Source organism: Colius striatus, chromosome W (assembly GCF_028858725.1).
Source record: "Colius striatus isolate bColStr4 chromosome W, bColStr4.1.hap1, whole genome shotgun sequence".
NCBI classification, from domain to species: Eukaryota; Metazoa; Chordata; class Aves; order Coliiformes; family Coliidae; genus Colius; species Colius striatus.
In genome coordinates, this window is record NC_084789.1 from 6,326,071 (window position 1) to 6,387,018 (window position 60,948).

The window sequence follows — 60,948 nt, forward strand, 5'->3', positions numbered from 1 at the left end:
CTTAAGTCACTCATCTGTTTTAAATTCTTCAACTGCTCCCTCACCATTTCTGCCCAGAGAAACCTTTCCATTTGTGTGTATGCAGCTCCTTTTCCTCCCTAAAACTAGTTTGTGTAAGAGATACTTGTTTCTCTGCACCTTGGGAGTAGACAAATAATCCTGACTCCTCACAGTGTAGGCCTCTGTACCACATTCAGGAGAGTTGAGAAAGTCAGTAGGATTTCATACATGTGCAGGGAACTCCAGAATAAGTGAGAAAAATAAAAGCCACCAAATTGAAGTAACCAGCAGTACAGGAATCAACTCCTTCATGGAGCAGGAATGAGTCTAGAGTTTTCAGACTGAAAGAGGACTGGATACCAGTCCAGAGAGATATCCAGGGCTGAGTCAAGTGAACAGGGAGACTGTGAGCAAGGCCTCACTTCAGCAAGCTGCTGCTTAGGCACATGTAGATGTCTCAAACCGCTCTAGGGCTTTACCAGGTGCGCAAGGCTTTGCAGAACTAGTACCTGAACTAGTAAGCCATGAGAGGATACAGGACTTGCTCAAGTCCTGAGAGGTAGAGGGTGGCAAGAAAGGAGTGAGGCCAAGATGAGAGGCTGAGAATGGAGACACAGCATTTTGAACAAGAGTGACAGAGCCCATTAGAAGTTACCTATCCAGACCTTTTCCTAACGGTCTGCACTGGGAGAAGCCAAGAGCAGCCAACTGAAGCTGGAAATCCCAGCTGACCTGTTACATCCCAGGCAAAGGGAGCTACAGATGATGCCCTTTCACTCCATCATCCCAGTAGGAAGCATATGGAGGTGGGTGGAGGCAGCTGTAAAGCAGGTTAGTTGTTGTCAATCGTCAAGAGAGGGACGAGTCCATTGGTAACCTTGAATGATGAGGGAGAGAGTGAGTGACCATTGAGGAAACTGGTTCTTCCCCATGCCATATTCACATCCCATTGGAAGAGCAACAGTTTTGCAAGCTCAGGGAGCAACTAATCTGCAATTGCATGAGAATAAGGATGACTTAGGAAACTCTGAAGGCTTCCATTACCAACCATCTCATCTGTGTGTCACAGGCTTTTGGTGTTACTGCCAGACAAAGCTCATTGTATTAACTTCTGCATTTTGGACACAGAGTTAGTTTTTAGCTCATAGCCTGTTCTGCTAATAGATGGGGTCAGCACAAAAGACATAGGCACCAAGTCAAAAGGAAACAGGCTGATTTTTACTTATGTCTGAAGCACTAAGCAAACAAGCAAAATAATGCAGCAAATTTAGCAAAGCAGCAGAGAAAATAAGTAAGGCAATGCACTCAACTACTACTACATAAAGTTAGCGATAGTAATTCAATCACCTTAATTACCATCATCCAGACCCACAGTCGCTGGGGAGCCCAGGTTGCAGTGAGGATTTGGAGAACCCATCCCAGCACTTATGGAGCTCCTACAGAGTGCATCCACTCATAGGTAAGGTAACCAAAATCACTGCAAGAGGATCCAGCTTTTTATGTTATTATTCTAATGCAGAACATCTGGTTTCACACTCCATTGAGATACCACCCAGTGCTTGGCCAGGGCTCAGAGAGGAACCAAGGGAGTTCCTTTATCCATTTGGCTTTGATCATGTATTTTCACACAAGGCCAGACACCTGGTTTCACAGCCTTGACTGCCTGCCTCTGAACAAGCAAAGGAAAACATTCTTAGTTTAAGCAAAATCTCAGTACAGCTGTGGTTAAAAATATCCTGCTTTTACTTCTTCTCAACTGCTCACTGTTTTCAGGCAATCTCCTCCTGGCATGCGCCAAAGGTCAAGCTGACCTGGCTATCTGTGGGAAAGCTTGGATTGTGCAAACATGCTTGTAACAAAACTCCATATCCTGTATTAGAAAGAAATTTCACTACACATTTGTGATTCACTTTTGCCTTCCAAAGCAACCGTTTCACATACCGAAGCCCTGCTTCTTGGGAAGTGGCCGGACATCGCTGCTGATGGGAAGTAGAGGAACATCTTTATTTGCTTTGTTTCTCACACGCATGGCTTTGCTATTTCTTTATTACACTGCTTTTATCTCAACCCACGAAGCTTCCATCTTATTTTCTCCCCTCCCTGGCTTGCTGAGAAGGTGGATGATAGAGTGGCATGGTGGGCACCTGGCATCCAGCCAGGGTCAAACCACCACAGTAGGAAAAGTAAAAATGCCTCCTGTGCAGATTCCTGCTTCAACCAAATTATTAACTATGAAACAATATAGAATTCCAGGAGGGCATGAGGAGATATCACAGACAATCAAAGACTTGTTAGAAGCCAGAGTTTTAAAACCTACAACCACAGCCTAGAATAATCCAGTGTGGCCGGTAAAGAAAAGGGATGAGACCTGGCAAATGACTGTGGACTATAGAGAGTTAAACAAACCCATTCCAACGCTGACAGCTGCAGTGCTAGATACTGTCCCTCTGATTGAAGAAGTACACCAAGAAGCACAACGACATCCAGGAACCTGGTAAACAGTAATTGATTTGGCTAATGCTTTCTTTACAAGACCCATTGCTGAGGAGCACTGGCATCAGTTTGCCTTTACCTGGCAAGGCAGGCAATGCACTTTTACTCGTCTGCCTCAGGGGTGGATATACAGCCCTACTATTTGTGACTGACCAGTGACTGAGCATTTGGATTCACTGACTTTACCAGTCACCATGAAGGCAGTACATTATATTGGTGACATTCAAGGAGAAACTGAGCAACGGGTGCAAGATCATTTGAAATTGTTAATTGAACATATGAGAAACAAAGGATGGGAAATTAATACTACTAAAATTCAAGGACCATCCCAAATCATGACATTTTTAGGAATTAAGTGGCATTGTGGGCATTGGGAAATATTACCCAAAGCTTGACAGAAAATTTTAGACTTTACAGTACCACAAAATAAGAATGAAGTGCAGAGATTTATCGGATTGTTTGGTTTCTGGTGATGGCATATTCCCCATCTAGGACAAATCCTAACTCCATTATACAAAGTAACAAGGAAAAAAGTGAATTTGAATGGGGAAATGAACAGAAAGCTGCCATTGAATTGGCAAAAGAGGCTATTCAAATGGCTTTAGATATATGGCCTGTGGAGGAAGGAGAAGTGGGAAAGAGGGAAAGAAAAAGGTTCCCTTGGGCTTTAGTAGAAACAGAACAACTTACAATAGGATATGAAGTGACTCTTTGCCTTGAAATTCCTGTCATGCAGTGGATTAAGAGTTCTCCAAAACTCCACCAAATTGGACATGCTTAAGAATCAAGTATTATAAAGTGGAAATGGTATATTGAAGATAGGGCCAAAGCAGGAGTTGGCAGTGAAGCCACCCTCCATGAGCGAGTAGCTACTGCCCCCATGCGGGACCAAGAGGTAAGCACCAATTTTACAGTTGAACAGCAATCCCCAGTACAACGGGGAAAACCTTTAGATCAATTAACATGTTTTGAAAAAGAATATGCTTAGTTCACTGATGTATTGGCTAAGTATATAGGAGGGAAGAGGTTTTGGAAAGCAGTAGCTTATCATCCTCATTCAGAGAAAGTTTTAGAAACAACAGGAGACAGGAAAAGCAGCCAATATGCCGAGTTATATGCAGTTTAGCCTTAAAACAAGAAAATCTAGGAGAATGCAATTTATATACTGATTTTTGGTCAATAGCTAGTGGTTAGCTACCTGGCTGCCCATATGGGTAGTCAAAAATTGGAAAATATATTCCAAGAAGATCTGGGGATAGGAATTGTGGAAAGATATCTGGGAAATAGTACAAAGGGCCAATGTGACTCTTTCATGGTGATGCTCATAGTAATATAGACACCTTAGAATGACTTTAGAATTCTGTTGCAGACAGCCAGGCAAAGATTTCCCAAGCCAAGTTGGAATTCCCTCAGAAAGAGGATAGTGAAGGCTTGGCAAAATGGGCACACCAAAAATGTGGGCACCTTGGAGAAAAAGCCACTTACAGGTGGCCTCAAGAACGTGGCATAACAATGTCACTTGATATGATCAAAACTGTAATTGCCCAGTGCCCCATGTGCCAGCATATTCACAAACACCCAGTGCCAAATATTATAAAATGATAATTGAGGAGAAGAAAATTGCTAGGACAAATTTGGCATATGGATTATATTGGGCCTTTACTCCAGGACCAGGTGTGTAAATATATCTGTACCACTATAGATACATATTCTGGATATCTGATTGCCCATCCTTGTAAGAAGGCTACTCAGTACCATCTGTACTACAGACCTAATAATTTTGTACTATGGAATTCCATTGCAGATTCAAACTGACAGTGGGTCTCATTTTCAAAACAAATTTGTTCAACAATATGCTGAGCAACAAAATATTCACTGGATTTTTCATACACCATACTATCCACAAGCTCCAGGATTGAATAGATGAACAAGCTGTTGAAGGAACAGTTGAAAAAATTAGGAGATGGAAACCTATCCAGATGGAAAACTTATCTCACAGATGCACTACAACAGTAGGCCCACTGGGGAAATGGAAGCCCCCTTGATGCATGACTACCCTCAGTTTGCAAATGCAACCTTAACAGTGAGTGAGACTTTGACCTACTGGGAAATTGTCTCAGGTGCAATGGCCCCTTATCGGGCAACTCCAGAGGCTGCAGGACTAGATCTCCGTGCATAAACTGAGAACAGATGAGAGTCATACACACCTGAATAGGAATTCAAATTCCTCCTGGGTATTTTGGTTTAATAAATGCTGTTTTGAGCCTAGCCTTCAAAGGTATTCATGTCATAGGAGGAGTGATCAATGCAGATTATCAAGGAGAAATTAAAGTAATATTGATAAACAATGGCGAACAAGATTTAATTATTCAACTTCATGACAGGTTTAGTTGGTGAGATACGCATCAGCAGTAAGGCTCGGTTTTTGTGACTGAACAGCTGATTGACAAGAGCAAGGAGTTCCCAGAGCAGGAAAAGCAGAGGAGCAGTGAGGAGACCCAACAGGAGCCGGCAGCTCTAGGGAGGGAAGGGTCCTGTTGGGAGGCAGAGCTGAGGCAATCCGAGGGGGGGCGCGTTGATCTTCAAGCGCCACTTCCTCCAAGTCCAGGATCAGTGTGTCCCCACATGTTGAAAAGCAGGGAAAAAGAGGCAGGAGGCCTCCATGGATGAGCAAAGATCTGCTGGGACAGCTCAGGGAAAAAGCAGCCATCTGTGAGAAGTGGAAACAGGGCCTGATTTCTTGGGAAGAGTACAGGAACATTGCTAGAGCTTGCAGGGATGCGACCAGGAAGGCTACAGCCCTTTTAGAATTAAACCTAGCCAGGAAAGTAAAGGAAAACAAGAAGGGATTTTTCAGATATATCAGCAGCAAAAGGAAGATTAGAGGGAATGTGAGCCTGCTGCTGAACACAGAGGGTGTCTGGGTGACAGAGGAGTTGGCCAAGCTTAACACTCATAAGTCAATGGGACCTGATGATATGCATCCTAGAGTGCTGAGGGAGCTGGCTGATGTGATTGCTAAGCCGCTATGATAGAATGACACAATTACTGATATTGCCAGCTTTGAAAACTGTTTTGAAAAAAAGGAGATCCACCTCAAGTCACCATCATTCATGAAGATAAATGGTCTGAATCAACCAGTTTTAATAATGGAGCTAAAGTATGGGTCCAAAGGCAAAATGGCCCTCCTGAACCCGCTGAAATAATAGCTACAGGGAAAGACAATACTGTTTTAATCATGAAACCTGGGCAAGAGAAATGGGAATATGTCCCTGCCATATGAGAATAACTAGATGGAATAGAATTTTGTTTTACAGATCCTGTGTGAATACATTTGCCTGTTTACTGCAACAGTCCATTTGGGGGAGGATATTATCCATGTGACTGGATTTGGAGCCTGATGCCTACACCGATTGACTTTCACGGATGGAAGAGGATGCATTAACAATGAAACTATTGTTGATATTGCTATTTTATGTTTTCATTGTAATCAGAACCTAAGTTGGGACAATAAGCTTTAATTTCACGAGCAGAGACAGTGAACTCATTCAACGTCAGCAACTGTCAGTTGTGTGGAAATCCAGGAGGATTCAAAGATTGACCTTGGCTAGCTTGACCAGTGCAACCCAAAGGATGGATCAACAACTTGAGCACAGTGCATTATGGAATGGGACTTTGGATCGAGGATGGCAATCCCTGGCAACTTCGCAACTACTCTTCAAATTTTTCTTCCATATCTAATTCCGTGTTTTAAGCAACTGATTAAGTGTGTTTTAGAAGAAATGCAAATTATAGCTATGACTGATAAGCAGAAATTGATTGAAGAACAAGAGATGATGCCTTTATGCCTAATAATTTAGTTTCATCTGTAGTTCAAAGGACCAATTGAAGTGCTGAGGCCTGAGCAGCAGGCCTCAAACTAAAGTTGACCTCTAAATGAACCTCCCAACCAAAAATTATATAAAATTAGTGTCTGATTATTAGTGAAATATGTGTGATTATTAGTGAAAGATGTAGCTTAGAATATAATTATTAGTGAAGACAGGTGCTGTGAGAATGTTTTCCTTTGCTTGTTCAGAGGCAGGCAGTCAAGGCTGTGAAACCAGGTGTCTGGCCTTGTGTGAAAATACATGATCAAAGCCAAATGGATAAAGGAACTCCCTTGGTTCCTCTCTGAGCCCTGGCTAAGCACTGGGTGGTAACTCAATGGAGTGTGAAACCAGATGTTCTGTGTTAGAAGTTATGCAACTTGTATATTCAGTAACATAAAAGGCTGGGCCCTCTTGCAGTGATTTTGGCCACCTTACCTATGAGTGGATGCACTCTGTAGGAGCTCCATAAGTGCTGGGACGGGTTCTCCAAATCCTTACTGCAACTTGGGCTCCCCAACAGCTGCGAATCTGGATGATGGTAATTGAGGCAATTGGTGATGTATTCTTCTTCTGTATTACTATCGCTAACTTTATGTAGTAGTAGTTGAGTGCATTGCCTTACTTATTTTCTCTGCTGCTTTGCTAAATTTGCTGCATTATTTTGCTTAGTGCTTCAGACATAAGTAAAAATCAGCCTGTTTCCTTTTGACTTGGTGCCTGTGTCTTTTGTGCTGACCCCGTCTGTTACCAGAACATAACTTTGTGTCACAGACAGGATCAGAACAAAATGTTTTTTAAATCTAAGTGTAATTCGCGGATGGGAAGACCTCCCTATAATTCCATGGCTCTCAAGTGGACTAATGTTGGAGGACCGTGCAAACAATGGGAAAGTCGGTAAAAAGAAGCCAAACTGCTGGATACTTTTTAATAACGTATCAAAAAATTGTCTATCAAAAAAAGGAAAAAAAAAGTGGGTTTAGAAAGATGGAGATAGATTTTGATAACAGCATATCAGAAACAGCACCAACAAAAGAAGTTGTTAGAATGCTCCATGGAGCAACAGGTGTGTGATGTGCAAAATCAGATTGTAATGTTACAATGCTAAAACAAATTGCTTGCTGCTAAGTTTAACACTTATCAGACTGTAGCCAAAAAGGCTACAGTTCAGATTGTGTAGTATAACAGGATGTCATGGTTTGACATGACAGCCTTTTCTGGTAAGGGGGAAGGGGCTGTAAAGATCGTTCCTGTAAGAAGTTGCTCAAAACTCTCCCCAGCTCTGAGCCAGACCCACTTCTGTTGGTAGCTAAAAACGTGTATTGATGGCACATCAGTGTTTTGGCTACTGCTTGTGCAGCATCAAGGCTGCCCCTCCAGCATTTCTTCTCCCACCTTTACTAGTAGGCTGTGGGTGGGCAAGATCGTGGGAGGGGCCATGGCCAGGACCCAGACTGACCAAGGAGATATTCAACACCATATGACATCCGCTCAGCAGTATAAACTCGGGGAGAGGAGCAGGAAGGGGGAGGCATTTGTGATGTGTGGGAGCTTTCCGGAGTCAAAGACGTATCCTCATGGAAGTAGTCAGTGCTCATTTATTAGTAATACACACTGATATTTATACATTAGTACAGAATTCAGGTGATAGTAACATAACATTTATTGGTTACATCTGCAAAGCAATATGCTACTCGGCACAAGCTAATTGGTTAATTGTTAAAGCTCACACTCTTAGTTTAAGCAAAATCTCAGTACAACTGTGGTTAAAAATATCCTGCTTTTACTTCTTCTCAGCTGCTCACTGTTTTCAGGCAATCTCCTCCTGGCATGCGCCAAAGGTAAAGCTGACCTGGCTATCTGTGGGAAAGCTTGGAATGTGCAAACATGCTTCTAACAAAACTCCATATCATGTATTAGAAATAAATTTCACTACAATTCCCCCTTTTCTTTTTGCACAATCCATGCTTCATTGGTTATTCGCAAAATTAGTTTCTTTACATGAGAAAGCACACAGTTAAATACACGTAACCCTACAATTATTAGGATCAATATAAGCAATCCAGTTTTTAATAAACTTTGTATCCATCCTTCAAGGCCCATCCAGAACATTAAACCATCTAGGCCGAAAAATCGCACATCTTGCTTGATATTAGAAGTGTGCTCCATAAGTTGCTGTATTTGTGAATTGCTTTTGAATGATCATTTAGATCCATACAACACATGCCTTCAAAGTCTTCACAACCGTGACCATGAGCTAAAAGCAAAAAGTCTCTAGCAGCTCTATTTTGCAAAGTTGTATGTCTAATACTACTTACATCACTAATCAAGCCTTCTAATGTTACTGAGGTTTGATTACTTTGTTTGCTAAGCCAGCATCCTAATTTGCGTAGCTGAGTTCATAAAGCAGATATTCCTACACCTGGAGCAAATATACTAGTTGCTATTATTGCTGAGGGAGACCAAAGGGTAACATGGTCATCACATTCGCTAGTAAATGCACACACAAATTGTTTTGGACAATGATGTTTCTAAATCATGGTGCGATTAGGCATCAAGATTGTCAGTTGTCCCAAACTGCATAGTCCCCCTTGTGATCTCGAGGGTATTCCAGGCCATGCCTGGTCCCCACAAATCATAAAACTTCCCTTTGGTAACTGTATAGGCACAAGACTAGGCCTGGATCTTTTTGGTGAAGTATAATTGCACCAAGATGTCATGTTCTTATACACGCCCAGGATGGGATCCACATTCTGTCTCTCTTTTTTTTTTTTTTTTTTTTTTGGTATTGCTGGTAAAATTAAACATAACACAAAAATGCATCTTTATAGATCCCAATAATTCTAACTTCTGTGGCTCTGTTGTCATTGTTGGTAACCATGAAATGATCAAATCCCAGCTGTCAACTTTGCCATTATCCTTAACTAAGGAATTTGTTTTTAATGCATTTGGTACAGGCCCTTGTGCCACATCTGATGGAGCTCCCACCAAACAGGTAGAAAAAAGGATTATCTGGAGTGGCCATTAATAAACATATTGTAGACTGATTGATTGCTATGGCCAGTGTAACCCACATGTTTTGCTTGGTTTGTTGAAATTGCCTAAAACCATTTACCACAATCATTTGAAGCATCAATAGTGTGACAAAATCGGTTTTTTACTTTTTCTACTCCTGATCAAAAACAACCAATCCTTCACCAATGAGTCTAAAACACAAACCACTTATTTTAAACCTTTTCACCCTTTTTTCTCTCTTTTTTTTTTTTAATGTGTCACTGACTTCTCAATGCCAAAATGTTCTGTTCTTCCAAGTTCCATTCCTGTCACCTAAAACACCTTAGAAAGTTTCCACTGTAAGAAAACCAATATTTATCATCACATTTACAGCAAAATGCATAACATCACGACCAACAGTTTTTACACTCCTTGAGGCAAGGGATTGAGGGTGGAAAGGATGAGACCAGTGGGGGGGGGGCACTCCTTTTTTTTTTTTTTTTTTCCCTCACAGCACGCCCCGCTCAGCGACGGGCTGCGCACCAGGCTGGCTTTCAGCGGCGATGGGCTGTGTCTTGATGGTCTCTTGTCACTCCAATTTCTTTAATACTTCCTATAGGAGCTTGTCTGCTCCCCTATCTGTCTCCTTCGGCCTCGGCGCAACAGCCAACGCCTGGGCTGCAGTCATGGCTACACACTGTTCTGCTTGCATTTCTTTTAAAGTATTTATCACGTCTCTCCAAACGAGACCTAGATCTTTACTGATCTTACTATTGTCCTTATTGCCTCTAATAGTGGCTTCCCAGAGAAGGTTTCCAATTTCTCACCACTCCGATATACTAAATAGAAGTTGTGGTTCCTTTAGGTATAACTAGTGGGGGAGTAATAGTATATGCTGTAATCATTATTTTACCAGTAAAATCAGCATAGATAACCCCCGGTAATACAATCAATCCCACAGTCCCAGCAGATGATCTCCCCAACAGTAATGCACCTATCAAGTCTTTACTCTCAGTTATAGGTCCGTTAACCCCTGTTGGTATTTTTACCACTCAGTTATCAGTGAGCGTGACATCTATTGCTGTTGCCAAAAACTCCCTCTGGTAGCTGGGAACTGTAGCTGTTGGTTGAAACGGGATCTGGGAGCTGGAGGCTGCAGTTGCTGTGTCGTGGTTTGGCCCAGCTAGCACAGCAGCACCACAACAGTCTCTCGCTCGGTGCCCCCATTCACCCCCACCCTCGTTATGATGGCGGAGGACCCAGCAAAATGGGAGTAAAAAAAGATAAGCAAGGTTGTTGTGGATTGAGACAAGGGCAGGGAGGACTCGCTGCCAATTATGGTTCTGGGCAAAACAGACTCCAGTACTTGACTTAGAGAGGAAAGTAGGAAAGTTTATTCTACAAGAAACAAAATGGAATAAAAGCAAAAAGGGAGTAGGATGATGAGAAAATTACAACCAGCACTTTAAGAGCTCTCTCCACCATCCCTCCTTTCTTCCTGGGCCCAGCTCACTGCTCCTGATATCTCTACCTCGTCCCCCCTCAACGGCTCAGGGGGGCAGGGAGTGGGGGATGTGGTCAGTCTCTCACAGATGGGCTCTGCTGCTTCTCTCCTCTCAGAGGAGAACAACTCCTGACATTCATCCCCTGCTCCAACACGGGGTTCCTCCCCCGGAACACAGTCCTTAACAAATTTCTCTGGTGTGGGTTCCCAACAGCTGTGGCTTCTGCCGATACAGGTACCCTCACACAGGATGCAGTCCTTGGTGAATATCTCTGGCATGGATTCTTCACCGCGGTTGCAGTTTCTGCAGTTGCAGGGTCCCTCTCTCGGGACAAGGCCTCTTCTGGGCATAAGTTTAATGAGCTGCTTTGTCGTGGGTTCCTCCCCACAGTTACAGCTGTGGATATTGGGTCCCTCCTTCGGGACACGGCCTCCTCCGGCCAAAATCACTGTCCCTGGCTCAGGGCCTTTAATGAAGTGAATCGCTGCCCCTGGTCCGGGGTCATCTTTAGCGAAATGGGTCACTGCCCCTGATGCGGGCTCATTATCAAAATCAGTCTCTACCGCCAATGCGGGGTCTTTAAAGAAATGAAAATAAATCTCAGCTTCACCAGTTCTCTCCATAGAATGCAGGGGACTCTCTGCTCCAGCACACCTCCTCCTCTCTTTCATCACTGACCTTGGAGTCCGCATGGTTGTTTCTCTCACTGTTCCTACTCCTTGCACCACCACCAGTCAGAAGAAAAAAGAAGGGGCAGAAGAAGGAAAGAAGATGGAGGAAAAAAACCTCCCCTTCCAGCTTCTTCTTAAAAAGTGATCGTGGAAGCGTCTAATTGGCTCAGCCCCAGAAGTGGTTCTGGCTCAGAGCTGGAGAGAGTTTTGAGCAACTTCTTACAGGAGCCATCTTTACAGCCCCATCCCCCTTACCAGAAAAGGCTATCATGACAAGCTGGACAAAACAGGGGCTGCAATTCATACCTGAGCACGGCAGGTTCTTGCGCTCTACTTTCAGTTTTTTCCCATTCTGCAAACAATGCCATCATGATTATCCTTCTGGCAATGATCACACCAAACTGCTACTGTGCATGCTCTTTTAAAATGTCCTTTTCCTCCGCAACGATAACAGAATCCGGAGGGAATCAGGGCCAAATTATTGTCTTGTCTTCTTTGGTATGTTGGTCTGTCTAATTTTTGGACGGCTGCGGCAAGGAGATCAGTAGATGGGTGCATGGCTGCTGCAAACACTGAGGCTAATGTTTTCCCTTGTTGATTCTGTGTTGCTCGGTCCATCATTTCTATCATACCCACTAGTTCAGCAGATCTAGACAAAGTTGCTGATATTTGCCTTGCTTTAGGATTGGCTTTTTCAAAGGCCAGCATTTTAAACATAGTCTGTTTTGCTGCTTCCTCCATATCCCCTTGGGCACCAATGGCTTCAGAAACCCAGTTAATAAATTGAGCATAATTCTCCGTTAGGCCCTGCTTAATGCTAGTAAACGATGGAGTGGGGTTTTCGTCTGGGACCCCATAAAAAGCCTGACGAGCTGTTAAAGCTGAGAGGTGGAAAAGACTCATTGAGTAGTTTCCTTGCATAGTCATATTTGAAAAAGGACCACTCCCAGTGACCATTTCTGGCTGAAGCCCATACATAGGGTCATTTGGGTCCCTTGGCCTAGCAGCTTCAAGCTCTGCCAGCCTATTCCATTCCTTGAACCACACAATATATTGGGCTGTCATTAAAAATAGCTTTGCCGGGTTTTGACAGTCTTTAGGAGAGTTCAGATCAGCAATGTAAATCCCATTTAAAGCAGCCCGAGCAGCTTCAGATTTCAGTCCATTCTTCTGAATTGTTTATTTTACTTGTTGCAAAACTTTCCACTCATGCTGCTCATAGTGTGGTCCAGCAGGCCCTTGCACCACCAGGCATGTTATTACTCCTGCCGAGTGCCAATCCCCCTCGACTATTGCATCACAAATTATCCCCGACCACCGTTTAAAAGATTCTGGTCTCGGGGCTTCAGATTGCATTGCCTTCAGTGGTGGGACATTTAACTCTGCAGAGGAACAGTTTTGACCCATCTCTTTTAACATTTGTTGAATGGATCTTTCAGATGAATTTTTCAGTAAGGATTTTTCAATATTTGATACAGACGCCTCCATGCGTTGCTCCAAAGTTTGCAACGATTCTCTAGCTTGCTTAATCATTTCGGAAACGTTTTTCTCTAATTCTGACTCACTATCATTATCTGGAAGTGGGATTGTCTCCGGGGGGGAGATCCGGGGCCGGCTGCATGGGTGGGGGGGCGGCTGCACGGGTGATGTTGGAACCGGCTCTGGTGGCTTACAGGCGGGTCCACATTGAATGGTCTCAATTTGCTGAATTTTTGGATCAGACTTTATCACGAACTTAATTGTTTTCAAGGGATCAGTAAAAACTTTTTCTTGTGTCGAATCTTTCTCTTGTACCACCAACTACTTCACTGATAGACAAGTCTGACCCTTTATCCCTTTAATCGGGCGTGACTGGTCAGTTCCGAAAAACATTCTGAGCCAACTGGTTTTTGGCCCCACTGCCTGTTCACCCATATCAGTCTGATCAGACCCAGATAGTGCCTGCATAACAACCTTTGCAACCTGCGATTCTGTTTTCATCTGTTTTAAGGCATTAATAATTGTCCGCCGCGTATCCCCGAGAGAACAGCAATCCTTATCTTTCCCTGAGATAGTGCGATCCCACATTTCATTCTCGACCAGGTGCCATTCATCTGTCAAAAAGCAGTGAGGGTTCTTTAAAGAAACCCTGCTCCCTTGCCCATGTAACGAGCTTTGCCACTGCCTTTTCGGCAGCTACTTCCCCTCTCTTAGAGAGTATACGAAGTAGCAACATTTGTGCCGCTGAATATTCATCTTCCATTTTTCCACAACACAGACAGGAGGAAGGTAGCGACCCTTCCTACCTTGGTCAGATGTCCGCTGGTGCCAAGCTCCTCTGTCCGGCTCCCCTTCAGCCTTCCTCCATGGTGCAGCTGCGGAATCAACAGGCTGTTCGCATCCATCCGCGTTGAGGCGATTCCGCGATTAGGCGATCTGCATTCAAGCAATCTGCGTTCAGGCAATCCAGGTCTCTGTTCGGTCGCCAATTGATGCGCAGGAGCTTTTTTGTTGGGAGGTTCATCTAGAGGTCAACTTTAGTTTGAGGCCTGCTGCTCAGGCCTCAGCACTTCATAGCCCTCCTATAGCACAGGTTTTTTTCATAATCCACTAAATAAACAAAAGAGAAAAATCTGCAGAAAAAGCCTTTACATGGGGTGAAGTCAGTAGAAAATCTCTGATGCACCTTCCTGATTTTGCCCTCCATGAAATCTTGAGTTATGACATCAAGTAGCAGCCAAAATGGCAAGTTCCCTGATTGACTAAATCAGCACTGGTCAGTTTAAGAAACCCACTGGGTGCAGTTGCAGCACACATCCACTTCCTGATCTCCTGAATTCCATCGTACAATACAGATGCAAGAGAATTTCAGCTTCTGTAGACTGCGCAGGAGCGGAGTCTCCACAGCCAGCCAGCAATGAAGTTTATGGAAAAAGCACAGAGTGATCTTTCAACAACAGGCTACAGGTTTTCTTTTTATTGGAACTTCGTATTTTTCAGACTAGCATCTTTGAACTGATTGTTAAACTAGAAAGAACTGGGAGAGGAGGAAGGTGCCAATGATTGCAAAACCAAGTTAAACCCATCTGTTCCACTCTGAAAAGTGACTGTGATAAAAACAGGAAATTCTGAGGAAATTCTGAAGTTAGCAAGAAGTACAAAGAGAACTCCAGATTCAGTCTGTATTGGGATACAGAGAAAATAGATACAGTTAAACACAGCAAATAGCCAATTACAGCTCCTTGACCATATATTAGTCTCAGTACACTGATGACAACAAATCGTGCTGATTCTAAACACAAAGGTAACCTCACAGTGCAGTACTATACTTCAGTGAACTACAGATATGCATACCCACATGCAAGGCCACAGCAAGTAAAGAAGTGTTCCTGTTTCTATCCTCTTCTTATCAAATTAACCTTATGTAGTGGGTCTGGGACGGTAGTGATTTTCCACAGCAGCTCCTGCAGTGCTGTGCTTGCTGTTGATATCAATATTATGACTACCGCTTGCACAACATCAGGGCTGTCCCTCCAGCATTCCTTCCCCCACCTTCACCAATAGCTGTGAGTGGGCATGATCTTGGGAGGGACTATGGCCAGGACAGCTGACCCAGGCTGACCAAGGAGATATTCCATACCATATGACGTCAGCTCAGTAATATAAACTGAGGGAGAGGAGCAGGAAGGGGAGGCGAGATTCATTTCTGGCCTTCCCAAAGCAACTGCTACGCGTACTGAAGCCCTGCTTCTCGGGAGGTGGCCGGACATCGCTGCTGATGGGAAGTAGAGAGTAACAGCTTTATCTGCTTCTGCTTTGCTTCCCGCGCACGCGGCTTTGCTGCTTATTTATTAAACTGCTTTTATCTCAACCCACGAGACTCCCATCTTATTTTCTCCCCTTCCCTGGCTTGCTGAGGAGGTGGGGGATAAAGTGGTGTGGTGGGCACCTGGCATCCAGCCAGGCTCAAACTACCACAGCCCGAATCAGAGAATCAACCATTATCAGATGCCCCTGTACAGAAAAAGAAATACACAAAGAAATCAGTTTGTCTTGTGAGGGATGAAGATGAACCAGGGTCATCTTGAAAACAGGAGGAAGAAGCAGAGCCAGAGATAATCACCTGGTCCCTGTCCCTGAGGGAGCTGTGAGATGTGTGAAAGGATTTCAGTCGGTGCCCAGGTGAGCACATTATCACCTGGCTGCTCCAATGCTGGGAGAATGGAACCAACAGCTTGGACTCAGAGGGCAGGGAAGCCAGGTAGTTGGGCTACCTGTCTAGGGAAGGGGGCATTGACAAGGCAATTGGAAGAAAGACACAAGTCTTCAGCCTCTGGAGATTACTTCTGTCGGGCGTGAAAGGAAAGGTACTGTTATAGATTGCTGTGATAAAGTTCACAAGCCAATTCAAGTGACTCATGGATCAAATTTATTAAGCAAGCGGCAAATAAGCAAAACAGCGCTGGGCGGCCAGGAGACTCCGCTCCACCAACGGCGCGCGACCCCCCCCATCACAGTCCTTTTATACAGTCCTTACCAGTCAGGTGCATCACTCCCTGGTATACTCTGCCCATGTGCCTGTCTTGTTACTAGGGGGTCTTCTTCTGCCTCCTGGTGGTCATAGGATGGTCGCTGGGATGAAGTCAGTAGTCTTCCTCTAGTGGCCCGCTCATGAACTCTTCTCTTGGCTCTTATCAGCTCATGCGCAACCTATTGTACCTCCTATAAGCATCTCAGCCAACTGCACCTGTTCACATTGTAGAAACTTTAAGGTTAAAGTTTTACAAGACTTTTACAATGACTTTAAACGGTTCCTTGCACAACTATTCTTTCATGATTTGATTAACGAACATGACCTTTTCCATTACAGGTACCCCATCAAGGAAGATCTTACATGCCACCCAGGCAGGTGGACCACCATGGAGAGAGGCATCCAGTACCTGAGGGAGTTAGCTTTGCTGGAGATGATTTATGATGAGCAGTTACCCACTAGTACACAAAAGTTTCTACGAAGTGCACCACCGTCTTATGCCAATTCATTGGCAGTCATGTCCTGGAAAGAAGGCAATGGGCAAACGGTCTTAACGAACACAGTCCTTAACGAACTTCTCTGGTGTGGGTTCTTCCCAGCAGCTGCGTTTTCTGCCAATACAGGGTCCCTCACGTGGGACGCAGTCCTTATTGGATATCTCTGGTGTGGATTCTTCTCCACAGTTGCAGCTCCTGCAGATACAGGGTCCCTCCCTTGGGACATAGCCTCTTCTGGGCATAATTTTAATGAGCTTCTTTGGCGTGGGTTTCTCCTGACAGTCACAGCTTCTGTGAATATTGATTCCCTCAACACTGCTCCTGTTTCATTTCTCCTTATCCTTTTTCTTTCCTCTGCCATGTCACTTGCCAAACGGCAATCCTTGGCTTTTGGATGACTCAAATTTTGGCCTCTATCAGCACAGGAAGAAGGGTCTATGAGCCAGCCTGTGCCTCTCCTCTGGTGAAGCCAACAGTTCCATCCCGCCGCCTCGCTGCTCTGCCTCCTCCGGTTGCTAGGAAACGAGGCTCTGAGGTGGGGATAGTGTGCCACCGCAAAGGTGCGACGCGACTGTCGTAAAAAGAATTTCCTTGGGACAATGTCGTGAAGTGCGGTCGGCAGGCCCTGCGTAGGAGCGAGTGACTAGGCCCAGCTCCCCGCACCTATGTGCCCCGTCCCTCGGCAGGCCCTCCTCACCTGCTCCATGTGGGGCCCAGGCTCGGCTCTCGGCACCTCCTCCTCTTTTTTCTTCTACTATGGCCCGGAAAACATTTAGCAGGAAGCGGAAAGCGGTAGCGGCTACCGCCGCGGGGCCTGGGGGGCTCCAGGTGGGCCGGGGGTCGGGAACGGGTGTATGGCAGGGTGGGGGAAAGCTATTGTCCCCGTGGGTGGGGAGTATGCCCCGATACCCGCGGGGGGGGGGGGGGGGGAGGTCGGTCGGGGTTGCTGTGTCCCGGGGCTCAGCTGGGGCAGTGAAGGAACGTTGGGGGGTCCCGGTGCCTTGGGAAGGTGTCCTGGGGGTGGGGAGGATTAGTCTCGGCCCCAGGGGTGGGAGATGTTTCAGCAGTTCCCTTCCCTCCCTCTCCCAGTGGAGGGTTAGCTCCCTCGCCCCGCGCTGACTCCGTTGAGTTCAGCCATTCGGCTCGTAACAGCCGGCTCCTCGCCGCCCCCGGGCTGAGCGATGCTGTGAGGCCACCCCAGGCTGGGCCGGAGGAGGCCAATAGACTGTGCGGTCGGTATCAGACGGCCTCCGCGGGATTATCCCTATACCCGCCGAGCTGCCGGGAGGGGGAGCTGCCTTGGCTGCCTTCTTTAAAGTGCTTCTCATCTCTTTCTTGTTTCTGTAAAGCATCCGGCGGCTCAACAGTGCTGAACCGGCATGGACTGTTTTTAGTATCATCGCAGTTTTACTTCTTTAGTAAATATTTATGTTCAATTTTATGATGCTGAAGGCTGTATCAGCATTTCTGAGTTAATCTTTGTGTACCATATTCCATGGGTAGTTTGGAAGGCTTCAGTTTGTTTTGCTGTGAATATCCTTGAATTTACAGGAGTTGTGTCTTAAGTTTGTTCTAGTTGCTTTATATAAGTTTTGTGTTCATTTTTCCACAGTATGGGTGGGATCACTCAGTTCACAAAAGGAAAAGACTGCCCCCAGTGAAAAGGTCTCTGGTGTACTACCTGAAAGGTAGAGAAATCAGGATGCAGAATAAGTCTAGCTATCACCGCTTGTTGTATGGGTATGCTGCTCAGCAACTTCCCAGCCTCCTGAAGGAGAAAGAATTTCACCTCGGAACCCTTAATAAAGTGTTTGCTTCCCAGTGGCTAAACCACCGACAAGTAGTGTGTGGGACAAAATGCAACACAGTAAGTACCACCTTGGTTCTCTTCTTTCTGTTAAAAATTCCACCCCCAAATGATACTTACCAAGAAAAATATCAGAAAGTAATCAGGAGTGGAGTCAAAATTGCACACAGTGAATTTTGAATGAAGGTAAGGCTTAAAGATGACACGTCCTCATCTGAACACATGGTGCTATGAAGATGTCTGGGAACACAAACGTGAGGCCTGTACTTGGGAGCAGTATATGTCTAATCTGCCCAGATTTATGTCTGTTGGTGGGATGGAGAGCAACAGTGGGATTGGATCTTTCATAGAATGGTAGGGTTGGAAGGGACCTTTAGAGATCATCTAGTCCAGTCGCCCTGCAGAAGCAGGTTCACCTAGATCAGGTCGCATAGGAACATGTCCAGGCGGGTCTTGAAGACCTCCAAAGAAGGAGACTCCACAACCCCTCTGGGCAGCCTGTTCCACTGCCTGTTTCCTTGTATGAAAGATGTTCCTGCAGCCTTTCCTCATAAGGAAGATGCTCCAGTCCCCTGATCATCTTGGTGGCCCTGCGCTGGACTCTGTCCAGAAGTTCTCTGTCCCTCTTGAGCTGAGGAGCCCAGAACTGGACACAGGACTCCAGATGAGGCCTCACCAGGGCAGAGTAGAAGGGGAGGAGAACCCCCTCGACCTGCTGGCCACACTCTTCTTGATGCATCCCAGGATGCCATTGGCCTTCTTGGTGACGAGGGCATATTGCTGGCTCATGGTTAGTTTATTATCAATCAGGATTCCCAGGTCTCTCTCTGCAGAGCTGCTCTTCAGCAGTTCGACCCCCGCCTGTACTGGTGCATGGGATTGTTCCTTGCCAGATGCGGGACTCTGCACTTGTCCTTGTTGAACCTCATGAGGTTCCTCTCTGCCCAACTCTCAAGCCGCTCGAGATCCCACTGAATGGCAGCACAGCCTTCTGGTGCATCAGCCAGTCCTCCCAGTTTGGTGTCATCAGCCAACTTGCTGAGGGTACACTTTGTCCCCTCATCCAGGTCATTGATGAAGATGTTGAACAAGACTGGCCCCAGAATCGATCCCTGTGGAACTCCACTGGCCACAGGCCTCCAACTTGACTCAATTCTGTGCCATTGATCACCACCCTCTGGTGTCTGTCATTCAGCCAGCTATCGATCCACCTCACTATACACTTATCCAAGCCACACTGCCTGAGCTTTCCGATGAGGGTGTTATGGGAGACAGTGTCAAAAGCCTTGCTGAAGTCAAGGTAGATGACATCCCCTGCTCTCCCCTCATCTAGCCAGCCAATTATGCACTCATAGAAGGATATCAGGTTGGTCAAACAGGATTTCCCCTTGGTGAATCCATGTTGACCCCACCTGATAACCATCTTTTCCTTCATATGCTTAGTGATAACATTCAGGATGAGTTGTTCCATCACTTTTCCAGGGATGGAGATGAGGCCTGTAGTTTTTCAGGTCATCATTCTTGCCCTTTTTGAAGACTGGCGTGACATTGGCCTTTCTCCAGTCCTCAAGCACCTTGCCTGTCCTCCATGATTGTTCAAAAATGATGGAGAGAGGCTTAGCAATCACATCAGCCAGCTGCCTCAGCATTCTAGGATGCATCCCATCACGACCCATTGACTTATGAGGCTTAAGCTTGCCTAACAAGTCTTTAACCTCTTCCTCATCCACCCAGGGCAAGTCCTCTGCTGTCCTTGCCATCCTATTATCCTTGCTGGACTGGGCTTCCCCAGGGCCGGCCTTGACCATAAAGACTGAAGCAAAGAAGGCATTCCGGCCTTCTCTGCATCCTCAGACACCCAGACACCCTCTGTGATTAGTAGCGTGCACACATTCCCCCTCGTCATCCTTCTGCTACTGATGTACTTGAAAAATGCCTTATTACTGTCCTTAATATCCCTGGCTAAATTTAATTCTAGAAGGGCTCTAGCCTTCCTAGTTGCACCCCTGCATGTCCTGGCAATGTTCCTATACTCTTCCGAAGAAGCCAGTCCCTGTTTCCACATCTCATAGATGGCTACTTTCTGCCTGAGTTGTCCCAGCAGATCCTTGTTCATCCATACTTTCTTTTTGTCCTGCAAATGGAAAGTTATTGAAGGATACTCGCAGTAGCTGTTGTGTCTGGCAGAAGTTGCATCAGTTTGTTCTGATGTATGGTTCTGTGCTGATGATTTACAAAAGTTGCTACCGAACTAAAAACTGATTAAACTCCAGATATTCATCGGAGTAGGTCGAAGTGCTCCAATCTTTAAAAATTATTTTTAGATCTTCAGGATTGTCTGTTGCTTGTTGACTTCTTTATTTTTCACTCTAGATCCATTTTCATTGTTTCAATAACTTCTTTTGTTTTTGTACCTTTATATGCTTCAGCAAAAATTTAAACTTCTTCAGACTCCTAAGGTGCTGCTTTGGATTTGAAACGTTAGAGGGACATATTAAAATGTTGTCCTGTGTGATTAATAAATGGAGGAGAGATAATATTATCTCTGCTGGAGTTAGCAGTCGAGCTTCATTGTCTGAGGTTGCAATTTCATGTATCAAGTTCTGACTTAGTGCAAAATCCCAAATTCTTTCTTTGCAAGTTGGTTGGTGCCACAGAAATTAATCAGGTGTTGTAAGGTATGTATAGGTTTATATAGCAGCTCTTTAAACCTCAAAATATGTCAATTGATGTGATTGTTTCTTTGCCTCGTGAGGGTTTTTTTGTGCTGAAACTGTACTCAGTGGTCTGTCCTGCAAGGGATGGTGTTTTTGTTTTCAGATGTTCTGTTTTTATTTGTAGCTACACAGTGGGAGACTTTCATGCAGTAGGTCTGAAGAAGCAAAGCCTAGCTGTATGAACAAAGCAATCTTTTAACAGGAATAAGCCCAAAACAGAATCTCTCTGCCTTCTTTCTCCATGAACATTCCTCACTTCAACTAGTCAGCAGCCATTGCAGTTTGTGGAACAGCTTGCAGGAGACAAACTCCTCCTGAAACATAAGCTCTCAAAAATCTTGCTTACTCTAGCTAGATAACTTTTTTTAGAGCTGCAACAATTTTGCTGCATTCTGTAACTTCTGTAGTTCCAGCGCTACTGCAGCAAAGATAAATGAGCAAGTGCATTGTTAACATAACCTTGCAGAAAATTGTTTGGGACCAAACAGTCCTGGAACTGAAGATGAATATTGTTGTTCCTGCTGCATATGCTGCCATGAAGTGTATGCTTCCACAGCTAGTCTTAAAGATGAACCTTATCTTTTATTAAGCAAAATTCAAGGATTACAAAATATGTCACTTCAGCCTAGCGAAAGATTGTATGCAAATTATGAATACTGTAATAGCTTTAGCTTGATTGCTTTGTGTTCACATTTGAACAAGTAGAGTGTTAAATTCTACACTCTAATTATGAGATTTTTTTTTTCTTCTCTCATCTCCTGAGTAAGAGACCTCATGAAGAATTCCTTTACTGATTCTCATACACTGAAATTGCAGCTTTTTAACTTGGGAGTAAATCTAAACCAACTCAGTTGACTTTAATGGTGTTTGCTGCATTGGAGGTCCATGTAATTAATGTGAATGCAACAGGAAAATATAAACCATATCAGTTATTTTAATCAAAGCTCGAATGTGACACTGAGGACTTGTAGCTTTTAAATTATAAATTGCTCTTTGCTGTGCTGTGCAGTGCCAGAACGATTCACTAGTTTTAATAACAAAACAAAAATACACTTCTGTCATAAAGGAGTAAGTTTTCTTTTAGTCCCATGACAGTATTAGTCACTGTAAACACCGAAGAGACTATGTAGCTCTGTCAATTGCTCATTTTTTTATGAGGATTATAATTTGTTTAATTATTTGGGGTAACTTTTTTCCCTTAAAAATATCCCCGTGTATCACTGTGTATATGAAATAACTTTTTCTCCTCGTGCTTACAGTTGTGAATCAAATATTTGACTTTCCTAAAGGTGCATATTTTTTCTGATAAATTTAGAATTATGGAACCTATACAAGCATTCAAATGTATAAATTCAAACACAGTCACCTGGGCTTTTCTGAGGCAAGATTTGTGTTAGCAAAATTCTCCTAGATCTTATATGCTATGGGCTTCTTCAGGTTTTTCAAATTCAAATGAATGTGCAGACAGATTTCTGAGAGATGCAGGCATTTAGAGTGTATCATGATGGCATATAAATTACCAAAGGCTGATACTAGGAAGTCTGAGGAAAAGATACTACATGTAATCAATGTCTTCTCTTCAAGTTTCTTAGAGAAACCTTTGAGACTTACGTAGGAGATCGGTATTTTCATTTGCCATAAGCTTAACACAAGATTGCTGTCATTTTGTATTCTTCATCATTTCATTAAAATTAAAAAAGCAGTTTCTCAAAATAAGTTCCAATAATTGTTTTGAAGGTTCTTTTGTTCCCTTAGTGTGTGTTTCCAAGTTCTTTACCTTTTCAACCCAAATAGTTTACAGTTTAGCTAAAGGAATTTTGCATTAGAATAAGTCTTTATTAACCTCCTATCAAACACCAATGTATGACAGTGGTGTCAGACTGGGGAATGTGAAGGGGTTTTAATTTCAGTCTTTGTACCTGTTGAGATGCTCTTCAAAATGTGAATCACTTAGAGCTGAAGCACAATTTTGCCGAGTCCCTGGACATCCTGAGGCATGGATGGGTTTTCCTAATTAGCACTTCCAGTGCCAACTTTAGGACCTGCAGATGCCACCTGCAAACCTTAATCTTAGTTATGTAACTGTCGTTTTTTGTGGGGTTGTTTTTTCAGTAGAGGAAGGAGGATAGGGGAGGAAATTGGAAGGAAGGAAATACTGAGGCAGATGAAAGGATATGAACTCATAGGGGAAGGACAAGGGAGAATGAGAATAGAGGGCATTACTGGTCCTGATCCTGCAGTGCAGGTGTTAATTTGCAAGGACATGGTTAGGGCAGAGGGGCTGCTCTGTGCATCCTGTTTTTACCAGCTGTCTCCAGCAGTGAACTGCAGGCTTGGGAGAAGTGAGGAGTGCCTCCCTCCTACTCAGCCATGCTTCAGCTGCTACCTGACTCCATATCTGCATGCAAAATAAAGACCTAAATAAGAAAATTCATTCCCTGTAGGATGTCATCTGTTTGTGCAAGACTGCTACCTACAGAGGAGGATCAAATACAGGCTGAAGTTGATGTGTAATTCTAGACACAGCACACAAAGCATAGAATGAATTCACACATAGTAAACTCATAGTAGAATGAGTTTAACACACCATACTTCACCTGGTTTTGATTTGAAATTAATATTCTGCTGATTAAGTACATCAAGAAAGATAGATATGCTGCTAAATTTTCTTGGATTGTTTTTGTGCTTGTTAAACAACAGATCCACAATCTGTGAGAGTTCACCAAAAGCAACTTCTTTTGAAGTATAACTTCTCTTTGAGAATCTCTAGATTTCTCTTCTGTCCTTCTATAAATGTCTAACAAAGGATTTCAGAACAATTTGGTGGGGGGGAAAGGAGTTAAATCCAGTTGGTGACCAGTTACCAGTGGTATTCCCCAGGGCTCAGTGTTGAGGCCTGTTCTGTTTAACATCTATATCAATGGTCTGGATGAGGGGATTGAGTATGCTCTCAGTACGTTTGCTGATGACACCAAACTGGGCAGGTGCATAGATTTGCTTGAGGGCAAGGAGGCTCTTCAGAGGCACCTGGCCAGGTAGGCTGAGATTAATCGTATGAGGTTCAACAAGGCCAAGTGCCAGGTCCTGCACATGGGCTACAACCACCCCAGGCGACGCTACAGGCTTGGGACAGAGTGGCTGGAAAGCTATCAGGAGGGAAAGGACCTGGGGGTGTTGGTTGAGAGCTGCCTGAACAGGAGCCAGCAGTGTGCCCAGGTGGCCAAGAAGGCCAATGGCATCCTGGCTTGTATCAGAAATAGTGTGACCAGCAGGACCAAGGAAGTGACTCTTCCCCCTGTACTTGGTACTGATGAGGCCACACCTCGAATACTGTTGTCGTGGTTTGGCCCAGCTAGCACAGAAGCACCACAACAGTCTCTCGCCTGGTGCCCCCCATTCACCCCCACACTCATTAGGATGGCAGAGGCCCCAGTGAAATGGGAGTAAAAAGATAAGCAAGGTTGTTGTGGAATGAGACAAGGGCAGGGAGGGCTCACTGCCAATTACGGTTCCGGGCTAAACAGACTACAGCACTCAGAGAGGAAATTAGGAAAGTTTATTCTATTACCTACAAGAAACAGAACAGAACAAAAGCAAAAAGGGAGTAGGATGATGAGAAAATTACAACCAGCACTTTAAGATCTCCCTCCCCCATCCCTCTTTTCTTCCTGGGCCCAGCTCACTGCTCCCGATATCTCTACCTCCTCCCCCCTCAAGGGCTCAGGGGGGTAGGGAATGGGGGATGTGGTCAGTCTCTCACAGATGGGCTCTGCCACTTCGTCTTCTCAAAGTAGGATGATTCGATTCCTTGCATTCTTTCCCTGCTCCGATACGGGGTCCCTCCCCCAGGACACAGTCCTTAACGAACTTCTCTGGTGTGGGTTCTTCCCAGCAGCTGCGTTTTCTGCCAATACAGGGTCCCTCACGTGGGACGCAGTCCTTATTGGATATCTCTGGCGTGGATTCTTCTCCACAGTTGCAGCTCCTTCAGATACAGGGTCCCTCCCTTGGGACATAGCCTCTTCTGGGCATAATTTTAATGAGCTTCTTTGGTGTACGTTCTTCCTCACAGTTACAGCTTCTGTGAATATTGGGTCCCTCCCACAGGACACGGCCTCCTCTGGCCATAGTCACTGCCCCTGGCACAGGATCTTTAGCAAAATTAGTGTCTGCCCTTGATGTGGGTTCTTTAGCAAAATGCAAACAAATCACTGCTTCACCAGTCTTCTCCGCGTGATGCAGAGGAGTCTCTGCTCCAGCACACCTCTCTTCTCTTACTGACCTTGGGGTCTGCATGGTCGCTTCTCTCTCAACTCATTGCACCACCAGCCAGAAAAGAACAACAACAGAAGAAGGAAGAAACAGGAAGAACCCTCCTTTTCCGACTTCTTCTTAAAAAGTGATCATGCTGGTGCCTAATTGGCTCGGCCCCAGAAGTGGGTCTGGCTCAGAGCTTGGGAGAGTTTTGCATAACTTCTTACAGGAGCCATCTTTACAGCCCATTCTCCATCACCAGAAACAGCTCCTTGTCAAACCATTACAGAGTTGTAGTGAGGTGATGAATGGCCTCAAGTTGCTCCGAGGGAGGTTTAGATTGGACATTAGGAGGAACTTTTTCACCAAGAGCATTGGAACTGGCTGTCCAGGGAGGTTGTGGAGTCACCATTTCGAGAGATTTTGAAAAGATGCATGAGACGAGGTGCTGAGGTACATGAGTTAGCAATGGGCTTGGCAGTGTGAGGTTAGTGGTTGGACTTGATGATCTTAAAGATCTTTTCCACCTAAAATGATTCTATGAGATTCTATTTTGCTTAAGGTGTACTTCTTTTCAATTGCATTGAGTTTTGAGGTGGTGGTTGTTATCTTCAGTTCCAGAGGTTTTGAGACTATTTTCTTCAGTTATACAAAACACTTACAGGGGATGTGTATGTGGAATTTATTTATAATCCTGGATTGTGATTTTACATCACTTTCTTTAGTGCCAAGTCAGCTTTAGATCCTCCATTTCCTTCCTTCATTTATGTTCGTCCCAAGGTTTTTTTCCTTCTCTCATAGCTATTAGACAGTTGCTGCAGCTGCTATCTGAACAACATCTGTGAAATGATCCAGCACAGGGCCTCCCAAATAAAAGTGCACTTTGACAGGCAATGGGAGCCTTTGTTCTAGTTTAGGTTGCAACCATATGATCGTATACATTTGAACGGACATAACTGAAATATTTTGTTGAGATGTTCACACTGGTACTACTGTATTTAGTTATTATGCTCTGTGTATCATGAGAAAATCATAGCATCATAGAATGGTAGGGATTAGAAGGGACCTCCAGATGTGATTTGGTCCAACCTCTCTTGCGAAAGTAGGTTCCCCTCGATCAGATCACAGGAACGTGTCCAGGCAGCTTTTGAAAGCCTCCAGGGAAGGAGACTTCACACCCTCCCTGAGCAGCCTGGGCCAGGACTCCCTCACCTCAACAGTAAAGAAGTTTTTCCTTGTGTTTAAATGGAACTTTTTCTGTTTCAGCTTATATTCATTACCCCTAGTGCTGTCGCTGGATACTACAGAAAAAAGTACCGCTCCATCATCTTTACATATACCCTTTAGATAATTAAAAGTGTTGATGAGGTCCCCACTCAGTTGTCTCTTCTCTAGGCTAAAAAGCCCTTCCTCATAAGATGCTCTAGTCCCTTCATCATCTTTTCAGCCTTCCACTGGACCCTCTCCATAAGTTTCCTGTCATTCTTGAGCTGGGGAGCCCAGAACTGGACACAGGACTCCAGATGAGGCCTCACCAGGGCAGAGTAGAAGGGGAGGAGAACCTCCCTCGACCTGCTGGCCACACTCTTCTTAATGCATCCCAGGATGCCATTGGCTTTCTTGGCCACAAGGGCATATCACTGGCTCATGGTTAGTTTATTATCAACCAGGATTCCCAGGTCTTTCTCTTAGAGCTGCTCTCCTTCAGGTCAATCCCCAGCCTGTACTGGTGCATGGGATTGTTCCTTCCCAGATGCAGGACTCTGCACTTGTCCTTGTTGAACCTCATGAGGTTCCTCTCTGCCCAACTCTCAAGCCAATCGAGATCCCGCTGAATGGCAGCACAGCCTTCTGGTGAATCAGTCAGTCCTCCCAATTTGGTGCCATCAGTGAACTTGCTGAGGGTACACTCTGTCTCCTCATCCAGGTCATTGATGGAGATGTTGAACAAGACTGATCTCAGAATTGATCCCTGTGGAACTCCACTGGCCACAGGCCTCCAACTTGACTCAGCACTGCTGGTCATCACTCTTTCCGATGAGGATGTTATGGGAGATAGTGTCAAAAGCCTTGCTGAAGTCAAGATTGTTGATATCCCCTGCTCTCCCCTCATCTAGCCAGCCAGTTATACCATCATAGAAGGCTATTGGGTTGGTGAAATAGGATTTCTGCATGGTTAGTCTATGTTGAGTCCCCCATCTGTCGTGTTTCAGGCCCAGCTGGCAACAAAGCACCACACACCCTCTTGCCCGCCCCAACACACACCACCATCCTCCTTAGGACAATAGAGGCCCCAAAGAGATGGGAGTGACATGGGGGAGTAGGGAATGGGGGATAGGGTCAATCTTTCACAGATGGTCTCTGCCACTTCCCTCTTCTCAGAGGAGAATGACTCCTCACATTCTTCCTCTGCTCCAATACGAGGTCCCTTCCTCGGGACAGTCTTTAATGAACTTCTCTGGCGGGGATTCTTCCCAACAGCTACGACTTCTGCTCACAAACTCCTCCAGCGTGGGACTCCTCTGCAGCCAGCAGCATTCTGGGCACCTTCTGCTGCAATGCCTCCCTCCAACGAATTCATGACCTCCTCTGGGCACAGTTAGCACCCCTGGCGTGGAGTCCTCTATGAACTGCCAATAAATCTCTGCTTCGCCACTCCTCTCCACAGGATGTAGGGGGACAGCTGCCATCTCACCACAGGATGCATGGGGGTGTCTGCTCCAGCACACCTCCTCCTCTCTTACCTGACTGACCTTAGGGTCTGTGTGGTTGCTTCTCTCTCCTCCAACTCCTTCCACTACCGGCTGGAAAAGAAGGAAGAATAGGAAGAACCCTCCTCTTCTGGCGGCTTCTTCATAAAAACTGATCATGGAGGCACCCAATTGTCTCAGCCCCAGAAGTGGGTCTCACTCCGAGCTGGGGAGAGTTTTGAACAACTTCTTATAGGAGTCATCTTTACAGCTCCTTCCCCATTACCAGAAACAGCTCCACACAAACCTATGACACCTTTTTTTCCTTTATGTGTTTTGAGATGGCATCCAGGATGAGTCTGACTGGCCTGTAGTTTCCTGGGTCCTCCTTCTTGCCTTTTTGGAAGACTGGAGTAACATTGACCTTTCTCCAGTCCTCAGGCACCTCACCCGTGCTCCACAATAATTTCAAAATGATGGAGAGTGGCTTAGTAATAACGTCAGCCAGCTCCCTCAGCGCTCCTGGGTGTATCACATCAGGACCTATGGATTTGTGGGTGTCCAATTTGCCAAATAGGTCTCTAACCCCATCCTCGTGCACCAAGAGAAGGTCTTCCAGACTATCTCACTGTCCCCCAGGGACTGGGCATCCTGAGGGCCAGCCTTAGCCGTAAAGACCGAAGCACAGGAGGCATTCAGTAGTTCCACCTTCTCTGCATCCTCTGTTACCAGGGCACTCTCTGTGTTCAGCAGCAGGCCCACATTGCCCCTAATCTTCCTTTTGCTATGAATGTACTTAAAGAAGCCCTTTTTGTTTTCCTTTACATCCCCTGCCAGACTTAATTCCAAAAGGGGCTTTAGCCTTCCTAGTTTCATTCCTGCGTGCTCTGACAACATTCCTATACTCTTTCCAAGTGACCAGGCCCCTTTTCCACCTTCCATATACTTCTTTCTTCTTCAGTCTCTCTAGTAGCTCCTTGTTCATCCACATAGACCTCTTGCCTCCTTTTCCTGATTTTTTACTTGTGGGGACACACTGATCCTCTGCTTGGAGGAAGTGGTACTTGAAGATCAACCAGCTCTCTTGGGCACTTTTGCCATCTAGGATCCTACCCCATGAGATTCCTCCAAGCAGGTCTTTGAAGGGACCAAAGTCAGCTCGCCTGATTTCAGGGATACAATCCTGCTTCTTCCTTTTGGGATCTTGAGCTCCACCATCTCAAAATGAACACTTATGTAAACTTTAGGAGTGTTGGTTTGCCAAAGCCAAAACTTCATAGCAAATATCTTCATTTGGGAGGCAGGAGAGTTGTGCTAAGCCCTCTTGGGGCTCACTTGCAGGTTTGAGGCATGTCTCTCACTGTGGTACAGGGAAACTGAAAAACAATATTGTATTGTCATGGTATTGTACAGGGAAAAGAGTTTTAGATAGAAGGGATTTGTTAAGTGGTAACTTCCCATGCAAATTTCTTTCCCTTGTCTTCTGTTGCTGTAAAAACTAAATGAGTTGATTAAAAAAACAAATGCTTGTTTTAGAAAGGAATTTATGCATTTTTAAGACAATGTGAATTTCAACTTGAAAAGAATGTAAATTTAAAATAAGGAAGATATTTGACCATCTTGTTTTTCTTATCTATTTGATGACTTATATCTGCTGTTTTTTTGTTTGGTTGGTTTTTGTTTGTTTTTCTCTAGTTATTTGTAGTAGATGTCCAGACTGGTCAAATTACCAAGATACCTATTTTGAAAGATCGTGAACCCGGCATGGTGAACCAGCAAGGATGTGGCATTCATGCCATTGAGCTCAATCCCTCGAGGACCCTTCTGGCCACAGGTGGACACAACCCCAACAGTCTTGCAATTTATCGTCTGTCTACACTTGATCCTGTCTGTGTGGGAGATGTAAGTGGTAGTATTCAGGGAAAGTTTATTCTGTCACTTACAAGAATTACTACTTTAACTAATGTCAGAGCTAGGTTAAGATTTAGGAGTCTTGTAGTGGAGAGTGAATTTCTGAGAGCTTTACAGCGTTCCTGATGGAGTTGTCTTCTTTGACAAGATACCTTAAATATGTGAGTATGCAAACATGAGAGATGATTCTCAGGGTTCCAAGTCAGATTTCTTCTTCCTCACCATCATTCAGGTCTACTTCACAGAATCATAGAATCTTAAGGGTTGGAAGGGACCTCGAAAGATCATCTAGTCCAACCCCCCTGCCAGAGCAGGACCACCTAGAGTAGGTCACGCAGGAACTCGTCCAGGTGGGTTTTGAATGTTTCCAGAGAAGAAGACTCATCAGTGCATCTGGGCAACCTGTTCCACTGCTCCCTCACTCTCACACTGAAGAAGTTTTTCCTTGTGTTTCTTTGGAATGTCTTATGTTCCATATTGTACCCGTTGCCCCTTGTCCTATCATTGAATATTGTTGAGAAGAGCCTGGCTCCATCCTCCTGACACCCTCTGAGAGTATAATTGTGGTAGTGACCTCTAAAACCAGTTTTGGTGAAAAAGCTCTTTTGAGAAATGGAAAGGATAATACAAGTTCCCCTTTTCCAGTGCTGCTTATGTATATATTATTCCAGAACTTGGCTCTGAGGATTAGTTCTAACCCAGTGTCTTATGACAGTTTGATAGACAGTGGTACTTCTTACATTTCTGAAAAATCATGAGGACTTTTGAAAATAGCCTGCATTGAAATGGGGGAAAAAGAAATGGATGAAAGGAGTATAATGGTGTCCTGTAAGCACTTCTCTCTCATTTTTCCTTTTTAATAAGAACTTCAGGTAGAAGTTAACTACAACGGCAGAGGTCGCGTTGGAGTTTCTGTAGCAGCAGATAACCAGCTGCAGAAAGATTCAACTCTCTAGATTGGTGTGACTTTCCATGTGTTTGTGTGCTGCTGTCCCTTAAACTAAGGGACTTGGGGGATGGGGGAGAAGCAAAACAGAACAAGCTGTCCCCTCTAGCTGGGAAACAGGGCAGGACAGGGAATGCAATGATAAGTGCCCTTCATCTGCACACTGGGCTGAGATACGGAAGGCTGACCATCCTGAGAAAGAGTCGAACCGGGGAGGAGCCTCCTGCACCCATCCAGGGAAACCTGTGTGTTTGAGTAAGCCCCTGTGCTGCCTCTACACCAATGCACGCAGCCTGGGGAATAAGCAGGAGGAACTAGAGATGTGGTTGCAGATGCAGGACTATGACCTCATTGCGGTCACAGAGACGTGATGGGACAGCTGCCATGACTGGAGCACAGCCATGGAGAGCTATGTATTGTTCAGGAAAGATAGACTGACAACGCGTGGAGGTGGAGTTGCTCTCTATGTGAGGGAGCAATTAATGTGTACCGAACTGTGCCTGGGTGGGGATGAGGGGCGGGTAGAGTGCTTATGGGTAAAAATTAATGGGCAGGGCAAGGCAGGTGATATTGTTGTAGGAGTCTGCTACAGGCTACCTGATCAGGAGGAGGATGTGGATGAGACTGTCGACGAACAGCTGAGAGCTGCCTCAAGATCACAGTCCCTGGTCCTCATGGGGGACTTCAACCACCCTGATATTTGCTGGGATAGCCACACAACCAAGCACATGCAGTCCGGGAGGTTCCTACAGATTGTTGATGACAACTTCCTGTCGCAGATGATCGAGGAACCAACAAGGAGGAGTGTGCTGCTAGACCTGGTACTGACGAATAAGGAGGGTCTGTTTGGGGATGTGAAGGTTGGAGGCAACCTCTGCTGCAGTGACCATGAGATGGTAGAGTTCAAGATCCTGTGTGGAAGAGGCAGGACACAAAGCAGGACCCTGGATTTCAGGCGAGCCGACTTTGGCCTCTTCAAAGATCTACTTGGACAGATCTTATGGGATATGATTCTAGAAGAGAGAAGTGCCAATGAGAGCTGGTCAATCTTCAAGCACCACTTCCTCCAAGCCCAGGATCAGTGTGTCCCAAGGCACAAGAAAGAAAAAAAAAGAGGTAGGAGGCCTCCATGGATGAGCAAGGATCTGCTGGGACAACTCAGGGAGAGGTGGAAACAGGGACTGACTCTTGGGAAGAGTATAGGAACATTGCCAGGGCATGCAGGGGTGCAACCAGAGCCCCTCTAGAATTAAATTTAGCCAGGGATATTAAGGACAGTAATAAGGTATTTTTCAAGTACATCAGCAGCAGAAGGATAACGAAGGGGAATGTGTGCCTGCTGCTAAACTCAGAGGGTGTCTGGGTGTCTGAGGATGCAGAGAAGGCCGAAGTACTGAATGCCTTCTTTGCTTCAGTCTTTACGGCCAAGGCTGACCCTTGGGAAGCCCAGTTCAGCAAGGATAGTAGGATGGCCAGGACAGCAGAGGACTTGCCCTGGGTAGAAGAGGAAGAGGTTAAAGACTTGTTGGGCAAGCTTAACCTTCATTAGTCAATGGGTCCTCATGAGATGCATCCTAGAGTGCTGAGAGAGCTGCCTGATGTGATTGCTAAGCCTCTCTCCATCATTTTTGAACAATCATGGAGGACAGACGAGGTTTCTGAGGACTGGAGAAAGGCCAATGTCACTCCAGTCATCAAAAAGGGCAAGAATGATGACCTGAAAAACTACAGGCTGGTCAGCCTCATCTCCATCCCTGGAAAAGTGATGGAACAAATCATCCTGAATGACATCACTAAACATATGAAGGAAAAAGTGGTTATCGGGGGAGTCATCATGGCTTCACCAAGGGGAAATCCTGTTTGACCAACCTGATAGCCTCATATGAGTGCATAACTGGGTGACTAGATGAGGGGAGAGCAGCGGATGTCATCTACCTTGACTTCAGCAAGGCTTTTGACACTGTCTCCTGTAACATCCTCATCAGAAAGCTCAAGCAGTATGGCTTGGATGAGTAGACAGTGAGGTGGATTGAGAGCTGGCTGAATGACAGAGCCCAAAGGATGGTGATCAATGGCACAGAATCGAGTTGGAGGCCTGTGGCCAGTGGACTTCATAGAATCATAGAATGGTAGGGATTGGAAGGGACCCCTAGAGATCATCTAGTCCAACCCCCCTGCAGAAGCAGGTTCATCTAGATCAGGTCACATAGGAACATGTCCAGGTTAGTCTTGAAGACCTCCAAGGAAGGAGACTCCACAAACCCCCTGGGCAACCTGTTCCACTGCCACCTCACCCTCACAGAGAAGTAGTTTTTTCTTATGTTTAAGTGGAACTTTTTGTGTTCCAGCTTCATCCCATTACCCATTGTCCTGTTACTATCTACTATAGAAAAGAGGGATGTCCCAACCTCCTGAACACCCACCCTTTAGATATTTATAAATGTTAATAAGATCACCCCTCAATCTCCTCTTCTCCAGACTAAACAGCCCCAATTTCTGCAGTCTTTCCTCATATGAAAGATGTTCTATACCCTTGATCATCTTGGTGGCCCTGCGCTGGACTCTCTCCAGCAGTTCCCTGTCCCTCCTGAGCTGAGGAGCCCAGAACTGGACACAGGACTCCAGATGAGGCCTCACCAGGGCAGAGTAGAGGGGGAGAAGAACCTCCCTTGATCTGCTGACCACACTCTTCTTGATGCATCCCAGAATGCCATTGGCCGCCTTGGCCATGAGGGCACATTGCTGGCTCATATTTAGTTATCAGGACTCCTAGGTCTCTCTCTGCAGAGCTACTCTCAGCAGGTCAATCCACAGCCTGTACTGGTGCATGGGGTTGTTCCTTGCCAGATGCAGGACTCTGCACTTGTCCTTGTTGAACCTAATGAGGTTCCTCTCTGCCCAACTCTCAAGCTGGTCGAGGTCCCGCTGAATGGCAGCACAGCTTTCTGGTGCATCAGCCAGTCCTCCCAGTTTGGTGTCATCAGCAAACTTGTTGAGGGTACACTCTGTCCCCTCATCTAGGTCGTTGATGAAGATGTTGAGTTCCACAGGGATCGGTTCTGGGGCCAGTCTTATTCAAGATTACACATCAAGGTTGTGGAGTCTGCTTTTTTGGAGGTCTTCAAGACTTTCCTGGACATGTTCCTATGCGACGTGATCTAGGTGAACCTGCTTCTGCAGGGGGATTGGACTAGATGATCTCTAGGGGTCCCTTCCAACCCCTACCATTCTATGATTCTATGATTCTATGCTGTGACTTTGTAGCTTTTCAAACAGAAATAGAGCCTTATGATCTTTGTTTTGATATTGGGGTTTTTTTCCTACAGATTTCTTACCCTTTAAAGAAGAGATTTTTGAAGTAATAGTCTTGAAAAGTAGATCATATATTATAAACATGAGATTTTTCTTACATCTTATAGTAGGGATGTGTATTTGAAGAAGTATTTTCAAAGAATGCGGCTTGCAAAATGGAAAATGTTAAGTCCTTCGAACTGAGATTAATTTATCCTTGATTAGAGACCTGTTTTTCTATTTCATAATTGCTCGGCATTAATTCTACACTTCAAAAATATGAAATTACTGTTAGATACTTAAAGTGCTTCAACTTGATACTGGAATCTTACCTTACATGTTTTTAATGTAGGTCTGTCTTTCTGAGTTTGTACTAAAAATCATAGTGAAGAACACTTTTCTGCTATGAGACTATTCTAGAGTATAATGGCACAGAAAAATCTGTTCTGTTTTTTTTTCTTTTAGGATGGACATAAGGACTGGATATTTTCGATTGCATGGATCAGTGATACTATGGCTGTTTCTGGTAAGGTCCATTTTTTTTCTTTTTCTCCTCTCCAGAAGTTTATACTGATGTACAGCCCTTGATACGTCTTAGGGAAAAGCACCTTTATCAGGACAGTTGAAACCACTTGCAACTACCTTGGCTACTTAAACCCTTCTTGGTCTTAGTACAGTGCTTCACTTTGTTTTTTTAGTAGGGCTCTGGTCTAGATTTGATTTATTCCAGTATCAGAGGGAATGTTTTCTGACTACCCAGTAGCTGTTGCCATGAGAGGATGTCTAAACACAAGGAATTACAGGGAAAGATTCCACGCAAGAATAATTTCCAGAGGAGTGTTGGCTATCAGTTAGTAACATTGGAATACAAAAATACCTCTTTCCAGAAATCCTATGAAAGACTAATTAATGAAAACTCAGTTTGTTTTGTCAAGCTATCAATATAGTTGTGTGTGTATGTGTGTGTAGATATGTGTACATATACTATGGATGTAAATACAGAAGGTTGTAATAGAAAAGGTAAGTTATTGACTTCGTGACTAGTGGGATAATCAGTGTAACTTCATAAAGTATTACTTATGTAAAGGCAGCAATACTAATACACTGTTGCACTGATTTAGTAGTTTACTATCAATCTGTGCTGACAGGGTGTAGTGTTCTGTACAAGGAGGTTATCCTGGGTTTGTCTGGGATATAGTTAACATTTACAGGAAGGTAAGAAAGGGCACAGCCAGGACAACTGAGCCAGGCTGGCCAATAGGTATTCGGTATATAGGTGGAGAGCTGGTTGTGAGGGGCGCTCTTGGCAACAGAAGTGACTGTGTGGATTCCTGGGTTCCAGGTGGTGAGCAGCCGAGTCACCCACCACTCTCTTTGTATATTCTTTAATTTATTATTATAACTGTTTCTTCTTAACTTGTGTTGTTCTATTAAACTGTTCTTATCTCAACCCACATGCTTTTCTTCCCCTTTGCCTCTGATTCACCTCTCCATTTTGCCGACAGGGGGAGGAGTGAGCAAGCAGCCTCCTGTTTGGGCAAAACCAGACAGAGGTGTCAAACTGTAGGTGATAATCGTAACAGTCTCATATAAAAATTAATTGCTTGAATTTTTAGTTCAGTAAGATTATTTTCTTTAAAAAAACCAAAAGCTAATCTTGGAATTTGTTCTTGAATTAATCCCTGTAAGTCTTCAACTCAAATATCAGCATTAAAAAAACATAGTCAGGTAGTAAGCTTGAAGAGAACAGCAGAGATTAATCGAGATATCCAAGGGAAATTTAAGGACCTGATGAGATATAAGCATGGCAGGTGACATTGAACTCTGTTGCTCTCAATGTTTTCTGGGTGCTCAAGGGTGGAGATGTGAATAGAAATGGCTGTGTTCTCTGTTGTATGATGCTTACAGCAAGGTCTAGGTTCCAATCTCTAGATCTGAGACACTAGGGGAAACTTGCTGAAAGCAGTTAGCAAATCTAAATAACTCAATTTATCCATCAGAGCTTTCCTGATGATCCTAATCAGGAAAAAACAGAAGGCAACTAACTTCTGATGTGATTTTTATCTTACAGCTTTCAATTATATCTGTATCTGAAAGTTTGGAGCAAAAGTATGGGAACTCCAAACATTGAGGACATAGCAAATACCTTTATGTTAATTAGGAAACTAATTACATTATTTTTGTGACTTTCTTGGGGTGGATTAAATGCCACCAAAAAAAAAAAAAAAAAAGGCATTTTGTCCCATGGCAGATAGCACTGATCAGCTAGCTTGATGTTAGAGATTTGGCAGTGTACTTTCTCACTGCTGACAAAACTGTTGAGAGTAAAAAGAAGACCAGGGGCTTGATTATTCCTCTTGCTTATGGTAACATTGACAGGAATAAGACAGGATTCTGCTCCTAAAACCTGCAGTAGTTTTTCAGTAGTCCCTAAACATCAAATGAAACTCTTGACTAAACAGCCATGACAGAGAGAATACATCAGTCTACTCAGTTTTACTACCTGTTGTCCAGGATTGTGTTTTTTTTGGTGCATCCTAATCAGTTTGAAAACAGATGAAGTGATCTGTCTGCTTGGAAACAGCGTAGATAAAACAACTGTCAGTGAGTTTACAATGTTATGAACTTAACAACTCAGTAAAATACAGTTTTTGTTAATAATAATTAACATATAGGCACCAGCAGTGTGTTCAGTTAGATTAACTTAATAGTATCCTTTCTTTCTTTCAGACTCTGTTCTTTATTTCTTTTTTTTTAAAGGGGAGTTACATATATGTATATTTATTTACAAACTACTTATTCAGGTTCCCGGGATGGTTCAATGGGTCTTTGGGAAGTCACAGAGGATGTGTTGTCCAAAAGCGATGCCAGACATAACCTCTCTCAAGTTCCTGTTTATGCCCACATAACACACAGGGCTCTGAAGGATATCCCCAAGGAGAACACCAATCCTGACAACTGCAAAGTCCGAGCGTTGGCGTTCAACAATAAGAACAAGGTCAGTAAGATAAGACAGATAAGTCATAAAACTGTGCATATATATTAGGAAAAAAAAAGCAACAAAAGTGGAGAAGCAACATGATATTTTTTTGTGAGAAGAGTTGTCATCTGCTGTTCCTGCTGCTGCCTCAGGTGAATGGAGAAGTCCAGTAGAAAAAAAATCCATATGCTTTTTTCTTTTTTCCTGTGGATTTGATTTTACACTTGCATCCTAAACTGGGGACACAGGGAGTGTTTACAAAAACAGATAAAGCACCTCCCTCATGCTGATTTCTTGTTCTTACTAGTGGAAGTAATAACTCATTCTCTACTAATTTTCTTTCTATCCTCAAGAGAGAAGGTCTGAAGCAAAGATGGATGTGCACACAGGAAAGCACAGCACTCCTGCAGGCTTTATTTTTCACTACAGCTTTTAATTACTCCTCTGTGATAGAGACTTCATATAGTTGGGTTTTTTTTGGTAGAGTAGTTAGTGCCAGGAAAAAAATGTTAGCTTCAGGGTCAGAATCAGTGTGGGAGCTGCTGAAGAGAATTGTCAGCTCTAGCTTGTGCAATCTAATAGTTATTTGATTGTTTAACAAGATCAATACTCTTGAAAGTTATTTTTGGTTGCTTACTGCATTATTAATTCTTATTCTACTTGGCTTCCTTTGTGCTCTGATGAATTCTATCAAAATCAATATAAAATGAAAATTTATTTTATAAGCATATACAGGATTATGGACAAGTTAAATTCAAAGTATACAGCCTGCCTAGTAGAGAGTGTGAGTTTGTGAGGACGTCTATAATCCAGAAATTAACTTTTTTTTTTTTTTAGGAGCTGGGAGCTGTATCCCTAGATGGGTATTTTCATCTTTGGAAAGCAGAGCATACACTATCAAAGGTTCTTTTCTGTTACTATAAAATTTTTCTTTCTCTCCTTTAAAGACTTGAAGAGCAGCAGTGTTCATAAACCATTTCAAAGCTTTATATAAAACAAAATGTCCTAAAAATTGGAACTTGAGAAACTTACCTTATTTTGGAGGGTGGGAAATGCTCTTAACTTTCTGCCAGTTCTGGGTTAGCTGTAATGAACCATTGCATAGCATACAATGGATACTTGATTAGCAAAATTCATAAAGGAAATTGCACTTATCTAAGTATAATTGCAGATCAAACCCAGATGTACCTACATCAGTGTATGAGGTAAGTTTTTTAAGATGAGAGATGATGTCTGTGTACGCCTGCTGAATAATGGCAACTTAGAAAGATGTAAAACAATTTAACAAAATGTCCATTGTTCTTTGCATAATAATTCAGCCTTTATTCTCCCAGTTGGGTTGAGATAAGGCATCCCATCTCCTTCAATTTTTTTTTTTTCTCTGGGTCAGGTTGTTACTTTTCTCTTCAAGTTCTATTTTTCTGATAAATTCATTTTTAGTTGCATTTTTTTTCCACTGAAACTTAAACATAACGTACAGAATTGTACATTAACTTCTTACTCTTTTTTCACAATGGGTAAATTTTTATTTCTTCCCTTTTCAGTTACTTTCCACAAAGTTGCCATACTGCAGGGAGAACATGTGCTTGGCTTACAGTCAGGAGTGGTCGGTATATGCAATAGGATCACAGGCACATATTTCCTTTCTGGATCCTAGGCAACCTTCTCACAATGTAAAATCCGTCTGGTCCAAAGAACGAGGCAGCGGTAAGAAACTTCTCAAAGGGTGCTTCAAATGCTTTACTTGGAGAAGAATCTATTAAGATAAGCTTTTAATATATAGAGGAATGATTCTTTATGTGATTACATCATTAACAGTATATATAGGTTTTGCTTTTATAACAGCATTCCTTGAGCAACCAACAAACCAAATGTGAAAGCAGCTCTGAAATGTATTGATAGACAACATTAATGCCTTTTATGCTTAACTAATTTCACAGAATCACAGAATGGTAGGGATTGGAAGGGACCTCTAAAGATCATCCAGTCCAACCCCCTGCTCAAGCATGTCCACCTAGATCAAGTTGCACAGGAACATGTCCAAGTGGGTTTTGAAAACCTCCAGAGAAGGAGACTCCACACTCTCCCTGGGCAGCCTGGGCCAGGGCTTCCTCACCCTAACAGTAAAAAAGTTTTTTCCTTGTGTTTAAGTGGAACTTTTTGTGTTCCAACTTTTCTCCATTGCCCCTTGTCCTGTCACTGGACACTACAGAAAAAGGGGCTGCCCCATCCTCTTGACATACACTTTTTAAATAATTGTAAGTTTTAATGAGGTTCCCCCTCAGTCTCATCTTCTCCAGGCTGAACAGCCCAAGTTACTGCGGCGTTTCATCATAATAAAGATGCTCCAGTCCCCTGATCAACTTGGTGGCCAAAAGTTACCTGTCCCTCTTCAGCTGGGGAGCCCAAAACTGGACACAGGACTCCAGATGAGGCCTCACCAGGGCAGAGTAAAGGGGGAGGATAACCTCCCTCAACCTGCTGGCCACACTCTTCTTGATACATCTCAGAATGCCATTGGCATTCTTGGCCACAGAATCACAGAATCTTAAGAGGGTTGGAAGGGACCTTGAAAGATCATCTAGTCCAACTCCCATGCCAGAGCAGGACCACCCAGCGTAGGTCACACAGGAACTCTTCCAGGTGGGTTTTTTTGTCTTCAGAGAAGGAGACTCCACAACCTATCTGGGCAGCCTGTTCCAGGACTCTCTCACCCTCATAGTGAAGAAATTGCCTTATTGTTCTTTGGAACCTCTTGTGTTCCAGCTTGTACCCATTGCCCCTTGTCTTATCATTGGCCACCATTGAGAAGAGCTTGGCTCCATCCTCCTGACACTCACCCTTTATGTATTTGTAAACATTAATGAGGTCACCTCTCAGTCTCCTCCAAGCTAAAGAGCCGCAGCTCGAAAGCGAACCCAGGAAACAACAGGCCAGTCAGTCTCATCTCCATCCCTGGAAAGGCAATGTAACAACTCTCCTGAATGCCATCTCAAAGCACACAAAGGAAAAGATGGTTATCAGGGGGAGTCAACATGGATTCACCAAGGGGAAATCCTATTTGACCAACCTGATAGCCTTCTATGAGGGCATAACTGGCTGACTAGATGAGGGGAGAGCAGTGGATGTCATCTACCTTGACTTCAGCAAGACTTTTGACACCATCTCCCATAACATCCTCATCAGAAAGCTCAGGCAGTGTGGCTTGGATGAGTGGACATTGAGGTGGATCGAGAGCTAGTTGGAGGCTTGTGACCTGTAGGGCTCTGCAGGGGTCAGTTCTGGCGCCAGTCTTATTCAACATCTTCATCAACGACCTGGATGAGGGGACACAGTGTACCCTCAGCAAGTTCGCTGATGACACCAAACTGGGAGGACTGGCTGATGCACCAGAAGGCTGTGCTGCCATTCAGCGGGATCTCGACCAGCTTGAGAGTTGGGCAGAGAGGAACCTCATGAGGTTCAACAAGGACAAGTGCAGAGTCCTGCATCTGGGAAGGAACAACCCCATGCACCAGTACAGGCTGTGGATTGACCTGCTGAAGAGTAGCTCTGCAGAGAGAGACCTAGGAGTCCTGATTGATAATAAACTAAATATGAGCCAGCAATGTGCCCTCATGGCCAAGAAGGCCAATGGCATTCTGGGATGCATTAAGAATAGTGTGGCCAGCAGGTCAAGGGAGGTTCTTCTCCCCCTCTACTCTGCCCTGGTGAGACCTCATCTGGAGTCCTGTGTCCAGTTCTGGGCTCCTCAGCTCAAGAGGGACAGAGAACTTCTGAAGAAAGTCCATTGCAGCGCCACCAAGATGATCAGAGGAAGTCAACAGGAGCAGGGAGGTGATCATTTCCCTGGACCCGGCTTTGATGAGGCCGCATCTCAAATACTGTGTCCAGTTTTGGACCCTTCTCTACAAGAAGGACAATGAGGTGCTGGAGAGGGTCCAGAGGTGGGCTACCAAGCTAGGAAAGGATTTGGAGCATGTCTCATATGAGGAATGACTGAGGGATCTGGGGCTGTTTAGCCTGGAGAAAAGAAGACTTGGGGAGACTTTATTGCTCTCTTATGGAAATGGTCTAGTGGTTGATAGGACTGGGACAATAAGTGGACTTGATGATCTTAAAGGTCTCTTCCAGTTGAAACAATTTTATGATTCTATGAGAGAGTCCAGCAGAGGGCTGCCAAGATGATCAGGAGTCTGGAACATCTTTCTTATGAGGAAAGACTGCAGGATTTGGGACTGTTTAGCTTAGAGGAGAGATGACTGAGGGGGAACCTCATCAACACTTATAAGTACCTAAAAGGATGGATGTCAAGAGGATGAGGTGGCACTTTTTTCTGTAGTTTTCAGTGACAGGACAAGGGATAATGGACAAAAGCTGGAACACAAAAAGTTCCACTTAAACACAAGGAAAAACTTTTCTATTGGATTGAGGGAGCCCTGGCCCAGGCTTCCCAGGGGGGTTGTGGAGTCTCCTTCTCTGGAGGTCTTCAAAACCCACCTTGTGTGTTCCTGAGTGACCTGATCTAGGTGGACCTGCTTTAGCAGGGGAGTTGGACTGGATGATCTCTAGAGGACCCTTCTAACCCTTACCACTCTGTGATTCTGAAGACAGTAAACATTAACATAGTGGACAGATCTTGCACTGCACAGACTCTGTCTGCTCCTTGTGTAGACAATTTTCTTCTGGGATTTGTAGAGCCTCTCCACCTCTTGGGAGTTAGACTTCATTTACTGACTCAATAGTGCAGGTTCACAGGTTGTAGAGTGCTGTCTATGTTGGAGAGCTTATTGTGGTCAGTTCTAGGCACAGGTTGTGCTGTTAGTTTGATAGGAATGATTAATCAGAGATGCTTCATCCCCTCAGGAGCCGATTTGAAGTGCTGTTCTTTACAGTCTGTTCTTAACATCTTAATATCCTCTTAATAGTGGGTACATCACAGATTCTTTTTTTTTTTTAAAGATCCACAGTCTTTCTGCATTTTTAGCTTCTTATTAATAAATTGCACTGAAAAGTATATGCCATCTGCTTCCATTCTCAATCACCTGTTTCTGTTAAGTATATGTTCTGCTGGGTTGCTTGTCAAAAGCACTTTTGGAGCAAAAATAAGAAGAGATCCCTTTGTGTGCCTTTCTCCTCTTACCCAAATGACTGCTCTTGCTGATTATCGAGAGCTTAGAGCTTCCCACCTGTATTTGCCAGGCCCTTGTAATTTGGGGGTGGTGGTGGGGGAGATGTTTCCAACTTGCTCAGATGCATTTGTAATTTTGAGTGAAAGTGGAGATTCTTCTACAAATCTGGTAAATCGAACTCAGCAGACATGAGACTTGCACAGCGGTTTCCCACCTATTAAGCCCACAGCCAAGAATCCACCTTGCATGCAGAGCACGACAGTGTATCCTTGCCTCTTCCAAGTGTGTTTCACAGCTGCTGGTGGCTGCGAATGTAATATCAGGTTGTGGAGGCAAAAGGCTGAGGATGCATTTCTAATTCAGACTTTATACAAAGGGGACTGTGATTCTGTGAAGGGGGCTGCATCCACATCTCTTGGATGGTTTACTATTGGGTGTATTCCAGGATGTTAAGTGTTTTTGTGATGTTCAATCCCACTTGGTAGGGTGACAACAGTTGATGCAGATGTAGCTGGTGTAACTCACTCTTTCCCTCCCATTTAAATGCTTGTTTAGGCTGTAATTCAGAGGCACTTTAAAGAGGACTTAAAAAGCTCTGGGGTTTATAACCTGGTATCATGTTGTGCAGGAAGGAAAAACATAGATGTAGTGGGGTTTAATCTGTATAGAAGAGTTGTTAGGGAAGAGTGCTTACACAAACCAAAACTTTTATCACAATAAATAGAGTTGAGATGACAGGACATTTTGAAAATTGTAAATTCCTACATGGAGAATCCTCCCAAGACTATTTCCAAGACATCCTTGTTTAGCTGAAGCTTCAGATTTAGATTTTGTGAAAACAGAATGTACTCTTTTACTCCATCTAATGGCATAACTGAATTGTGCTAGCATGTTTACTTTGGGCTGGAAACTTGCTGTAGCTTCCCATGGGAGATGATGTTGCTTAGGCTGCACAATTCCTAGTCTGTTTTCATGGCTGGATGAAGTGCTAGAAGTGCCAGTTACAAAGAAGAAAGTATGCTTGTGTGAGAATATTGGTGTGGAGATAGCTTCAAAATTATTGAAGAGCCTGATCTATCATAGCAGCGAAATAACTAGTGATTATTATTACTATACTTGCTTACAGCCAGCCTGTTGATAAGCAAAATGCACTTGGTGGCATCTGGGATAGTAATTTTTCTCCCATGGTCACTTATCACAGTTTGGCAGGTAGCTAAATTGGATGTGAGCTCATGGAAGAAATTGATGTGACGTTCTATTCTCTGTCCACTGTCATGTTCTTGCTCATGGTGTGTTTACTTTGAGGCTTGTGGCAGATAAAACAATGCTGCTCTTGATCCTAAATGGCCTATGATCTTTGGTTATCTGTCAGAGTTGAGGCCTACTGGGAACGAAGCTCCTCACTACATGACCTCAGTGTAGTTGATGGCCTCAGAGGAGAAGGGAAGTAGTATATATGATGGAAACCACTGTTGATGCAATTTGTCTGCACTGCTCCAGAGCAGTAGGGAAATGTGTTGTGAAGAATACTAGTAGGTAGTTCCTCTTAAAGAAGATATTAGCCATCAAGCAGCAGCACTGCAGAGTCAGAGCATCCATCTTCCTTACTGCCTTGTATGTCCCATCTCTGTCTGACAGGTATTCGATCGGTGAGCTTCTATGAGCACATCATCACAGTGGGAACAGGGCAAGGTTCCTTATTCTTCTATGATATCAGAGCCCAGAGGTTCCTGGATGAAAAGCCCCCACGTGCCTGCTATGGACAGAAGCAGAAATTAGGAGGAAGTGAAATTTTGAAGTTGACTACTGGCAAAGGCTGGCTGGTAAGTAGCTTAAGGCTGTAGGAGCTCCTTTACATGGGAGTGCTATAGGGCTTGAGAACCAACTCTTTTTATAGTAATGGGAGTGATTGTATGAAACATGTCCCAGCAAAATAGTAGTGCAATTGATAACTGTAATCTTGAAAAGTAAGAAGTGCTGTGGAATTGCTTTCTAGAAGAGCTTTATTAAAAGGTATTGAAGGTTGAGTGCTTGATCATAAGGCATACTAACTACTGTTCTTATGCACTGATTCATAAATGAACTAGATTTTAGATCTTCATATATTTGAATGTGATCTAACTTAAGAGTTTCCAGAACCTCAAACACAATGTATTTCATCTTCCTTTAAAACCATACTATTCTAACCTGGTGCTCAAAGTAAGAGAGACTGAGTTTTATTAAGTTGTGTGCAGTTTTAGAAACTGACTTTCTGAGGTAATGCCATGACAGGCACTTGAGTTCAATTTCCTGTACGTTATTAAAAGCAATTAATGGCTTTGTCTAACTTTTCTCAGGTATATTTTGTATCCTTGGGATGCAACTTTGAAAACTAATGAAACGATATCTTCCCTACCCTTCACCTTCCCCCCTCCAATGTTTGGCCCAAATGTCCTCAGAAAAAGCTTCAGGACAAGTCTGGTATCTTCAGGTTGATCTGTTTGTAGCTTCAGGGAGCATTAACAGAAAATATCCCTTTTTAGATTCTGGAAGCTGCGTTTGTGAAACAAAGTTTTGTGTGTGTTTGGCAACAATAACAATCAAATCTTTCCTTTAACAGAGTCATGATGAAACCTGGAGCAATTATTTTTCTGACATAAATTTTTTCCCAAATGCTGTTTACACCCACTGCTACGACTCGTCTGGAACAAAACTTTTTGTGGCAGGAGGTCCCCTTCCATCAGGACTTCATGGGAATTATGCTGGTCTCTGGAGCTAAAGATAACTCTTTATAAATGCTGATCTTTACACAAATTTCCACTTCTCTTTTCCTTTTTCCACAAAATTGTGTGATGCCATTGGTTTCTGATTTAAATGCAAGTTATTTTTTGGCAGAGTTTTCTATTGGTCTCCAACAGTTTTGAACATCTTTTTAAACCAGGTTTTTGCTTTAACCTCCCCAAGCCTTTATATGAAGGGTTTTTGAAATCCCTTTTTATTGTATTTACTCCAAATGACTCTCCCTCCACATTTAGGATATCTTGGCCATGTGCCCCCTCCCCTACTTTGCTGTGAAGTAGGATTCCTTTCTTATAGAGTGGCTGCTCCTGGCCTTTCTGTGAAAGTCTAGGGGATGCATGTGTGCAGATACTTTGTGTCAGTTACATTACCTGGAATGAAGACTACTTGTAATTTAAAAAAAAAAAATAAGTATTTATAAGAGATAAACTACTACTTTATCTGCAGAGCCTGGCCCTGGCCTGATTTTATTTTTTAAGAGTACAAGTCTAATGACACTGTTTATATCTAAAGGAATGTGTTATTTTGAGCTGTACTCATTGGAGCCCAGGGACAGATTCCCCAGGGGTATTGCCCATGAAGGCCAAACTGCAGAAATGCAAAAATTCTCAAAAATTCATTTGTCTTGGTAGTTTTTAGCAATACCAGGAGCAAAAATTGATCTTCTGTTCCTTCTCTGCCTGTCCCAGGTAGCAGCTTGCACAACTGGAGTTTGTGTAGGCTGTTGTACAACGTGACTGTTGCAGGGTGATATTACATTTAGGGCCTGCAGAGGTGCTGAGAGGAAAGGGAGTCTAGGGACAGGAGTGCTCTTGTCCTTCAAAAAATGAATTTCAAAAATGAACTAAATCTACCAATTTTCCAGATGAGCCAAGGTTCCTGGCTCATGGATTCTTCATAAACTTCTTGAAACTCAGGACCTTTTTTGTCCTAGGTTGTGGAAACTTTTTCCATTGCAGTTATTTTGGTTGGCCATCTCCTCTAATAAGCCAATGGAATAAATAAAGTGCTTTTTCCCCAAGGTTAAACAGTGCTTCTTGGACTTACTGCAAGCTAGAAGCTTTCCATATAGAAAGGCAACTTGCTGTTAGCTCATGTTGTACTAGCATCTGCTGTCATCCTGCTTGCTATAGGAGAGGCTTAGTCTTTCCCCAAATGCCCTCCCGCCTTCTGCATTCAAACTCCCTTGAACTTCATATGGGACCGGGTATGGAGAACAGGTCTGATGTCCTTCAGGACCAGCTCTGAAGTATGTTAATTTAAGGATGATGGTCTTACCTCATGCTTGGCTAAAATGCAGGACTCCAGGGTGCTCCTTCTAGACTTTTGGCACCAAACTCAGTTTGTTACTGATACCTCTCCTCTGCTGGGATGAATGCCTTTCCCCTGCCCATATCACTTCACTGCTTCAGTGCCAAATGGGCAGTTGGTTGAAGCTGAAAAAAAAGGACAAGCTGAGACATCTCCCATCCCTGCTAGAGATCACAGCCACCACTGCAGAGTAGCTTTAGTCTCTTAGGCAGTCTGCATGTGACCTTGCAATCCCTCTTATCTTTGTACTCAGTATCTTCAAGCAGTGAGCCTCAGGCATAATTTCACAGAATCACAGAATCTTAAGGAAGAATCCAACCCCCCTGCCAGAGCAGGACCACCTAGAGTAGGTCACACAGGAACACTTCCAGGTGGGTTTTGAATGTCTCTAGAGAAGGAGTCTCCACAACCTATCTGGGCAGCCTGTTCCAGGGCTCCCTCACCCTCACAGTGAAGCAGCTTTTCCTTGTGTTACTTTTGGAACCTCTTATGCTCCAGCTTGTACCCATTGCCTCTTGTCCTATCATTGGACATCATTGAGAAGAGCCTGGCTCCATCTTTCTGACACCCTCCCTTTATGTATTTGTAAACATGAATTAGGTCACCCCTCAGTCTCCTCCAAGCTAAAGAGCCCCAGCTCCCTCAGGCTTTTATCATAAGGGAGATGCTCCACTCCATCATCATGATGGCCCTGTGCTGAACTCTCCTCCAGCAGCTCCCTGTCCTTGAACTGAGAGGCCCAGAACTGGACACAATATTCCAGATGCGGTCTCACAAGGGCAGAGTAGAGGAGGAGAACCTCTCTTAGCCTACTAACCACACCCCTTCTAATACATCCTAGGATGCCATTGGCCCTCATGGCCACAAGGGCACATTGCTGGCTCATGGTCATCCTGCTGCCCACCAAAACCCCCAGGTCCCTTTCCCCTACGCTACTCTCTAAGAGTTCATTCCCCAACCTTTACTGGTACATAGGGTGATTCTTTCCCAGATGCAACACTCTACACTTGCCTTTGTTGAATTTCATTAGATTTCTCCCCACCCAACCCTTTGTTGCATTAAAAGGGGACAGAGTGGTTTGGCAGAAAATAACCCTCCTTGTGTTCTAACTCTCCTCGCCGAGGCGGGAGGTTAGGTGCGGCTGGGTTTAAATTCTGAGTGATGCCCAATTTACTACAATCAGTCCAGGCACGTTCACCTCCTGTGAACTATCATGACTCTGGATTCACTGATAGTGGACTGCACTGTCAGTGCAGTTGTGCTCATGAACTAGCACGGCCACAATCCAGGGATTGGTTGCATTCAGTGAGAAACTGTGATGACGCTACTTAAAAAGTGCAATTTTATCCATGCAATAGATATACAGGTTCTTATGGATTGCCAATGATAGTGACTGTCTGCAGGGAAAAGCACTTGAAAAAAATAGATATCTAAGCAATATAACACACAAAGTTACAAAATACAGCCTGGCTATGAAAAGTTAAAAAGTCATTCTCTATAGAGATTTCTAAGTTTCCTGCAGAAGTAGTTAAAGTCTCACCCAAGGGGGGGGAAGAAAGACTCAGTTCCGGGAGTCAGAGTCAGTCTGCGAGGGAACTTCTCTGATTTGTTCATGATGTTGTCTTCCCCCAACATCCCCCTTTTCTTTAACCATTTTTATATCTTCTTTTACCTTCAAGGTGGAGTTTGAGTGATGTTATTCATAAATACCTTTATTAAGGTTGGTGTAAAATTCTCTCGCCTCACATTTAAAGGCAGAGCTTACAAAAAATGCAGAGCGCAGACTCGAGGAGGAGTGGTTGCACTATGGAGGCGGGTAGCCTTTGGGATGGAGGTGTGTTTTGGTATTATAATGGTATTATAATGAGAAAAAAATCACACAAAGGACAGCATTTTGTCAAGATTTGACAGACCATTGGCTCAGGGTACCAAAAGTACTGCTTATCAGTATCGGTACTGGGACAGTACTAGTCCCAACACTGACCCCTGAGGGACTCCACTAGACCCTGCCCTATTGATCACAACCCTCTGCCTTCTTTCCTTCACAGAATCACAGAATCTCAAGGGTTGGAAGGGACCTTGAGAGATCATCTAGTCCAATCCCCCTGCCAGAGCAGGACCACCTAGAGTAGGTCACACAGGAACTCATCCAGGTGGGTTTTGAATGTCCCCAGAGAAGGAGACTCAACAACCCATCTGGGCAGCCTGTTCCAGTGCCCCATCACCATCACAGTGAAGAAATGCTTCCTTGTATTTCTTTGGAACCTCTTATGTTCCAGCTTATACCCATTGCCCCTTGTCCTATCATTAGACATCACTGAGAACAGCTTGGCTCCATCCTCCTGACACCCACATGAATGAGGTCACTTCTCAGTCTCCTCCTAGCTAAAGAGCCCCAACTCCCTCAGGCTTTCATCATAACGGAGATGCTCCACTCCCTTCATCATCTTGGTAGCTCTGCGCTGGACTCTCTCCAGCAGCTCCCTGTCCTTCTTGAACTGAGGGGCCCAGAACTGGACACAACCAGTTACCAATCCACCTCACTACCTGATCATCCAGCCCACATTTTCTCAGTTTTGCCACAAAGATGCTGTGGGAGACAGTGTTAAATGTTTTAGTGAAATTGAGATAAGCCACATCCACTGCACTACAACCATCTATCCACCTGGTTACATCTTCATAAAAGGTTATCAGGTTGGTCAAACGTGACTTCTCCTTGGTAAAGTCATGATGACTGCTCCTCATGACCCTCTTGTCCTTTAAATACCTGGAGACAGCACCCAGGATAAGTTGTTCCATCACCTTTCCAGGGATGCAGGTGGGGCTGACCAGCCTGTAGTTGCCTGGGTCCTCCTTCTTGCCCTTTTTGAAGACTGGAGTGACATTTGCTTTCCTCCAGTCCTCAGGCACTTCTGTTCTCCACAACACTGAAGATGATGGAGAGTGGTGTAACAATGACTTCGACCAGCTCCCTCAGCACCCGTGGGTGCATCCCATCAGGGCCCACGGATTTATGCACATCCAGATTCCTCAACTGATCCTTCACCCAGTCCTCATCAACTAAACAAAACTCCTCCTTTAACCTATCTTGGGCCCCTTTACTGTCTAGTACCCTGTCCCATGGGATGTCCCCTAGCAATTGCTTGAAAAGGCCAAAGTTGGCCCTGCTAAAGTCCAGGGTTGTGATCCTGCTTGGTGTTCTGTTCCTACCACACAAGATCGTGAACTCCACTATCTCATCTTCACCGCTTCGACCAGACCCTGCTTGATCGTGAGTACAGGATCCAGTAGCGTTCCTCTCCTAGTTGGCACATCCACTATTTGCATCAAGAAGTTATCATCAATGCACTGAAGGAACCTCCTGGACTGTAAGTGGCTAGCTGTGTAGGCCTTCCAGCAGATGTCTGGGTAGTTGAAATCCCCCATGAGAACCAGGGCCTGTGATTTTGAGGCTGCTCTCAGCTGCCTGTAGAAGGCCTCATCAACTTCCCCAGCCTGATCAGATGGCCTGTAGTAGACACCCACAGCAGTGTCACACATGCTAGCCTGCCCCTTAATTCTAACCCACAAGCTCTCAACTTGCCCCTCATCCTCACCTGGACAGAATTCAGTACATTCCAGATGCTCTTTCACATAAAGAGCAACTCCACCACCTCACCTTATTGGCCTTTCTTTCCTAAAAGGACATAGCCAGCCATGATCACATTCCAGTCATGTGAGCTGTCCCACCATGTCTCTGCAATAGCCACCAGATCAGAACCCCTTGACTGTACACAGACTTCCAGCTCCTCCTGTTTATTCCCCATGCTGTGTGCATTGCTGTACAGGCATCTCAAGAAGGAAGCTGATCGTGTAGGATTCGCCCCCAACACTGGCTTGCCACCCTTAGGCTCAGCTCTAGTGGGCCTGGTTTTATCCCCTTCCCCTTTCAAAACTAGTTTAAAACCCTTTCTATGAGCCCTACTAACTCATTTGCAAGGATCCTTTTTCCCCTTTGAGACAGATGAACTCCACCTGTCACCAGACCTGGCATCATGAAAATTTTGCCATGTTCAAAAAAACCCAAAGTTATGTTGGTGGCACTGACCTCTGAGCTACCTGTTAATCAGTTGTGCTTTCCTTATTCATTCAGTATTCCTCTCTGCCATGAGAGGGATGGAGGAGAACACCACTTGTGCTCCCAAGTCTTCTAGCATTCTCCCCAGTGCCCTAAAGTCCTTTTTAATAGCTTTTGAACTTCTCTCTGTAACCTTGTCAGTATCAACTTGCATTACCAACAATGGGTAGTAGTCAGTTGGCTGCACTAGATGAGGGAGGTTCCTGGCAACATCTCTAATCTGGGCCCCAGGGAGGCAGAAGACCTCTCTGTGGGATGGATCTGGTTGACATATGGGGTCTTCAGTTCCCTTCAGAAGGGAATCACCTACTACTATAACCTTCCTTTTCTTTTTAATTGAGGCAGTCCTAATGCATGAGGATGACTGAATCACCATGTGCGCCTCCTCAAGTGGACCTACATCTTCATATTCCATTGCCTGGTCTTCAACTTCCAAAGCTCCATACCTGTTGCACAATGGCAACGGGGGAGGCATGGGAGGCTGAGAAGGGATTTGCCTGCCTCCTTGAGAAGGGACCTGTATCCATTCCCCTCCATCTCCTAGGTCCCCTCTGTTAACCCAGCTAGAGGACGGTAGGGGATCAAGTACTTCTTGTGAAGGCTCGACTTGTTGCTTTACACCTCAGGGATTGTAGATTCTCAGTCCACCAATCTATCTCTCTCTCGCACTCCCTGATGCTCCTGAGTCTTTCCACCTCCTTGAGTTCAGCCACCAGGCTAAGCAGGTCATTCACCTGGTCACATCGAACACAGGTGTTGTCTTTTATGTCATCTGCTAAGAGTGCCAGGGTCTGGCACTTCCTGTAGCCAGAGACCTGGACACCTACATGTTTACAAGGGACCTCTGTCTCGGTTGCCACATTTCTTTGAACAACACATTTTTCCTGGGTTGCTACAATAGCTGCTTGCAGTGCCAACAGCTCAAAGCAACTCCTCCCTTCTGGGTAACTCACTAGCATACCCCTGTGCTCGACTTTGCTGGGTGCACAGTCATCGAAGATCCCTGCACTCTTGAGGTGTTTAATTCCCCCCTGTGGCTGCAGCTGTGTCCTCAGCTGGCCCCATCTCCCTCACAAGGGACGTTGAATTTCCAGTTGGTACGGGAGACCTGGATGGAAATCTTGTAAGGAATGCAGTTCCCTCCTGTCTGGATGGAAATCCTGGCAAGAGAAGAGGTTTCCCAGGGTACATCTGTCCCAGAAGTATAATTAACTCACACTGAGCAGTGACAAAGGTGTTTCACAAACAGATCTTTTTGTGGTGTTTCATAATTCTACTACTCTTGTGGGTTGGATGCTTAAACTGAATCAGTTCGTGGTGCTGCATATGTGGCTATTCAGGCTTTTCTCTGAAAATGGGCAAATTATACACCACGGGGTAGCAAAGGAGCTCTCAAATGTTAGAGTTGTTGATTGTTTTTTAAAGACATTGTAATGATGCCGGTGTTCTGTGATGGCAACATACTGCTTTGGATATTTTAGGGATGCTGAAAAGTGGAAGTATACAAAGAAAAGCAAGTATTGGTAAAGTATGGCAGGATGTGTATTTCCAAGATTACTCTTCCAGCTCTGTTTCAGTAGTTTTAAATGCTTGTAGAGACACAGATGTTTCATAATATTTTGTGGTTGGTGTGGTGGTTTAATCCTGGCTGGGTGCCAGGTGCTCACCAGGTCGTTCTGTCACTCCCCCTCCTCAACTGGACAAGGGAGAGAGAAATATAACAAAAGGCTTACAAGTCAAGATAAGGACAGAGACATCACTCAACAATTATCATCGTGGGCAAACCAGACTCAACTTGGGGAGAATTGATTTTAATTTATTAACAGACAATCAAAACAGACCAGGGAAATGAGAAATAAAACCCCAATCTTAAAAAACCTCTTCCACTCTTCCTTTCTTCAGGAGTTTCTACCTTCTCCCCCCAGTGGCACAGTGGGATGTGGGTTATGGTCAGTTCATTATAGATGGACTTTGTCACTATTTCCTCTTGTAGGGAGGCCTCCTCACACTTCCCACTGCTACACTGTGGGATTCCTCCCATGGGAGATAATCTTCCACAAACTGAGTGTGGATCCTTCCCATGGGCTACAGTTCTTCACAAACTGCTCCAGCATGGGTCCTCCCATGTAGTCACAAGTCCTGCCAGCAAACCTGCTCTGGCTTGTGCTCCTCTCTCCCCATGGACTCCCATGTCCTGACAGGAACTTGTTTCAATGTGGGCTTCCCACAGGGTCACAGCCTCCTTCAGGTATCCACCTGCTCTACCGTGGTCCTCCATGGGCTGCAGGGGCACAGCCCCATGGTCTTTACTACAGGTCACAGGGGAATCTCTCCTCTGGTGCCTAAGCACCTCCTCCCCCTCCTTCTCCACTGACCTTGGTGTCTGTGGAGATGTTTTCACAGTCTCACTCCCTGTTGCTGCTGCAGTTTATCAACTGCATAGCAGCTTCATCCCCTTCCCAAATAAGTGTATCACAGAGGCATTACCTCAGTCACTAATTGGCTCAGCTTTGGTTAGCTTGCGGGTCCATCTTAGAGCTGACTGGTATGGGTCCTATCAGATACAGGGGAAGCTTCTAGCAGCTTTTTTTGATTTAAAGAAGCCACCTCTGTAGCCCCCTGCTACCAAAATCCGACCACACAAACACACTACAGGTTGATCACATGTTACTTTTGTTCCAGTCAATGTTAGAAATTGAGGCAGAGAAAGGTGATTATATGCCAACTGTCCAAAGATAAGTGATAAAAGACACAGAAGAACTCAGGTTTCTCTTGATTTGATTTTGTTGCCGTATTGGTTGTCTTGATTTCTGCCCCTTACTGACCTTGTGAACTGATGTCCCTCACTGGGTGCAGGTGTGAAATAAAGCAGACTTGCCTCGAACCTTCATGGAGGTCACTTGCTTTACTTGTTTGCAAGAAACCAACAGATGCGCTGTCAGTTGTTGAGTCTTGGCAAAGCAGCAGCATATTTCCAGGTGGGCACAGCTTGTTCCTAGGAACACTGGTGTGCAGCTGCATGTGATGCAGGTGGAGATGATCCTTTGGCCAGCCCATGCTGAGCCCTGGAGTCCTATGCTAGCTAGGCACATGGTCTTAAAGTTGAGTGAAAAATCCTTGTGTGCACTATTGGCCACTTCACAGCCAGAACCCATGGTGTGACCTCCACTTAAAATGTGTTTCTGAGTATTTGGTAACTCATTTGAAAGTCTCTGAAGCACAGACACCAGGAATTTGTCCCCGCGGGAGACAAGGGAGAGTGGGAAGGAGAATACAGCCACACCTTGTCTGAAGGGATCTGCATATGCTCCTCCTTGTCTCTGTATTTTGTGCAGTGAGAATGGGCAAGGAGGTACAAGAGGAGGTGAAAGCCCAAAAGTGTTTGATATTGCCCTCAGGACTGCTGAGAAATTGAAAAACTCGAGGGAACACTTGTTCGTTGCTCAGCAGGTACTTGTGAAAGGGCTTAATCAGAAACATTTTCAGAGAGTTCAAATAGATATCCCTGTCATTCTTGTTTCTCCATGTTAATTTTCAAGGCTTTAAGTTATGAAGTATCTTTTAGTTTATGATGCTCATAATGGCATCTTATTAATATTTACAAATATATAAATGGTGGGTGTCAGGAGTTTGGGGCATCCCTTTTTTCTGTTGTATCTAGTGACAGGACAAGGGGTAATGGGATGAAGCTGGAACATAAAAAGTTCCATTTAAACATTAGAAAAAACTATTTTACTGTGAGGCTGATGGAGCCCTGGCACAGGCTGCCCAGGAAATGTGGAGTCTCCTTCTCTGGAGGTCTTCAAAACCCACCTGGACGTGTTCCTGTGTGACCTGATCTAGGTGGACCTGCTTTGGTAGGGGGTTTGGACTAGATGGTCTCTAAAGGTCCCTTCCAACCCCTACCATTCTATGATTCTATGCTGGGTTCCCTTATCAAAGACCATGTGGTACTTGGCTAACAAAAAGAATGCTCTTGACAGAAAGGAATCTTCTCAATTAAAAATGGAATGTCACAGCCCACACAGAAAGTCACAAGTCTGAGAAGTGCTCCTGCCTCAAGATAACAAGATGTTGGGCACTTGCCTGAGGGCTAAAGCCAAGGCTCAGATGGAGAATACTCTGGTGAAGATCGATGCATCCACCCAGACAGAGCCAGTCAGCAAGGATGCTTCAGTCCAGGTGGAGTGCAGGGAGTGTTTAGGATGCTTAGGGACATATGCTGCTGAGGTAAGTATGTGTCATAGGTGCCTTCAAGTTAAAGAGTTGCAGTGTTAGGTGAAAGAGCTGCAGGAAACCGTTAGTAGACTGCATAGTATTAGAGGGGCGGAGGTGGAGATCGAAAGAGTCTTCCCCAATCAGGTACAAGACTCCAATCAATCCGATATGCCTTGGACCCTGGTAACAAAAAAAGCAGGACTTTCTTCATAACCTCCCTTGCAGAGTGCCAATTATAAATAAGTATGATGCACTGGAGACGGGGGACTTAGATGAGTAAGATCCAGAATGGGAAATCCCAGCAAACAATTCACCACCAGCTGCTCCACCAGCAACAGGTAATGGGTGCTTGTTGTAGGTGACATTGCTAAGAGGCACTGAGAGACCCATCTGCCAGGAGCCAATATCCATGATATGGCTGAGAGAGTGCCACGTCTCATCAGGGACATGGACTACTATCCCCTACTCCTCTTCCACATGGGGATGAATAATGTAGTGAAGCATGATATCTCCAGAATCAAAAAGGATTTTAAAACCTTGGGGTAGCAAGTATAGAGGGGCACGGGTTATTTACTCTTCCATCCTGTCCACCAGAGGAAAAGGGGAAGTCACCAATGCAAAAATTGGACAAGTTAACTCCTGGCTAAAAGGCTGGTGCTGGCGAGAAGGTTTCCGTTTTTATGACAATGGATCCTTCTTTGGGGACTATAACTTGATAGGGCAGGATGGAATTCATCTCTCTCATAAGGGCACTGGAATATTTGGGAATAGACTAGCCAACTTGATCAAGAGGACTTTAAAATGAAGGACTTGGGGGATGGGGGGAGAAGTAACATAGAACAAGCCATCCTGTCTAGCAGGGAAACAGGGCAGGGCAGGGACCACAATGATAAGTGCCCCTCATCCGCACACCATGTTGAGATGCAGAAGGCTGACCACCCTGAGAAAGAGCCAAACTGGGGAGGATCCTCCTGCATCTGTCCACAGAAACCTATGTGTTTGAATAAACCCCTGTGTTGCCTCTACACCAACGCAGGCAGCCTGGGGAGTAAGCAGGAGGAACTGGAGATGTGGGTGCGTATGCAGGGCTACAACCTCATTGCGGTCACTGAGACATAGTGAGACAGCTCCCATGACTGGAGCACAGCCATGGAGGGCTATGTATTGTTTAGGAAAGACGGGCCAACAAGGTGAGGAGGTGGAGTTGCTCTCTATGTGAGGGAGCAATTAGTGTGTACTGAGCTCTGCCTGGGTGGGGATAAGGGTCAGGTTGAGTGCTTGTGGGAGAAAATTAAGGGGCAGGGTGAGGTAGGCAATATTGTTGTAGGAGTTTGCTACAGTCCACCTGATCAGGAGCAGGAAGTAGATGAGGCCTTCTACAAATAACTGAGAGATGCCTCGGAGTTGCAATCCCTGATCCTCATGAGGGGGACTTTAACCTTTCTGATATTTGCTGGCAAAGCCACTCAGCCAAGCACACACAGTCCAGGAGGTTCCTACAGAATGTTGATGACAACTTCCTGTCACAGGTGATTGAGGAACCAATGAGGAGGGGTGTGCTGCTGGACCTTGTGCTGACAAATAAGGAAGGTCTGGTTGAGGATGTGAAGGTTGGAGGCAACCTTGGCTGCAGTGACCATGAGATGATAGAGTTGAAGATCCTGGGAGTAAGAGGCAGGACACAAAGCAGGATTGTGACCCTGGATTTCAAGCGAGCTGACATTGGCCTCTTCAAAGACCTGCTTGGATGGATCTCATGGGATAAGATCCTAGATGGTAGAAGTGCCCAAGACAGCTTGTCAGTCTTCAAGTGCCACTTTCTCCAAGCCCAGGATCAGTGTGTCCCCACATATAGAAAAGTGGGAAAAGGAGGCAGGAGGCATCCATGGATGAGCAAAGATCTTCTGGGAAAACTCAGGGAGAAAGCAGCTATCTATGAGAGGTGGAAACAGTACAGGAACTTTGCCAGAGCATGCAGGTGTGCAACCAGGGAGACTAAAGCCTTTTAGAATTAAATCTAGCCAGGAAAGTAAAGGAAAAGAAGAAGGTTTTTTTCAGGTACATCAGCAGCAAAAGGAAGATTATGGGCATATCTACTGGCTGCTGAACACCAAGGATGCCCTGGTGACAGAGGATGCAGAGAAGGCTCAACTACTGAATGCCTTCTTTGCTTTGGTCTTTACGGCCAAGGCCGGCCCTCGGGAAGGATAGTAGTCCAGCAAGGATAGTAGAATGGCCTGGACAACAGAGGACTTGCCCTGGGTGGAAGTGGAAGAGATTAAAGATTTGTTGGGCAAGCTTAAGGCTCATAAGTCAATGGGTCCTGATGGGATGCATCCTAGAGTGCTGAGGGAGCTGGCTGATGTGATTGCTAAGCCTCTCTCCATCATTTTTGAACAATCATGGAGGACAGACGAGGTGCCTGAGGACTGGAGAAAGGCCAATGTCACGCCAGTCTTCAACAAAGGCAGGAAGGACAACCTGGGAATCTACAGGCCAGTCAGTCTCGCCTCCACCCCTGGAAAGGTGATGGATCAACTCATCCTCAATGTAGTCACTAAACATATGAAGGAAAAGATGGATATCAGGGGAAGTCGACAAGGATTCACCAAGGGGAAATCCTGTTTGACCAACCTGATAGCCTTCTATGAGGGCATGGATGGATGGCTAGATAAGGGGAGAGCTGCAGATGTCATCTACCTTGACTTCAGCAAGGCTTTTGACACTCACTCCCATAACATCCTCATCAGAAAGCTCAGACAGTGTGGATTGGATAAGTAGACGTTGAGGTGGATCAAGAGCTGGCTGAATGACAGAGCCCAGAGGGTGGTGGTGATCAATGGCACAGAATTGAGTTGGAGGCCTGTGGCCAGTGGAGTTCCACAGGGATTGGCTCTGGTGCCAGTCTTGTTTAACATCTTCATCAACAACCTGGATGAGGGGACAGATTGTACCCTTAGCAAATTCTCTGATGACACCAAACTGGTAGGACTGGCTGATTCACCAGAAGGCTGTGCTGCCATTCAGCAGGATCTCAACCAGCTTGAGAGTTGGGCAGAGAGGAACCTCATGAGGTTCAACAAGGACAAGTGCAGAGTCCTGCACCAAAAAGTTCCATTTAAACATAAGTAAAAACTATTTTACTACTGTGAAGGTGACGGAGCCCTGGCACAGGCTGCCCAGGAAATGTGGAGTCTCCTTCTCTAGAGGTCTTCAAAACCCACCTGGATGTGTTCCTGTGTGACCTGATCTAGGTGGACCTGCTTTAGCAAGGGAGTTGGACTAGATAATCTCTATAGGTCCCTTCCTGTTGCCGCCACCAGCAACACCACCAGGCCGCCCGCACGGATTACTCAGCCCCCCCCCGCTGAGGGGACAAGGATCACCACACATTCAGCATTGATAATACTTTATTCCAACCCCTTGTTTACACCATGTGCTTATATTTGCTACCACCAGCACCTCCTCTCACTCCACCCTGTGCCCACCTCTTCTGTACCTTCCACCTCTCACGTTACAACCCAAGATCTGCCAGACGCCTACCACATCTCCCGCTCCCTATGCTCGATGACTCCAGTGTCCTCTGGCAAGGGCTGATACATAACGTGTCTGCCCAGCACAAGTGCCAGCTGAGCCAATTGCAGGAAGATATGAACAGGTGCTGGTCGTGTTCCACTTCACTATTCAATCTCGCCAATAGTTGAGTGACTCCATCTTAATCTGTGTCACGGCGAGCACTCCGAGAAACACATCAATCTGCAAGAGAGACTCAGTAGACCGTTATATCTTCTATGCCCCATGCTCTCCCCCTCCCTAAGACAGTTGAGCTGTACTTTTAGAGTAGTGTGAGTGCGTTCAACAATCGCTTGTCCCTGGCTAGTGTGAGGGATACCGTGGCTCAGTGCATGGGGTAACTGGTATGTCCATGACCCCTCCGGGCAGCCTGCTCCACTGCTCTTTTTTTTTTATAACTCAAATTTTACTAACAAGCATCAGACCTTTATAATCAGCAGCAAAGCTAGCATGTTTATAGTACTTCTAATTGGTCCTTTCTCTAAAAGCCAGCTGTAGTTTTCTGCGATAAGCCTTGCAGTTTCACATGCTGTCTCAGCCTCCTCCTTGCTCCAAGTTGTTATCTCGTAGGTATTTTGCTTCTTTGTTTCTCACAGTCGAGAGCAGCTCAAGGACAATCTGCACATTAGTTTAGCAACTCATGCCTGGTAAGCTTCTTCTTATCCACTGAAAAAAACCACAGCTGACAAGCAAAGTTATTATATTTGTGCTAAAAGTAAAATCTCTAGCAGGTCTATGTTGCAAAGTTGTATGGCTAATACTACTTACATTACTAATCAAGTCTAAAATACAAACCACTTTTTTAAACTGTCTTCACTCTTTTTTTTTTTTTTTTTTTTTTTTACTCCGCGTACCCACGCCACCCCCCCCCCCCCGTCTCCGCACCAGACTCCGTCTTCTAGCTCTCATTTCTGCCACTCCTCCACGTAGATCACTCATCTTCGGTGGCCAATGAGGCGGCTGACTTTTCCCCTTTCTCCCGCCTCCATTTCCATCAGGCGCCAACTTTGGCGGATCGTGGGGTGGCTGACTTTTCTCTTGGTATCACCCGCCTCAGCGCCGCTCCTGGCACTGCTCTCGGCACCTCTCCCGGCGCTTCTCCCGGCGCTGCTCTCGGCACTACTGTCGGTGCCTCTCTCGGTGCTACTCTCGGCGCCTCTCCCGGCGCTTCTCCCGGCGCCTCAGTCAGTATCACTCTCCCCTGTGTTTTCTCCGTTTCCCCTCGCGTACCCAGTGGTACCCAGTCTAACATGGGGTCCTGCTTTTCTACTCTGTTCTGATCCTCCATCATCATATTTCCGTCTGACCCCGTCCTCATCTCTTGCAACTCAGCCTGGGGGTATTCCAACGGGCTGAGCTCGACTAGAAAGCAACTCTCCTGTGGGGGCTCTGCTTCGGGGCCGCATTCTTCATCTTCTTTTTCACTATCAGACTCATCACATTCCGCGTCTATCCACAGTAAGGGATAGGGACCCTTACTACCGCCTGCGGTCCTAAACTCTCTACTTTCACGCTGCATGTTTCCTGATCACTATAAACTATCTCCTCTGTCTGCACTCCCCACTCCTTTTTCCAGAGAGCTTTCTGCACCGATAACTGAGACTGTTTTTTCTCTGTTGTCTTTATCAGAACCCTTTTAATATTTCCCCACGTATCAAAAAGCTGACCCATTCCCATGGCCCCCTCTACGAAAGCCTGATACAACTCCCTGTCCACCACCATCCATTTCTGCGCATTTAATAATTCTATGGGTGCCGATATCACACCTCGCCCCTGCAACCATGTGATGCAAACAACTGTGGGAATATACTGAATCTGTTCACTCACCTCAGACGCCATCGTCTTAAGTCCCTCAATCATTTGCTCCAACTGCGCCATGGCTACGAACGACCTGCGTTCTGCCGATCACGTCGGGGTCACCATATGTTGCCGCCACCGGCAACACCACTAGGCCGCCCGCACGGATTACTCAGCCCCCCCGCTGAGGGGACAAGGATCACCACACACTCAGCATTGATGATACTTTATTCCAACACCTTGTTTACACCATGTGCTTATATCTGCTACCACCAGCACCTCCTCTCACTCCACCCCGTGCCCACCTCTTCTTGTACCTTCCACCTCTCACCTTCCAACCCAAGATCTTCCGGACGCCTACCACACCTTCCAACCCCTATGACTCTATGATTTTCTAGTATCCTACTGGGAGCAGTATGGTCTAAGAAAGTATACACAGGTATAAATCAGCGTGCCAGAGTTGGTAGAGTTGGGAAAATGTAGTCTGCCTGACCATTTTTGTACCCCAAAACCCATGAAATAAAATAATTGTATACAAATCCTGATAATTGGACTGAACCTGAGAGGGTATGTAAAAACCCTTGCAACATAGTGCAAGGTCTTTATATTCCTAGTTATTGGTTCTCTGACCTCAGAACAAAAATCTAGGAGTCAATACATTGTTTCCTTAGGAACCGCTGTCTAGATTCCCTTATTAAAAGGGATAATTCAGGTGCTGAATCTTAAAATCTCATTAAATTTGTACTTTTTTTTGCCCATTGACCTGGTTTCCTTTCTTTTCTAAGGCTTCCCACAGTCTCAGGGTATATAGATCACTATGACTCATCCAAATAATACTGGAATGGACCAATCGGAGGTTAATGTGCCTTCCTATTTTGGTACCTTCA

The 60,948-nt window shown here is 44.9% G+C and overlaps 1 protein-coding gene across 3 annotated transcripts; it reads left to right on the forward strand.

The window, feature by feature from the left end:
• The first annotated feature begins 16,386 nt into the window (after positions 1-16,386).
• On the forward strand, positions 16,387-46,424 carry LOC133628544 (DDB1- and CUL4-associated factor 12-like). 3 transcript variants are annotated; one of them, XM_062016853.1, is made up of 9 exons: positions 16,387-17,367; positions 18,152-18,406; positions 29,703-29,909; positions 34,621-34,681; positions 36,960-37,153; positions 37,973-38,038; positions 38,680-38,842; positions 43,906-44,090; positions 44,867-46,423. In XM_062016853.1, exons 1-9 carry the CDS (start codon positions 17,296-17,298, stop codon positions 45,023-45,025), a joined length of 1,362 nt encoding a protein of 453 aa, XP_061872837.1. In that variant the 5' UTR covers positions 16,387-17,295; the 3' UTR covers positions 45,026-46,423. The 3 variants fall into 3 exon arrangements, with proteins under 3 accessions (XP_061872837.1, XP_061872839.1, XP_061872838.1); XM_062016855.1 differs by lacking the exon at positions 29,703-29,909 and having other exon boundaries at positions 44,867-46,424; XM_062016854.1 differs by lacking the exon at positions 37,973-38,038.
• Positions 46,425-60,948: the final 14,524 nt, after the last annotated feature.

What these genes read in the sequence shown, in the direction of transcription:
- LOC133628544 (XM_062016853.1), top strand. Translation starts at nt 17,296, where the DNA reads ATGGCCCGGAAAACATTTAGCAGGAAGCGGAAAGCGGTAGCGGCTACC. An exon ending in CGTTCAACAATAAGAACAAG is followed by an intron (nt 37,154 to 37,972) that starts GTCAGTAAGATA and finishes TTTTTTTTTTAG; the next exon opens with GAGCTGGGAGCTGTATCCCT. An exon ending in CTACTGGCAAAGGCTGGCTG is followed by an intron (nt 44,091 to 44,866) that starts GTAAGTAGCTTA and finishes TTCCTTTAACAG; the next exon opens with AGTCATGATGAAACCTGGAG.